Source organism: Aristolochia californica, unplaced genomic scaffold, assembly GCF_029961685.1.
Source record: "Aristolochia californica isolate CCGP_79_NKW_82.1479 unplaced genomic scaffold, dmAriCali1.0.hap1 SCAF_11, whole genome shotgun sequence".
Lineage (NCBI taxonomy): Eukaryota > Viridiplantae > Streptophyta > Magnoliopsida > Piperales > Aristolochiaceae > Aristolochia > Aristolochia californica.
The window spans coordinates 27,590,077-27,662,165 of record NW_027181782.1 but is presented as its reverse complement, the minus strand read 5'-3'; the positions used below and the strand labels follow the sequence as shown (position 1 = coordinate 27,662,165).

Here is a 72,089-nt window from a genome sequence, read left to right as displayed (position 1 = left end):
GGGGGGGGTGTTTAATTTGATTTTTAACAATTTAAATTTAAGTGTATGAAAATAAAAGAAAATAATGTAAAAAACATCAAATGTACAAGACAATATCACCAATTTTTTTGTTATTGATGTTCTCCTATTGTTATTATTCATCACCCAAGAACCCATGCTTTGGGAATTACATTAATATAAGCTCTATTAACTTGGAATTGCACAAAAGATATTTTGGCTCTTTTCTAAGCCATGTGCATTCTCAAATACACAATTACAACAAATCTTGCTTGAGATTGAGCTAGATTCTAGCTCTAGCAAGCTCTTCAATCTAGATTGAAGGTGTTGTTGGATTTAGGATCCCATGATGTTAAACAAAGAAAAACTATATTAAGAGAAGATGAAGCCAAAGAGGAAGAGAGAAGAGAAGAGAGAAGGAGAGAAAGAGGAGAAGAGAGAGTGGATGGCTTGATGAGAGAGATTGAGAGCGAGGGAAGGAGGATTTAGGTTGTTAAGTGATGCTCCTAAACCTCCCCCTAATCATCTAGTTATAATAGTAAAAAGTTAACTAATTAGATCAATACCCTTTACCCTAATAAGGGTGGAAAAGGGGGCAAGAAAATAAAAGATTTTACATCAATTCCACTATAAGTAGATTAATTCTTCCAACACTGTCCTTCAAGCTGGGGGTGAACAAATATCATATATACCCAGCTTGATGCATTTAGTAGTTTGAATCTTGGATGTGACTGACTTTGTAAGGATGTTTGCAACCTACCCTAGAGATAAAATATATTTGAGAGATATCAAGCCAACTTGTAATTTTTCACGTACAAAATTGAAATTTACCTAAAATAAAATATTCTCTCATGGAAGACTAGATTTGAAGCAATGTGGCTGGCTGTGTGACTGTCACAATGTAGTTCCATGTATGCTCCTTTGTGGGAACCTTATTTCATGAGGAGGGATTTGATCCATAGAAGCTCACTAACTACATGGGTTGTGGCTCTTTATTCTACCTCGACACTGGACCTTGCAAAAATATTTTATATTTTACTCTTCAATGTGATCAAGTTTTCTCGAACTAAAGTGCAATAACCAAAAGTATATTTCTTGTCATTAGGTGATCCGACCGCATTGTTAAGTTGTGGAGCCTAATTAAATCCCTACGTAGAGTTAATCGGGGATCCTATCTCATATTTAAGTAGGGGGAAGACAAACTTAAAAGAAAGAAAGATGTGTTGAAGTAATGAAAATGATGGATGCCCTAATCTGTTGTGCCATTGTCGTGCAACTGGCTGAGAAATAAAAGCTATAGTAACTTGAGGCAAATTTAAGTAGTAGAACCCCCCTATTTCATGGCCTCCACCAATCACCTATTCCATCACCAGATCTGAAAAAAATACTAGAAGGAGAAAAAGTGATAGAACAATTAAACATCTTGGTTAGCTGGTTTGTAGACAATAAATTTTACAAAAACTAAGGAACAAATAAAACATCATGATGCTGAAGTGTAGAACTAGTAGAGGAGGTTCCTATCCCAAAGACCTAGGTTTGAGATTCGTCTGCTATGGTAACAAATTTATCTAGTAAAGATGGAGACAAAGAATGTAAAAGACTTTTATTACCTAAAGAGGAGGAAGAGGTTGAGACAGTTGTAGCAGCAACAATAGTGGAGGAGGAAGTGAGTGTGGGTACCATCAAAGTTTTTAGCCTTAGAAATAGCTCAAATTCATCATCGAGATTGTCTTCTTTCCTTTCATTGACTAAGTTTTTTGTTCCTTTTTTTAGTATTATTAACCGAGGCCTAATTAGCAAAAGCCCAATCTGGCTTAGCATGAAGTTTCCAACAAGTATCAATCGGATGATTCAATTCTCCACAATAGGTGCATAATCTTTATGTCAGTCCTTGAGGAGCTAAATCCAGATCTACCACCTCTCTCTCTATCTCCTTTAGAGTTCTTACAACGGCCTCTATTAGTTGAAGTTGTACCTCTGTTACCAGAGTACATAGCTGAGGATATTTCAAGCTGAGGAGTGTTAGAGGGTTTTGGGATCCAAAGTAATGTGGCACTTATATCATCAAAGAAAGGAAGTGTAGTGTGTTAATTTGTGGAGCCTGTTGAATTTATGGAAAAGAGAAATACTTCATTGACTTCAATAACTTGTTGTAATCAGACTATATGAACCTCTATTTATAATAGAGGAAGGTAGTAGAGTCCAATTACAATAAAACTACCCTTGTCCCAATTACACCCAAACTCTAACACTTAAATATAAGTCCTAACATAATTAAATAACTCAGTATAGATAAAAGACAAACATAACTCAAACTAAAACTCTTCTTTGACGTGACCATAAGATATGATACTTTTGTGAGTCCTTCTTGATCTTCCAACTTATGTGATAAGGATGTCAGCTCATGATAATCATTGTGGATCCTACTTATTATGGTATTGGGCCCATCTTGTGGGTCTTCTTTGGTCGTGTGGCCCATCTTATAATACTCTTATATTTGTGGGCCTTTCTTGGTCGTGTTGGCTTGGGCCCTATCTTCCAACACTCCCCCTCAAGCTGGGGGTGAGAGAAAAACATGAAATCCCAGCTTGCTGAAAATGATGTACATAATATTTTTGTATAAAATGGCACATCTTCCAATATACCTTCATCTTCCAACACTCCCCCTCATGTTGTTGCATCCTTCCATGAGGCCTTGCGACATAATAAAAGTGAGAGTAAAAATCACTCCTAGCCGGTAAGCCATTGTTTCATACTCCAATCCTAATGCTGGATGTATGGCACACTCCATCTTCTATCAGTAGTGTGTCTATCCGCATTGCTCTGAAGTGTCCACCACCGTGTCCCTCCACAGGACAATGACTCTCAAGTGGTAGGAGACATAAAAGCCATTACATGGGGGGGGGGGGGGGGGGGGGGGGGGGGGGGGGGGGGGGGATACCGTAGATGTAATAATAAGTTCCTCCGTCATAATTTCCCAACCATGATATTTTTTTATGGGTCAAATAAATGATGGTATGAGGCCACCTCTTATTTAATAATAATGTCTATATAACCCGACCATCTTCCAACACATATAACACGAACCAAATAATAAACTTTGTAAAAGAACCCACGAAATAATCCGATATAAAAATTTATTCTTTGATGCACAAGCTTCATCTTTTGTGCACCTCCTTTCTTCAATATTTTGGTCACACAAACTTATCCACAACATAAGGAATAAAATACCTCTTTCTTGTACTTCTTGTACTTCTCCCCCTCAAGTTGGGAGGTAATGGCAGTGATCCCAGCTTGAACCAAATATCTTAGATGTACCAATAAGCCCAAATATAAGAGATGTATAAATAAACCATTAAACCAGGGAGAAGTGAGATATTTTATGATATATCAACTCAAAAAGTGACACAAAAAAATTGGCATAAATTCGGATTTTTCAATACAGTAGAATACCTCCATGACTTGTGATTCTTCCAATGCTAATATATCTTAAAATATAGATCATATTGACATAAAAAATTTCCTTCTGAAACTAGACTTAAATAACTTTCATCCAAGTATAACTTTACTTCATAAAATATAGTTATCAGAAGTTAAATAATCTGATAGATTTCAGTCTCTGTCATTTGGCCGAATGAAGCATTGTTTCTCATTTTTTTCTAGAATGATCATTGATTCTTCAAAGATGAATATCTTCTTAAAAAATATCATACTGAGGATTGGTTGAATATGTAAGAAAATAAACTTACGGATCTTTCTTTTGATATATAATTCTCTATATAAAGTATATTTCTTGGTAGCATAAAATACCTCAGAATTTGAAGCTTTCTGCTGCAGCTCGAACCTCTTTTTCAATCTGACTTTTGTTGCTTCAAATATCAATTTCTCTTTGTAGATAACTCAGATAAAAAATTGGTTGAATAGGTAAAAGAATATACTTATAGATATTTCTTTTAATATATATTTATCCATATAAAGTCTAGTTCTTGATAGCAAGACATACCTCGGAATCTGAAGATTGCTACTGCTGCTCAAACCTTTTTGTAATCTGACCTTCGCTCCTTCAAATATCGATATCTCCATGTCGATAACTCCGATTGGAACAAATCATTTTTCTTTGAAAATAGACTCAAATATATTTCCGTAAATATATAATTTGCAATATTAAAAACTAAATATAGAGGTGAAAACGCAAAGAAAACTACAGGTGTCAAAGCCAGTATGATTCTTCTCTATTGTTTCACAAGTCGGCATCAGGCATCGTCCTTCTCTTGGTCTATGTGGATTATATTATCCTTACTAGCACTGACTCTGGTCTAATTATTAAGCTCCAGCAGCTTATGCATTCGACCTTCCATATGAATGATCTGGGACAGCTAACGTACTTCATAGGACTAGAAGTACATCATCAGACCAAAGGTATTTTCCTAAATCAGCACAAGTATACCCAAGATATTATTACCTTAGCTGGTTTGGTGAACATTTCTTCTCTTACTACTCCTATGGAGCTGTCAGAAAGATGAAGGGGACCTTCTTGATGATCCTACTCTCTATTGGTGTTTAGTTGGGAGTCTCATCTACTTGACCATGACTCACCCGAATATCTCCTATGCCATTCATCAGGTTAGTCAATTTATGTCTTCTCGTCAGCATTTTCATCTTGCTGTAGTCTGATGTATTATTCGTTATCTTCGAGGTTCTCCTACTCGTGGGTTATTCTTTCCTACCAGCTCATCTCTTCAACTTGATGCCTACAGTGATGCCGATTGGGCTGGGTGCCCTGATACCCATCACTTTACTATAGGTTGGTGTATGCTTTTAGGAGATACCTTGATTTCTTGAAAATGTAAGAAAGAAGATCGTGTTTCCAAATCATCTACTAAGGCAGAGTATCTAGCCATGTCTACTATGTATTCTGAAATTATATGACTCCGTGGTCTCCTTGCAGAATTTGAGTTTGCTCAGACCACCTCGATGCCTCTTCATGCGGATAATACTAGTGCTATCCAGATTGCTACCAATCCTATTTTCCATGAATGCACCAAGCACATTGAGGTTGATTGTCATTCTATCTGTGACACCTTGGAGCATCAAGAGATATCTTTTTCGTACATCTCTTTGAATATCCAAGTGCCTGATATCTTCACCAAAGCCATGACTCAACACCACCATAATTTTCTAGTTAGCAAATTGTTGCTAGTTGACTTACCTGCATCAATTTGAGGGGGGATGTTACCATATTTTGGAATTTATATTAATGTTAGTTGTTTAGATAATTACATGTATATATGTTAATAAGTTATATGGGTTATATTGTAATTAAGCCCATGGTCTATCTTGTTTAACCTAAACCTAATTCTATGTTTAAATAGAGAAAGGAAAAGGGGAAGAGGAGCTCTCCAATTTCGTAAACTTCTCTTGCATATTGGTGGTCGTCATTCTCAGAGCTTGGAGCTCTCGGGTGTGGATGTTCCATGACCCTATCAGGTATATTATCTTGATCATTGCCGCTTCCTCCAAAAATTAGAATTCTTTCCGTAGATTCAGAGCAAAAAGCTCTTTATTTTGGCACAGCAGAACCTCTTGGTGGAAATCATTGGTTGTTGATGTTGTCTTCAGCAACTCGATTTGGCTATTCCAACAACCTCTCTTGGGATAAAAATTATTTAAAACCCTCCCCCTTAAGCTTTATTTATAGATTCCATAAGTAAAAATATTATAAGTATATCCTTCACCCTAGTAGGAGTGAATAAGAGACAAGAGATCAAAGGATAATTACATCAGTTGTCCCTAGGCTAGTCCATATCTTAAACACTCCCCCTCAAGCAGGGAGGTAATGGTAATGATCCCAACTCGAAACAAATAAAATAGCTGTAGTAATTATCTCCTCCATCAAGGTGTCCCAAGCATAAGTTTTCAACCAGACATAGACTCTCAAAAAGTAAGAAAAATGGGAGAAAACATAAGTTGAAACCAACCTCAAAGGATTTCAAATGAAATGGTAATGATAATCACTAAAGAGGTAATACATGTAACTTTAAAAAACAACGATAAAAACCCAAAGGTACCAATAAAAATGTCTCAGTGGACATAAAAACACACATATATAAAAAAAAAGGACCAACCAAAGAAAATGCACCAAAGGGTTTGCCAAAGAGGGTAAATGAGAGTAAAAAAAGGATGGTAGGAGAAAGGCAACCGAGTAAAAGGTTAATAGGGGATTAAAGTAAGAGAAGGTGAAGAGTCAGGACTATCATGTGCTTTATCTTCTGAAGTAATTCAAATTCTTAATGAGGGAAGACGTCATCATATGCTTTATATTCTAGAGTAATTCAAACTCCACTACAGGAACAATGTTCTTGCCTTTGGGGTTCTTAAGAGCCTTAGAACTGAACTCTTTGAACAAACCCAATCCTTTAAGTTAAATCAAATCGACAACAGTCAGCAAATAATGAACCCAGGGTAATCATCCAAGTATTTGTTTCTTCAAAGCTCAAATAGCACATAGCATATATGCTGTTATAAATCAACAGATAACATGTAAATAATAAAAGTCCTCAAGTGTAATAAGGACAAATAATTTGCAACAAGTCCAACCTTGAGTAGGAAGTCGTGCACCAAGTAATAAGATGAAACTGTGTAATAAGCTACCAATAATAAGTTGAAAAAAAGTGCTAAAGGATCCCAAAACAGCTACAAGGACTTCTTAAAAAAAGAGAAGTGTAAAAACACAATAATGAATGTTGCTTCTACACTTACTACATCAGTAATTAATTCAAACACAACTAGCCATACCATAGAACCCGATAGTTAGCTAACCACAGTAAACCAAGTGATTAGCAGCCAATGACTTACATTTCCTATTTCTGAATATAGTACACCCTTAGATATGTAATTGCATAATGAAACTGATGCTATGGCAAGAGGAAAAAAGCAAGAGAAGCCTGGTAGATAGAGTAGCAAGAAAGGAAACTTTCCAGACGTCTTAGCAAAGGAAAGTGCATACTAACGAATTTTGTTTTAGTAAGTGCATACCTTAGAAGTAGGAAGTATCTTTAGTTTGATTAGGATATCAGTTTAGGAAAATATATCTCATTCAATTCAATGAAGGTTTTTGAAAATAGGAGTGATCTGTTCCCAAATATTGTTACTCAAAACTAGAAACTTTCCAATGATAGATCTTATGTGTAACATTCTAAGATAAGCTACCACACACACTAACCCTTGTACTCAACCAGACTGTTCCTTTTATTAGCACAAACTCATGGGCAATAATTGACTAAAATGTCCTTACATGCTTACTAATTTAAAGTCTTCTAATAAAATATCAAAATAGATAGACATAATTGTTGAGTGGTGGAGACTGGGCCACACCACTCAAGTTTATTTGCGTTAGCGTGTGCCTCACTCAAAGTGAAAATTAAGTTTCCCTCTATGTTGATATTTATTTCTTTCAAACTGACCGACACACATTGGAAAAATAGGGCTCCATCGGGATTTATAGAGATTGCAGCGGAAGAGAAACAGACAAGCTTCTTGGAGACATCTCGGCACCAGGAGAAAAATAGAGGTAAGCTCGGGACTCTTGGCGCTGGGAGAGAAATAGAAGGAGGCTCAGGTCTCGGCGTCGTGAGCACTGCCGCTCGGCGTAGTTGCCTGAACAGAGTAGGTTCGGGTCACAATGAGAAGGGAAGAGAGAGAGCTCGGGTGGCTCGCCTTGTTGCCGTAACCGAGTAAAACCGTCGCTGTTGCCAGAGAAGAGAAAGCCGTGGAGGCTTAGAACTTTGGATCTCTGCGTCGGTGTGTGCGACAAGTGGGAGAAAGCTCGAGACTCATATACAGAGGAGCTTTCTCACCATCGCAAGGTTTCGGCACTGTCATTGGAAAAGATTGGTTCGGGTTTCAGTGCTGTCGCTGGAAGAGATTGGCTCGGGTTTCGGTGCTATTGTCGGAAGAGATTGGCTCGGGTTTTGGCGTTGTCATCGAAAGAAATTAGCTCGGGTTTCGGTGCTATGTCGGAAGAGACTGGCTCGGGTTTTAGCGCTGCCGCCTGAAGAGACTGGCTTGGGTCTCGGCGCTATCGCCAGAACTGGGAGGCGTTCTGGGTGCTGCTGGTAGAGGCAGCAGGGAGGCCGTCTCTGGTGCTGCTGGTAGAGGCAACAGGGAGCTGTCTCAGGTGCTGCTAGTAGAGGAGGCAAGGAGGCGTTCTAGGTGCTGCTGGTAGAGGCAGCAGGGAGTCGTCTCAGGTGCTGCTGGTAAAGGCAGTAGGGAGGCCTTCTAGGTGCTATTGGTAGATGCAGCAGGCAGTCATTGTTGTGAGAGACAATGTCATTGATGTGAGAGACAGTGTGACAACGTTGCTGCTGTAACAGATAAACCTCTCTATTGTATTGTGATTCCTCTTATTTGAAATGAATCCTCTACTGCTCCCGTGGACGTAGGCAATTTGCCGAACCATGTAAAATTTGTGTTGTACTTGTTACTTGTATTTTTATCATTGATTTTTCCCTAACAACTGGTATCAAAGTTGGGGTTCGAGTTTTAGGGAAAACGATGGCTGGAGAGAAATGAGAAGATTGGATGACCTACCAAAGGCCACTGTGCAGTGTTGAGATGGGAGTGATGGAGAGAGTGGGTCTAGTGCACCCTCTCCTATTATTCCACATTCATATTCAGAGCCATCCACTTCTGTAGCTGCAATTCGTAGAGTTACGAAGAAACTTTGCATGATGAAAAGTCTAGCAAATGGGAGCTGGCCACAAAGGGTGTTACCCTTGAGAAACTGAAGTTGTGTGCTACTTCAGTTGGTCTTCTAGCATGAAGACAGCGGTAGTGAGTTGCAGAGGTGGAGGAAATCATGTTTGAGGAAGTGGGCGATGCCGTGGGTGTACCAGTCTCCAAGTGGGAGAATTGTTGAGTGGTGAAGCCTGGCCCACACCACTCGAGTTTATTTGCGTTAGTGTGTGCCTCACTCAATGGGAAAATTAAGTTTCCCTCTATCTTGATATTTATCTCTTCTGAACTGACCGACATGCACCGGAAAAATAGGGCTCCATTGGGACTTACAGAGACTACAGCGGAAGAGAAACAGACAAGCTTCTCGGAGACATCTCGATGCCGGGAGAAAAAACAGAGGTAAGCACGGGACTCTCGGTGCCAGGAGAGAAACAGAGGGAGGCTTGGGTCTCAGCACCGTGATCATTGCCACTCGACGCAGCTACTGGAACAGAGCAGGTTTGGGTCACGGAAATAAGGGAAGAGAGAGAGCTCAGGTGGCTCTCGTTGTTGCCGGAGAAGAGAGAGTCTATGGGACTCTTGTTGTTGTCGTAACCAAGCGACGTCGTTGCTATTGCCGGAGAAGGGAGAGTCGTGGAGGCTCAGGACTTCTGATCTCTTCATCGGTGTGTGCGGCAAGTGGGAGAAAGCTCGGGACTCAAATATAGAGGAGCTTTCACACCATCGCAAGGTTTTGGGGCTGTTGTTGGAAGAGATTGGCTCAGGTTTCAGCGCTATCGCCAGAAGAGATTGGCTCGGGTTTTGGCGCTGTTGCTGGATGAGATTCACTCGGGTTTCGGCGCTATCGCCAGAAGAGATTGGCTTGGGTTTCAGCGCTGTTGCCAGAAGAGACTGGCACGGGTTTCAGCGCTGTCACCTGAAGAGACTGGCCTGGGTCTTGGCGTTGTCGCCGGAACAGGGAGGCATCCCAGGTGCTGTTGGTAGAGGCAACAGGGAGGCTGTCTTAGGTGCTGCTGGTAGAGGCAGCAGGGAGTCATCTCAGGTGCTGCTGGTAGAGGCAGCAGGGAGGCGTTCCAGGTGCTGCTAGTAGAGAGAGCAAGGAGGCCGTCTCAGGTGCTACCGGCAGAGGCAGCAGGGCGCCGTCTCAGGTGCTGTTAGCAGAGGCAGCAGGGAGGCCGTGTCAGGTGCTACTGGCAGAGGCAGCAAGGAGTCGTCTCAGGTGTTGCTGGCAGAGGCTGTAGGGAGCCGTTTCAGGTGCTGTTGGTAGAGGCAGTAGGGAGTCGTTGATGTGAGAGACAATGTCGTTGCTGTGAGAGACAGTGTGACGACGCTGCTGTTGTAATAGATAAGCCTCTCTATTGTATTGTGATTCCTCTAATTTGAAATGAAATCCTCTGCAGCTCCCGTGGACGTAGGCAATTTGCCAAACCACGTAAAATTTGTGTCGTACCTTGTTACTTGTCTAGTTATCATCAGTTTTTCCCTAACAATAACCCCAACACTATAAATTAAATGCTAACAAATATAACTGATTGATAAATATATATATATATATATAACATTCTAAGATAAACTACCACACACACCAACCCTTGAGAGAACCTTGTCCTCAATGTTTTGACAATCTGGATATAGCTGATGTCATTCATTGGACCTCTGATGTTGAATGGAATGGTGGAAGCTTCAAATGGACTCTTCCATCAGTTTTGAACTCCCGTTCAATACAGTGCTTACTGGTTTGCTATGTCCTCTTACTTCGGTCCCTTGACTGAATGGAGATCAAGTCCCTCAATAAGTTACTAGAGAGCTTGTTTTGTTCCCCTTTCGATGGCCTCTCAATACAACACTGTCGAGTGGTAGGGTTGGTGCGAAGCGGAGTCCACTGCAAGTAGACGAAGGATGTGTTCTATCATGGGATAAGAAATCAACAACCCCATGTTTAATTCAGTACTCAAGACGGCGGACAAGAAAGAAAGCAGCGATAAGCAACTACGGCCCTACCTGCTCTCCTCCAGGCCCTATCGTGGTATGGCCAGCACATGGAGTTGCATCCCAGCTAACCCAGCAAGATTAAAGACCCAGCTATCCAGATTGGAGCCGATCGGTGCCTTTGGAATCCTTTTATATATACATCACCTTCTCGAGGTTTTCATTCATCAATACACCACCCATTGGAATCCCAGATCAGTCTCTCTTTCCTCCGCGAACTCTTTCTGCAACTCTTCACTCACTACAATGATGAGCCCCAAGAAGTTGGTGAAGAAACTAGCTGCGACCAGGACCAGTTCCGTCGCCGAGAAAGGTCGTTTTGTTGCATACACAACAGATTGTGAGCGCTTCGTCCTTCCTTTGACATTGCTCTGCAATCCCATTTTACAAGCTTTGTTGGCGGTCTCCGAAGAAGAATACGGACTGCCTGGAAATGGGCCAATTATGCTGCCATGTGATGGTGCCTCCATGGAATACTTACTCTCGTTGACGCAGAGATCGCTCAGTGAAGATTTTCAGAAGGCTTTGCTTGTCTCAATAACCACAGATCGGTGCTTAACATCTTCCTTGGTCCAACAACAACTAATCCAGCATACGTCCGTCTTTAGTTGTTAGTGAAAATTTTACCATGAGCTTTGTAGGACTTGGCTACAAATGTAAATATTTGTGCAATTTTGGTTCTATTCAGTTTTCCCTAATTCATTTTTCTTGCATTGAAATGTTGAAAATTCAGCGCCTTTGGGTCTTCGATAAAGTTAGCTTACGTTCCTGATCTTGTTTGAGGTTAACTGAAAGCCTGAGTCATTCATGACGAGCAATTTTCTACAGCTTTATTAGTAATTGCAAGAAAACCTCAGCACTCATTCATGGAGCTGAATAGCTTGGTTAGCAATAAAAATGGATTCTAGCAATAATTTGTTGTCTGAACAACAACATCCTGTTTTGGTGCATTCTTCAGACATCTTGTAAGACATAGTTGATGGGAAAATAAAAGGAAGCATATTGATGAAAATTTAGTATAGAAAAAATTTGATAAAATTTTTAAGTAATATAGAATACAGGTTGTATCTGGCAAGCACCCTCTATTATAAATGAGGGAAACAAAAAAGAGTTGAAGCAGGAGGAACAACCCAACATCAGCCATATACCAGTAGTGTCTCAATGTCTAGAGTCTACTACCAGTTTGTTACTAAAGTCAGATTCTCAACAATGTATGTCCTAGTCAACTCCAGAATTTATCGAGTGGACATTTTGTGCAGACCTGAAGCATGCCACCATAAAAATCTTTCCAAGGTTGACTTCTATCGACGGTTCACTATAGTTAGCACTAAGTGAAGTTCTAATTACTTTGACTGATCAGATTTGCTCATACATGTTCTACCGAAGAAGAAATCACATGTACGTACTCTTTATTGATTTAATGCTTGTGTTATTTATTCATATACCAAAGTACTGATTTTCAGTGTTTTTATTGATTACATTACGAAAAATTTTGTTGGACATTTGTGGCAAAGTAACAAATTAGGGATCCTTGGTTAATTGATATGACTCATAGAGAGTTACCCAAGGCTACCTTTATCAAATTGATTATAAAAATCAGCAAAATATTATCTATCTAATTGATGAAAGTATATGCTTGAAATTGAGGGCCAAATCCTATCCAAGAGTGACTTGATATGCTCTTTAGACACTCGAAAAGACAAGAAGCATAATTTTTTCTCATTTATGAATTCTTGTTTGAAGCTATGAAATGGTAGCGAAAGCATCAATATTTGAATATGGAAAATTACTCATTTGAAAGAGTTTCTCATCTATGTCTTAACGAGTAAGCTTTATCCCCTTAAGGACAGTTGTTCTAGTTGGGGTTTAGGGTTTAGGGTTTAGGGTTTAGGGGGTGGGTATCAGAGTGGTTCCGTCCATTCTTGTGGGCAGTAGCTTTCTGCACCTAACAGATCGATCTTTTGGGTGTATTGGCTAGCCACTATCATGGTATCATAGCTGGGCACTCCACATCCCGCATTCAAATCCCGTGACAGGCGGTCAAGAATGGGCAGGGTGGGTATCAAAGTGGTTTCGTCCACTCTTGTAGCTGGTAGCTTTCCGCCCCTAACAGATCAGTCTGTTGGGTTGTATTGGCTAGCCGCAATCAGAGTAAGAGTGGATTCATATGAATCCCTTTTAGTAATTAAGAAGGACATGAATTTAAAAATATGAGTTTAGAATGTCCATGTTAACATGAGTCAATTACTTGATCCATAACCACTCAATTTAATAGGAAGTGTGGATCAAGACTAATCCCGTTACTATGTATCATAAACAACCTTACTTAAGAACAACCATGTCATTTCCAACATATATTAACTAAATTCAAATTGGGTTTGAAACTAACTTAATCTTTCCTTAACGTATCATTGGCTAATGATAATCTAATTGTTGAAACAGTTTGAATGGTATTCTATGTAATTATGAGAATTAGTGGCATAAGTTATAATTAGTGGTTAGTTTAAGCATTCTTTTTCATTCTTATGTATTAGGGCATCCATGCCCCACTTATATAAATAAGAAAGAGAGGGGGAGGAGCTCAAATTCGTGCTCTCTCTTAACCCCTAAAGTTTCTTTCCTCAATTTGTGCTCTTGCCTTCTCTCTCTCATGTTCTATTCTCTTCTTCCTTCTTTCTTCTTCTTCTTCTCAAACCAAGTTATCCGTCGATGACACCCTATAATTCAACTTGGTATCATACATGGAATTCTAGTGTTTAAAGTAAATTTGATCAAGTTATGATAGTATAGTGGAAAGGAAACTCAATTTAGGTTTTAACCAACAAAGGGTTTGTCTAGTTTTGAAGTGGAGCAAAAGGTTAAGTCAATTCAGAAATTTCTCTCTTTAATCAGATAAGTTTCACCTTATGGTTTACATTATGAGGGATTCAATTCAAGTTTTTGATAGTCACAAAGTTGTTTTTACTCAAGCCTAGTTATCCCCCAAAAAATTTGTTTTTTCTTCATATTGAATGGCTGAAATCACTTTTTTTGTCATGTGCATGAGTTTCCTTCATTCCTTGTTAGTTTAATCTAATTTTTAGCTAAAAAATCCTCTTTCGGAATGGTAAAAGTCCTCTTGAAGCTCTCCTTATGTTATGGTTTGTTGAAGGAGTGGCTCCGTCATTAAGTTGATAAAACCCTAAGTTAGGGTTTGAAGAATAGTTTTGGAAAGTAATCACTAGTTTTAGTTTGTTTTTTTATTGCTTTCTTACCAGCACCAGTTGTTTTCTTGCCATTCTCACATCCAAAATAAAATTTTCATATCGAAAATTATATATTTCCAGAAAGATCTGAGTCTGATTTCCAACTCAAAAATAATTTTGGCAATCTAAGTTTTCTAAAGAGAAATCGACATTTGAAATAGCAAAGGTAAGACTCCAAGAGAGGTTAGCGCAGTAGTTGAAAGGTTTAAAATTTGAAACATTTTATGCCATCAATAATGAGATTTTATATGGAGAATTATATGTCAAAAGATAAATATATAAGTCTATTTTCTTAATTATTCAACTAATTCTCAATCTGATTTTTCTAGAGGAAGATATCAACATCAGAAGAGTCAATGGTCAAGCTGGCCAAATAAGAAAGAGAACTCAGTTTGACTAGATTATAAAGTTCAAAATCTACCAGATTATTTCTATGAAAATAATTATATTTTATGAAAAAAATTATACTTGAATAAAAGGTATCAAAGTCTAGTTTTATAAGGAGAAAATTTCATGTCAATCTTATCTATATGTAAGGAGATATTGGCATTGGAATTAGCAACCATCAAGCTACAAAATAAAGAAAACGTTTTGTGATTAGGTACGAAATTATCTCTGTTTGAGTGTAGTTTCTTAAATAACAAACGTTTTGTGATTTTGAGGTATATTTTTTTAGGTATCAATATCAGAAGTACCATAGATCATTTCTACCAAAAATCTCTCATTTTTTTCATATATTCTCTCCACGTGAATTGCGTTTCCTCTTCTCCTAAAATCCTAATTTTTAGCCAAATTTTCCTTCTAATCAGAGAGTTTTGGTAAGACTTAATCAATCCATGATGTGCTAATTCAAGGTATATAATATTTTCCTTCGAAGTTGTTTTAAAGTTTTGTGTTTTTGTCACTCGGCTGTGTATCTTCTACATAGTTAACTCCAAAACATTGTGGTCACCCCCAAAAAAAATTATATTTAGTCAAATTTATTTAGTTCTAAAATTGTAGTCTCCCCTAGTTTAAAAAAAAGTGATCACTTTGGAAGTGTTAGTAGATGGGCCCAAGCCCATAAGACCAAGTAAGACCCACACATCCTAGAGATGTGGAAGATGGGCTCAAGGCTCAAAGACCCAGAAGAAGGCCCCATGCCCATACAATGATGGCATGATGAGTCCTATACAATTAGAAGTCTTATAGAGCCAAAATTATTATGGAAGTAGGTCTCACAAAAGAGTTTTTGTTTAAAGGTTTTTTAGTTATGCTAGTTTTCTATTTATGTTGAGTTATTTAATTATTTTAGGACTTATCATTAAGTGTTAGAGTTTGGGTGTAATTGGGACAAGGGTAGTTTAATTGTAATTGGACTCTACTACTTTACTCTATTATAAATAGGGGTTCATGTAATTGTTACGATATGTTAAAATGTATATTAAATATAATTTATGTTCATAATTGTTGTATAATTGGGGATATGTACATAGGGGTATTTGATTAGGCTTAATGGGAAGGGTGGTATTGTCTTGGGCCCATGGGCCATTTTGTAATAGGAAAACCTAAAGCTTAAATACTTAATGAAAGGGGGAAAATCCCCAACGGAAACATTTGATTCGTTTTCGTCGTGAAACCAGAGAGCAATGAGCTCTCTCTTGTTGGTGTTTGGACTGTTCCGCCAGTCCCGTGAGTTTCATTGGATCACTAGTTCCCGTCAGATCGTTGATTTGTCATGGTATCAGAGCTAGATTCGTCCAAAGATTAATCGTCCGAAGTATTTTTTTCGACAAATTTTTTTCTTTTCGGCATTGATTTCGGGGGGTCTAAAGAAAATTTTGTTGGGCGGTTCCATTGCAGGAAAAGCTACGGGGGTTCCGTTGCCAGGAAGAGGGTTCTCGCCAGAATGGGAAACGAAAGGGGTGGTTTTCGGGTATTGTCGGAAAATATTGTCCGAGCTCAGGAAAGTTGTCGGCAACGCTCCACCGGCGGTTCCGTAGTAGAAAAAGCTCTACCAGCGGTTTCGTTGCTGGAGAAGCTACAACGGGAAGGGGGTTCACGCCGGGAAACTCACCGGAAGGGGGAACGAAGGTACGGATTTTTTTTTTTTACGCCGCACACATTTGATTAATTTTTTGGCATAAGCTCGTTTTGCAATTTGAGAAACTTTGGGGGCCGATTTGCAGTTTCTGAAGGTTGTGGGGACAAATTTTGGATTTCTAAAAGTGTAGGGGTCTATTTAAAGTTTCCAAAAAGCGGAGGTATATTTGGAATTTCTTATTTTGCGGGGGTGCATCAAGAATTTTGCTAGATTCGATCTTATCATGTCAGCAGACAAGTCAGATTTCGCTCCTATTCGGTTCATGGGCAAGAACTACGGTACTTGGGAATTTCAGTTCCAGTTATTTGTTCAGGGAAGAGGTTTATGGGGTGATATTGATGGGAGTGATCCGGTACCTGGCGATGCTGACACATTATCAAAATGGATCATCATGGATGCTAGAGTCATGACTTGGATACTTGGATCTCTTGAGCCTCACCTAGTCCCAAATCTGAGGCCCTACAAAACTGCCGCTGATATGTGGAATTACCTCCACAAGGTTTATCGTCAAACAAGCACGGCCCGTCAATTTCAAGTTGAGTATGAACTTGCAAATTTCACCCAAGGCAGTCGTTCGATTGAAGAATATTTCTTGGCATTTTCTACTTTTGGTATCTCAGGTAAACAGAACTTTCTATTCAACCATGGTATTTTGATTCTAGTGCCTCTAACCACATGACCAATAATGTGGTATCTCTTTCAAATGTCAGAAAGTATGATGGCAACCTGCACATCAACACTGCTGATGGCAGCACTCTACCTATCAGTGTTGATGGTGATCTCTCTCCATCTTTAGCTGATGTCTTTGTGTCTCCTGACCTGTCGACAAACCTTTTGTCTGTCGGTCAATTGGTTGATAAAAACTGTAATGTTCAGTTTTCTCGCTTTGGCTATGTTTTGCAGGTTCAAGCATCGGGGAAGGTGATCGTGAAGGGGCCTAAAGTGGGCAGGCTATTTCCCCTTAAAGTCTTTCTATCCACCGTTATTCCACACTCTCTTGTAATTTTTTTTGCTTGTAATGTTGTTGGATCTAGCACTAAGTTGTGGCATAGACGTCTAGGCCACCCAAACTCAGCTGTACTTCGTACATTATTTAAATCTGGTTTATTAGGCAATCAAGATTGTACTTCTCGTGACACATCTTTCGACTGTTCATCATGTAAATTTGGCAAAAGTAAAACTCTATCATTTTCGCATCATGCCTCGCATGCCTCCCATTGCTTTGACCTTATTCATGTTTGGGGAATTGCTCCTGTTATCTCGCATGCACAAATTAAGTACTTTGTCACCTTTATCAATGACTTTAGTCGATTTACCTGGGTCTACTTCTTACGGGCTAAGTCTGAAGTTTTTTTTCATTTTTATGAGGTATCTTGCCCTCATTGAAATACAGTTCTCTGTTCACCTTAAAGTACTCCGCTCTGACTCTAGAGGCAAGTACATGTGGGCAGAATTCCAGGAATTTCTTCAAAGCAAAGGCATTATCTCTCAACGTTCTTGTCCCTCGACACCCCAACAAAATGGTGCTGTTGAGCGCAAAAATCGTCACCTTCTTGATGTGGTCTGCACCCTTCTCATTGAATCATTCGTTCCTCCTAGGTTTTGGTGTGAAGGTCTCTCTACCTCCGTCCATTTAATCAACCACCTGCCCTCGCCTGTCTTGCATCATGTCTCTCCCTTTGTTAAATTATTTGGTTATTCTCTGTCCTACACAGATCTTTGGACGTTCGGGTGTGTTTGTTTCGTGCATTTACCTGATCATGAATGACATAAACTTACAGCTCAATCCGTTATGTGTGCATTTCTTGGGTATGCCGGTTCTCAAAAGGGCTATGTTTGCTATGATCCTCAGGTGCATTGAGTTCGTGTTTCTCAGAATGTGGTCTTCTTTGAAAACCAATATTTCTTTCCATCTCAAGTTACACTTCTGTCTACCTCTTTGTCTAGTTTTTCGAGCTTTGATGAGCCTCAACCCCCTGCCTCGCTGCCCTCTCTTCATCCTGACCTAGCGCTTGCTCCTGATCCTCCCTCTGCTCTTGCTCCCCTCAATCTTTGCAGATCCACATGTAGTTCCCACCCTCCTGACTGGTATGGATTTCCCTCCCCTGTATCTCTGGTAGCTACTTTGTCTTCTATTTCCATTCCTTCTGGCTATAAACAGGCTATGGCACATGAGTGTTGGCAAAAGGCAATGCAAACTGAACTACAAGCGCTAGAGGAGAATCACACATGGGACATCGTGGCTTGCCCTCCTACTATTTGGCCTCTAGGAAGTAAGTGGGTCTTCTCTGTCAAGCTGTGTTTAGATGGATCGTTGGATTGATACAAAGCCTGCCTTGTGGCCCTGGGGAACAGGCGGGAATATGGGATTTATTATGAGAAAACTTTTGCCCCAGTTGCCAAGATGACCACAGTCCGTACTATCTTAGCCATTGCAGTCTCTCAATCTTGGCCATTGCATCAAATGGATGTGAAGAATGCCTTTCTCCATGGTGATCTGCAAGAAGACGTCTATATGAAGCTTCCCTCGGGTATGTCTACATCCTCTCCTGATCATGTTTGCAAGCTACGACATCCTTTGTATGGGCTTAAACAAGCCCCCCGAGCTTGGTTTGAGAAATTTTGTAGCACACTTATCCTCCACCGGTTTACCCAGAGTCCGTATGATTCATCTTTCTTTTATCATACGTCTGTTGCGGGCATGATCATTCTCTTGGTTTATGTGGATGACATCATCATTACTGGCGCTGACTCTGGACTGATTACCAAGCTTCTGAAGGTGTTGCATGCCACTTTTCATATGAAGGATCTTGGACGCCTCACATACTTCTTAGGGTTGGAGGTACATCACACACCCAAAGGTATTTTCTTAAAATAACATAAGTATATTCAAGATCTTATCACACTCGTTGGGTTGGAGGACACATCTTCGGTGGCTACCCCTATGGAGATCAATGTCAAATATCAGAAATATGAAGGGGCTCTCCTTGATGATCTGACTATCTATCGACGACTGGTCAAGAGTCTCATATACTTGATTACTACTCGCTCAGACATTTCCTATGTTGTTCATAAGGTCAGTCAGTTTATAACATCTCCTCGACACCTTCATCTTGCGGCAGTTCAGCGCATCATCCACTATCTGCGTGGCTCCCCTTCTCGTGGTTTATTCTTTCCTACTGGCTCCGCGCTACATCTGGTTGCCTACAGTGATGTTGATTGGGTAGGGTTCCCCGATACCCGTTGCTCTACTACAAGTTGGTGTATGTTTTTATGCGATGCACTGATTTCTTGGAAATGTAAGAAACAAGACCGGGTATCCAAGTCATCTACCAAGGCCGAGTATCGTGCTATCTCTATTGCGTGTTTTGAAGTTATTTGGCTCCGCGGTCTTCTTGTTGAGCTCCAATTTCCTCAGCCCTCATCTACACCGCTTCATGCAGATAATACAAGTGCTATACAGATTGCAGCTAATCCGGTTTTTCATGAGCGTACCAAACATATTGAGGTTGACTGTCACTCCATCCACGACACTTTGGAGCGCCGGGTAATATCTCTTCCATACATTTCTTCAGATCTTCAAGTGGCCGATGTCTTCACCAAAGCATTGTCTCAATCCCGACATAATTTTTTGGTTGGTAAATTGTTGCTGGTTGACTCACCATCATCAATTTGAGGGGGGATATTACGATATGTTAAAATGTATATTAAATGTAATTTATGTTCATAATTGTTGTATAATTTGGGATATGTACATAGGGGTATTTGATTAGGCTTAATGGGATGGGTGGTATTGTCTGGGGCCAGGAAAGCCTAAAACTTAAATACTTAATGAAAGGGGGAAAATCCCCAACGGGAACATTTGATTCGTCGTCGTTCATCTGCTTCATTTTCACCGTGAAACCAGAGAGTGTTGAGCTCTCTGTTGTTAGTGTTTGAACTGTTCCGTTAGTCCCATGAGTTTCGTTGGATCGCTAGTTCCCGTCAGATCGTTGATTTGTCAGTACTTTGATTACATCAAGTCAATGAAGTATTTCTCTTCTCCATAAATTCAACATGCCATCAGATCAGGTTCTATAAGTTGACTCGGTCACCCCATAGAGATAATGTGATCCTTTTCTAATCTATGATCTGTAGCAGTTTAGGTTAGTATCTATCTTTTTTTCTCTTTTCAGTCCCTATACTCGTTGCTTGGTTTACCTTTCTTCTTACCCATCAAAACCATAGACTCTTCCCTTTGACCTCTGCGTATATTCTGAAGTTGGTCTCCAACCAACGTTAGCCCCATACTCCAAAGTCAAAACAAGTTTTAAGACTGCTTCTTGATCAATAGAGAGTAGTAGAAAAAGTCAGGAACACTATCTCTATAGTGAACCTGATTTCAAAAAAATCAGATAAATTCTCATCGTGAAAATCTCCATTCCAGCATAGACAATTTTGGCTCCAACAAATTTCTAGCACAGACAACTTTGTCTCTATGATCATTCAGGAAAGATTTTTCCTATCGTATAATCTATTTTCAAAAAGTTTCCTTTACTGCTCGACATTCACCGGCCTAGAAAGTTGCCATTTTTTGGAGGACGAAGACCCATCTATTTCTAGTTCTACCAAGTTGATCTGTCGGATGTTCTATTTTCGAAAGTTGTTGATCACAACCCGCTACTGGTTTTGGAAATTCCTCTGGTTGTCTCTTTCACTAGTTTTTTTTCACCACAAAAATAGGAGAGAAGCTGAGAATACTATTTCTGCTGGGAAGATAATTCTGCTATCTCTATTGTTCATCATTATCCTTGGTTGCTAATTAATCTCGAGTAATTGCTGCTTGCTCAGGAGAATAAGCGTCATCGACGAATCAGCCAGTTGTTCCCTTTTTGTTGTCAGAGAAGAAAACTCTGTTGAGATTCTGTTCTGCCAAGACTTTTCTACAATTTCTCTCTATTGGGCGCCGCGAGAGGAAGACAAAGACAACTGAATATCAAGTTTCCTAAGTTAGGAAACTTGTTATGATCCTGGGTGAAGTGTTTGGGTTTCTGCTACCTACCAGGCCGGTCTTATGGGTAGTATTAGCTAGGTGCTTAACATTTGGTATCAGAGCCACTACTTACATTGCAAGTTCGAATCTAGGAGGGGGTGACCTAGCGATGTCACAAGACTGGGCCATCGCTAGAGTGGGCCGCCGTGGACTTTGGCTCGTAACGGAGGAGCTTGTTGAGCGTTGGCTCGTAAGAGCTTGAGGGCAAACTCTTTTTCCAAGGGGTGTGTGATGTTATGATCTTGGGTCAAGTGCTTGGCTTTTCGCTACCTACCAGGCAGGTCTTTTGGGTAGTAATGGCTTGGTGCTTAACAAAACTTGATTTAATCAAGCGTTGGGTCGAGAACCTGACTCCAACTCAAATCGGGTCGAGCTAACTTAGCGACGCTGCCAACCCAAGTTCAGCCTATGTTCTACCAAGTTAACTCGGCTCAACCCCTATTCAGGTCAACTCAGGTCTGAATCAACCTAACTCGGATCACTTATTTTCTTCCTCGGTTATACATGTTTTTGTTTCGAGTTCTATACATATTTCTTCTATGACTCAGTTATATCAGTCTACTATTTGACTCAGTTTGACTTGGTTTGACTCGGTTCTTGATCTCCGGCTGAATTATTATCTTGGTTTATTACTCGATTCTAACATACTATTTTGTGCAACTTTCTTATTTACTGATGGACTCATTGCAAACTATTTCATGTGTCCTTATTACTCTTAAGGACTTTCATTATTTACTGGTTAACTACTACTATACTACCGCAAATTTATTACATGTTATTTGGGCATTGACCCATTTGAGCTGCAGCTATTGTGTCTCTTTGGATGAGACATTATTATTGAAGAAGGACTTCTCAGTTGCTGATTTTTATCAGCATTGGCTATTCTGATGAATGATGAAAGCCAAGGTGGCCCCAAACTATTATCTTTCGGGTAAGTACCCATTACCTCCCTTAATTGGCATTTATTACTCCTATCACTTGAGAGTTGGTGTCCCAGGTTGGGACATGGTGATGGATAAGTTTTATTACACTTTTGAGCACTACGTATAGACCCACTACCTGCAAAATATAGGAGTGTGCCCTACATCCAGCATGGGTTATGACTAGAGTGTGGAGTGATGTCATACGACTTGAAGTGATTTTACTCTCACTTATCTTATGCCAGTTGGGCCTCATGGAAGAGACCACCAACGTGAGGGGGGAGTGTTGGAAGATATGGAGGACTTCCATTTTATACGAGAAAATCTTATACACCATATGGAGGACTGCCATTGTATACGAGAAGATCCTATATACCATTTGCACCAAGCTAGGAGTTCATGATGTTCTCTCAATCCTAGTTTGAGGGGGAGTGTTGGAAGGGGCAGCAGTAAACGTCATGGTAAGTGATTTGAAATCCCACAAGATACACCCCAACATTTGGAGCCATTTAATTCCGAGTACCAAGTCAAACTCTGCCAGTGGAATGACAAAAAAATCGGCTACAAAGGAGTGCCCCTCGATACAAAACGGTGTGCTGGTAGAGATACCCACACTGGAGATTTTGGCCCCATTGGCCACTGAGATGGATATGCCAGTGTTTTTCTATATTACCAAACCAAGTTGTTTTGCGGTTGGCTGACTTATGAAGTTATGGGTGCTGCCGGAGTCAACTAAGGCCAGTAACTGGAGGTGTTGCAAACCCACCTGAACTTGCATTGTGTTGGAGCTGTGCATGCCAGTCATATCATGGAGTGAAATAACAGGTGCATCTTGTTCGGTCTCAACATTGTCTTCCACTGGTTGACATTCCTCTGGGTCATCGAAGACCTCCAAACAGAATAACCTCTTGCATAGGTGACCCTAAACATATTGTTCATCACAGTTATAACAAATGCCCTTGGCCCACCGCTGTTCCATCTCCTGCTTGGACAATTTTTTAATGTATGGAGTTGGTGGCGTGGAGGTTGAAATGTCTGCATAGGGTGCTGAATTTGTCCCTGGGCATGTAGTCCTTGAATAGGATGAGGGGCCATTGGTGGGCGCCCTGGTTGGCCAAGAGGGTCTTCTGACCAGGGACTCTTTGAGGACGTGCTATTTAGCATCAATGGTCCTGGCCAAGTTCATAGCGTGGTCCAAGTCTCGAGGGTCATGTAATTCTACCTCCAGAAGCAGGGCCTTTGTCAAGCCAGTAGTAAAGAGATGAACATACTATGAGGGCCTGACAAAGTTACTGGCTCAGGCCAAGCGTTCTTGAAAGTGCTTTTGGTAAATTCAATAGCTCCTGTCTATTTTAAATTCATCAAATCACCCAAAGGATTTCTACGAGCAGGAGGACCAAACCTCAACATGCAATATTGTTCAAATAAATCCCAATCCTGAACCAGATGTTTATTCTTAAACTGGTGGAACCATATAAGCGCTTCTTCGAGCATGTGGTATGCGGCTAATTGGACCTAGTCATCCGTAGGTGTTCTTTGATTTTAAAAGAACTGGTCACATCAGTGTAACCAGATCAAGGGATCTGTAGACCCATCAAATGTTGAAAAATCCAATTTAACATACCTCAGCACCAAAGTAGGAGCATGTGTGTGGGATGTGGGGGGTGCAGCTGTGGTGGTGGTGGTGGCGGGTGGTGATGGTGGTGCACGGCCGGAGGAGTGTAGCTGTCGGGCGGTGGCGGCCCTCTAACCACACCTTCATCCATTTGCCGAAGAATTTGCTAGACAGAATCATTCAGGGTGGCCAGTGTCGATTGAAGGTCAGTAGTGTGGTGGTGATTATCGTTAATGGCTTGATGTTGTGCCTCTGACCTTTGACGTTGTTCCTCTATAAGTTGACGCAAATCCTCTAGGGAAGAGGAATCCCCAAGGGTGGACCTGTCTGATATCAAGATTTTGAGATCTTCCCGGGCCATGGATCTTGTCACCCTTCTTTCTTCTCTTCTCTCCAAATTTGCCCTTGACGTGGGAAGGAGATTTCAGTGTTTGGAACGTGGAATGGTGAAAACGAATTGAGCCTTGAAGGAGGCTCGACCTAGACCTCAAGAGGGAGAATTCGACCTCTAACTTTCTACTTGATTCAATGCTTGATCTCTCATTAAGCCCTTCTCCCCTATAAATAGGATTAGGGACGTGAATGACAAACCTGACCCATGGGTCACTAAGTTCATGGAAATTACAATCAAACCAACCCGAACCAAAACCAACATACATAAAAAGGAACATTCCATAATTTAATTTCTACGCTTATTTATTACCCGGGATGTTATGGAGTCCATAACGGGGCCCAAGCCCACATGACCAAAGAAGGCCTACATAAGGAAGGCCCTCAACATCCAAGAGATGTGGAAAATGGGCTCAAGGTTCATAGAACAAGAAGAAGGCCCCATGCCCATACAATGATGGCATGATGAGTCTTACACAATAAGAAGTCTTACAGAGCCAAAATTATTATGGAAGCAGGTCTCATAGAAGGCAGAAGGGTTTCAGTTTAAAGGTGTTTTAGTTATGCTAGTCTTCTATTTATTTTGAGTTATTTAATTATTCTAGGACTTATCTTTAAGTGTTAGAGTTTGGGTGTAATTGGGACAAGGGTAGTTTAATTGTGTTTGGACTCTACTACTTTCCTCTATTATAAACAGGGGTTCATGTACTCTGATTACATCAAGTCAATGAAGTATTTCTCTTTTCCATAAATTCATCAAGTAGTATGAGTATTGCATAACCGCCTCCTTCTGGTTAACGTTGTTTTCATCACTTCATAGAAATGTCTAGACCTACTACCTAAAAGGTATAAGAGTGTGTTCAACATCACCTTGAGTCAAGTCTTTATTCTTCAGCCATGAGGTGATTTGTGTTTGTGCTACCTTTAAAAAGTGAATATTCTCTTTGTTAAGCCCTAAAATTGGGCCTTTTTTTGCCTTTAAAAAATGGAATATGTTTCAGAATATGACCATTTTAATTGGTGTATGGAGCTTTTTTGTACAACTAGTTGTGATTTTTTTCTCTCACATTGTGTTTTGTCTAACTTGGGTCTCTATGAGGAGGAAAAAAAAAGTACAAGAAAGAGGTAATTTTTCAACATGTTGTGGTAATTTTTATGTGACCAAAATATTCAAGAAAGTGGGAGAGCAAATGATGAAGATTTAATATCTATGAAAAAGTTTTAGACAATGAAGATTGAAGACCAAAAATTCTTTTCATTGCAAGCTAAAGTTATAAACTCCAACTTGAAGGGAGAGGAGTGGAACGGGGGGGGGGGGGGGGGGGGGGGGGGGGGGTGCGCGTGTTGGGGGTGTAGGCGGGGAGAGTGGTGTTGATGAGCAGATATGGAAGAGTCTTAATGAATCTCACAGTAAGAAGTCTCATAGAGCTAGAAGTAATATGGCTGAGTCTTACAGGAGTCTCATAGGAGAATGTCTCACAAAAGAGTCTCAATTAAAGGTGTTTTAGTCTTCTATTTATGTTCAGTTGTTTAATTATGCTAGAACTATTAGGAATAAGATGCTCTAATTCCAAACTAATGAGAGCAATAATAAACACAGAAGAGAGGAAAAGTAAGTACGAAAAAACACAAAAAGATTTATATACCTTCACCTGAAGGTGAGACTACGTCCGGTCTTCCACCATTGTAGTAATCCACTATGAAGATAAAACAGTTTACAAGAGAGATCACACACACTTACACGTATTATTTTTCTCTAACCTCTCTTGTCCAAAACTGATTCTCCTAGAATGATAATTAAAACCCTAATAGCAGTGCTCCCAAACATAAAGAGAAAAACTAGGGTAACCACTTTACAAGAGAAAAACTAGCATACCGAGTCAATGTAGGGCATTGGTTAGGCTCCCCAACTTAACAAGAAATTATCTTTAAGTGTTAGAATTTGGGTGTAATTGGGACAAGGATAGTTTAATTTTAATTTGATTCTACATGTTTCCTCTATTATAAATAGAGGTTCATTGTACTTAATGAACAACAAGTCATTGAAGTTTTTGTTTTTCCATAAATTCAACAATAGACATCAACAAATAGATAAAATACATCGACTGAGAAATATTTGAAACGTTTAGCGGTCGTCATACATAAGTATGAACTAAAGAAAAAGGGGTAATACACATAATCTCTGATTACGAAGAAAAAATACTTTTATGAAGCTTACTCAAATGACACAATTCACAATGTAAATAAAAATAGATTTAAGTGAGGGAAATATTCTCAAGAAAGACTTAAGTGAAGGGTGTTTCAATCTATTGTGTCATTGTAGAGTCTTTTTTGGCGAGCTTGTTGTGTCAACTGCTGGTGTATCTAAATAATATAGGCCCCCTTCTCATGGTGGTCTCCAATCATCTGTTAACTTTGAGATCCACAAATACACAATGAGTGGGATAAAAAGTGATGGAAGAATTAAAATTATTCTTTAACTAACTAAACTATATTAAAATCAAGGAAAATTGTGGAACAAAAAGAAAACCCTCTAGGTGAAGAGAGGGTACAACATCGGTAGATTTTTGAATTTTTGGAAAAATGAAAAACCTCATTGGCTTGATGCAATTAGAATACAATGAAGTCCATTTATAATAGAGGAAACAAGTAGAATCCAATTACAATTAAAATAACCATATCCCAGTTACACCTAAAATTAAATACTAAAAGATATATCCTAGAATATTTGAACAACTGAACATAAAAAAAAGACAAACATAACTAAAACACCTTTGACTGATACTCTCATGTGAGACCTCCTTCCATGAGACTCTTCTTAAACTCCACCATATTAATTCTCACTCTGTGAGAATTCTTACTATAAGAGTCATGTAAGACTCTTCCATATCTGCTCTTCTACACTCCCACACAAGCTGGAGTTAATAACTTTAGCTTGCAATGAGAAGGATTCTTGGTCTTCAATTTTCTTTTGCAAAAACAAATCCTCATAAATACAAAAACTTAATATTTATGAAAAAAATTATCTTTTATGTTCCTTCTTTCTTGAATATTTTAGTTACATAAAAATTACCATAACATGTGGAACAAAATACGTCTTTCTTGTACTTCTTCATCTACTTCTCCTTCTCAAACTTGGGATAAAGGAAACATAGAGATCTAACTTGGATAAAACACAATATGAAAGAAAAAAAATCACTCCTAGTTGTATGGCAAAGCTATATACACCAATAAAAAATGGTCATAGTCTGAAACACACTCCACTCAATTTTAAAGGTAGAAAAATAGCCCAACTTTAGGGCACAACAAAGAGACTACTCACTTCTAAAGGTAGCTCAAACACAAATCACCACTTGGGTGAAGAAAATAATACCTGATTCAAGTTGGTCGACGGGCATACTCTTATACTTTTTAGATAATGGGTCTAGGCATTGCACTAAAGTGATAAAAATACAAGATGATAAATTGAAGAAATAGTAAAGGAAAACAAATTTAACAAGAAGAAGGCGACTATGCAACACTCATACTTTCAAAGTGACCTTTAAAAAAAACTAGGGGAGACTATATTGGTAGAGCATAATAGTTTTACCAAAGTTTTTCAGAGTTAACTATGTTGAAGAGACACAACCAAGTAAAAAAAATGTGAAACTTGAAAACAACATTGAAGTAAGATGTTGCATACCTTGACCATTAACTCTTCTGAGAAAAATATGTCCCTCAAGAAAATTCAGATTGAGAATTGGTTGGATAGGTAAGAAAATATACTTATAGATAATTCTTTTGATATTTATCTTTCTTCATATAAAGTCTCATTCTTGATTGTATAAAATGTCTCAAAAGTTTTCTGTTGCCATTTGAACCTCACTTGCAATCAAACCTTGGCTGCTGCTTCAAATAACAATTATCTTTGTGGAAAACTTTGATTGACAAAATTATATTTTTTAGGGGAAGTAGACTCGAAGATTTTGCTGTCAATATGTATGGAGGCGAACCAGCCGATAAACCAACGGGTACTGAGACTAGATAGAAAGATAAAAGATAGAATACGAAAGTAAACTACTAGAGATGATAGATAAAAAAATGATCACATTATCTTTGTGTGTTGACTAAGTCAACTTACAAAACCTGCTCTAATACCATGTTGCATTTCTAGAAAAGAGAAATAATTCACTAACTTGTTGTAATTTGAGTACAATGAGCCTCTATTTATAATAAAGGAAACAAGTAGAATCTAATTACATTTAAACTACTAGTGTCTTAGTACACCCAAAGTTAAGAACTAAAAGATAAGCCCTAAAAATTTGAACAAATGAACATAAATAGAAGACTAACATAACTAAAATACTTTTAATTGGGACTCTTTCTATGAGCTCTCCTTCCATGAGACTCTTCTTAGACTCCACCATATGATTTTGGCTCTGTGAGGATGTTTAATGTAAGAATCTTCCATATTTGTTCTTCAACATAGACCTCATCCTGTTTACCTTGGTTTGGGATCCATCGGCTATAGATATAAATTTCTCTTATTGACAAGGGAATAATGAGTTTAAAACACTATATGACCAGTCAAATGGTTGGAGGCCCCTGATTAAATGATCTAAGGAGATGAGGCAAGAGTGCTAGTAGAAAACGTACCTTTAAAATTAGTTGCAAAGGTGGTAGAGGTGGAGTCTTTTGGAGGTAGTTTGGAACATAATGTTAAGTTTCTAAAGTAAATCAATATCTTCATCTCTTAAAGTTTGTTTGTCGTTAGAGGACTCAACATGTCCTATAGTTTTCATTGTAGAAATAGAGGAAGCTTGATTTGTGGTGATCCATTCTAGTTTTTCATGTATTTTCCAACTCGTGACAACCATATGATTAAGTCCTTCAAAAGTTTTACACATCTGATTCTGAAATTTTGTTTTCCAGGGGGCTTAGCCTATTCCAACACCTCTTCCTTTGCAATTCCTATTATTTTTTCCTCGTTTCCTATTATTTTTATTTCCTCCTTTATTTTGGATGTACATGGTTGATGATGTATCTGAAGATGTAGCTAAGAATGTGCCTTGATGTGGAGCCTTGTGGCATACATATCATCAAAGAGCACAATGTCACAAAGCTCAAAATTTGTGTCTTACCCATTTCAAGATATGGTTTGAAATTTTCAAGATATATAGCAGCCACTAAAGCTTCCTTTTATTTTTCTTGAACTACAATATCGGTGGAAAAAAGTTGGGCAAGCTTCTATTTTTGCATAAGGCCTCTGAATCTAGCAAAATAGTCATGTAAATTATCCAATTGTCTAGTGTTGGCCAAGGTGGCTACTCAAGGGATGGGGGTAGTTGGGATGGGTGAATTTAGTTTTTATAATTCAATTCAAGTATGTAAAAAATTAAAGAAAATAATGCAAACAATGAAACAAATCAATCACACTCCACAATAACACCATATTTTTTTCTATTGATGTTCCTCTATTGGTTTTCTCAACCCAAAGAACCCGTGCTTGGGAAATTCTACTAATATAAGCTTTATTGGCTTGAGAGTGCACAACAGATATTTTGGCTCTCTTTTAAGCCAAAGTATGCTCAAATACACGATTAAAGAAAATCTCCCATAAGATTGAGCTAGGTTTTAGCCCTAGCAAGTTCTTCAATCTAAATTCAAGGTTCTAGATGAACCATTCAAATAAAATAAAAAATTACAAGGAAAAAAGAAAAACTTACTCCCTGTGAACTTTGTAGAAACAATCTTCATCTTTTATTTATCCAAGCCTCCAGCCTTGATGCACACTTTCAAATGATTTTTAAGCTTGACTAAATGAATTCTAGGAGTTGGAAATGAGAGTGGTAGAATGAGTTGCAAGTTGTCTTTCACTAAAAAATGAATTTAAGAGGGAATTCCAAGATTGAATGCTAAGATTGCAGTAGGTATACCAATAAATGCTTATTGACTTCTCAAAAGAACATTTGGTAGGGTATTTATAAGTTCTCCAAGCAAAACTATCCGTTATTTACCCTTTTCAAAAACTTGGGTTTACATTGATCGATCAGTGCATTGTATCGATCAATCAATTCACTGTAAAAAGAAGATTTCTTGTCAAGAAATGGCTTATTAATTAATGGTATGATAGATCAATATCCTACCATTGAGTTTGACAAGTTATGTTGATCGATCAATGTCCATGGATTGATCGATCAATTAGAATTCCTTCTAGGTGTGCATTGCAAGTATGATCGATCAGTGGTGTTCCTAAGATCGACTATGCTTTATGCCCTTGCTTGGAAAATTTCCATATGATAGATCAATATCAAGTGGTTGATTGATCATTCTTTATAATTTTTCATTTCATGGACATCATTGCTCAATCAATCTAAAGAGAATGATCGATCATGCTATATAACTCAGTTTGGCCATATTTTGGTTGATTGATCAATCACCTTTAATAGATAGATAATGATTTATATTTTTGGCCTATGCACATTTTGGCTGATCGATCATTGGCAGATACAGATCGATCAATCCAGTGTCAGATCTCTAAGTATGTTTTCAAAGCATGGTTAAAATTGATCCTTAGTGATTTTAACATGTTTAAAACATATGCATGCATCAATAAAACATATATAGACTATGCAATTTTGTCCTAAGACACCAAAAACTTCCATTGTATCTCAAGTTTGAAGCTTTGGGGCTGCTATCTTACATAGACTAAATTTTTATGATTTTTCTAAACTCTAGTCTTCAATTCTTTGCTTCTTATTTTTGAAGGTGCTTCTTTAAGATGAGTTTTACATGGTAATGTAACTCGAGGTCTTTGAGAAGCTTTGTCGATCCTTTGCATTGACTTTGACATTTGTATCTCTTGAAGGAATTGCAAATGAAATGCTAGAATTACCAATTTCAGATTAATTAAGTTTTGTATCATCAAAATCGAGATAAGATTCAATGCTCAATCAACATCTAGTATTATACATTATATGAAAAACATCATACAAGTTCAATAAACTGTTAGCATAGGAGTAATGTAGTAATGTTTTGCACAACTATTCGAAACTAGTTTGACAATTTCAAGATGAATAAAATTGCTTTCTATGCTGTTTTCCATAGGATTAATCAGCCAACTAATGATAAGAGTATCTTCTTTAAGCCATCTTTAATACATAATATCAGCCTCATAAAAAAGAGGAGGTTTGTTATGACAAGCATGTTAACAGACCAACTCAAATAATTTAACAAAAACTTCAATGGTATGGTAGTAATTTTGAGAACATAATTTTCCCAACTAAATTTGAGAAATTTTCTTCAGCCACGAGTCCTTCTAAATTGGCTGGGCTAATCACAAACTTATAAATCTTGAGTAAATATCACTCAAGGTATGCAGAACACCCCAAAGAGGTCCAACAAAAATAACTTAGGATTCAGTAGTTTGAATAATTAGTAGCTTAATGAGTGTTTTGTACCTTTAATAATCAATAGTTTGAAGGATTCATATCTATGATGAGCACAACAACAAGCAAAATAAGATGAAGCACAAATAAAGCCTTCGAAGTAGAACAACAACCAAGGTACATGTTTTCATGGTAGTAGAGTGACCAGAGAAATATGACAAAAACGAAGGGAGATATACCAAATAACATGAGTTTGATTTTCACTTATAAATAATTCCTCAAATTCTTTTCTAAAAAGGATTTGGTTCAAAAAGAGAACATGAAGCACCCCATTGAGAGTTTTCTAACTGTTGTTCTTAGCCTATTGTTCTTGTCGGGTTCATCAAGGTTATTATCCAACCTCAAGAAAAAAAATTATCAACAAGGATTTAGTTGAAAAATAGGAAGGAATGTGGTTAAAATCCTTCGCCAACCCATTGTTCTTGGTCTCTTAATCAAGGTAGACCTTCTTTGACCAGAACACGTCTTGAAGAAAGTCCTTTACCAACAAGACATTTTTTTTAAAGAAGTAAAAAATCTTGCTCATAATCCTTTACCAATAAGGATTCAAGGGATTCCTTTACCAATAAGTATTCTACCTCAAATAAATCAAATAAAAGCAAGAGATGCACCTATTGTTTTACTTGGAATCCTTCAACAATAAGGATTCAATTTCAAAAAATAAGAATTGCCATGCTCCACCAGGAACCAGCTTTTCATTCAGGCCTCAACCTAATAGAACATCAAGTAAGCAATTTTGAAAAAAACTTCTTGTATCTTTGCCAGGTCTCAGCCTAGCAAATTATCGATAATCCTTCTTATATTGTCTTCCTACGTGTTGTTTGCTAGCATCATCAAGATGCTTCAGGATTCAACTAAGGTTGACATTGAACTTCTTTCTTTACCAACAGGGAAGCAAGCAAGGAAGGAAAAAAACTAGTGATGTTGTTTCTAACTTAGGAGGTGGGAAGACCAATACCTTGAGGGCAATCGGCTTAAACTGATTTGCATGCATGGGTAGAAATCAACCACATCCCCATTCCATAGGCTTCCATAATCAAGCCAATAAACCGGAGTATACACAAAGTGTGTTTCAAACATCAAGTTAAGAAAAGGCAATAAGATATTAAAATAGGTAAATATTTGTTTTTCCCATGCAACCTCTATATAAAATAAGCAAAAACAAGCTCTAGAATCATAATACCTCTCCTCTAATACCATGTTGAATACTTGGAGTCCTTTATTACTGCTTTATGAAACCTTTGAGTATGAAGAAGAAAAGGAAGAAAGAGAGTGTTGAAGGAGAAAAGAAGAGAATTCAAAGTTGTGAAAGAGCGTATGATCCCCTAATCCTCCCCCATAACCTTTATATCATTAATTAAATCAAAAAATTACATAATTGCCCTTTAACCTAATGACTAAAAAATAAGGAGTTGAATATAAGATGATTTACAAGTGTGTCATTCTTTTCTTCTAACATAACTATCACTCTTTGAAATCTTATCTCTATCTGAGACGTTTTCCAACTAAGCATGGGTGCATAATATCTTTGATGCCTATAATGTCCCCGTGTATAGTGCACTTAGAGTGTGTAGAGTCACATTCAATGTTCCAAAAAAAAAAAAAAAAGATTCTAGTTTATCCCATAAACCCTTAGCTGATTTATAAGATACAAAAGAATTTACCATTTCATCACTCAGGGAACTAGGAAGTATGACTTCATAGACATGACATCAGGGAACTAGGAAGTATGACTTCATAGACATGACATTGCCATCAACTTTTGCAATATCTAATCTCAATAACATACATGTTTAGGAATAATCATTACTTTGAGGTTTTGAAATGGCATGAAGGGTTCGTTAATGATTGCATCCCATAAAGGAAATTCAATGGATAGTATGAAAAGCTCATTCTAACTTTCCACCATTGGTATTATGAACTATCAAGCAAAACTGCAAAATAGGGATCAAAAAGAGAACATGAAGCACCCCATTGAGAGTCTTCTAACTTTTGTTCTTAGCCTGTTGTTCATGTTGGGTTCATCAAGGTTATTATCCAACCTCAATAAAAAAATTTACCAACAAGGATTTAGTTGGAATATAGGAAGGAATGTGGTTAAAATCCTTCACCAACCCATTGTTCTTGGTCTCCTAATCAAGGTAGAAATTCTTTGACCAAAACTCGTCTTGAAGAAAGTACTTTACCAACAAGACATTTTCTCTAAAGAAGTAAAAAATCTTGCTCATAATCCTTTACCAATAAAGATTCAAGGGATTTCTTTACCAATAAGGATTCTACCTCAAAAGAAATCGAATAAAAGCAAGAGATGCACCTATTGTTTTACTTGGAATCCTTCAACAATAAGGATTCAATTTTAAAAAATAAGAATCGCCATGCTACACCAGGGACCAGCTTTTCATTCAGGCCTCAGCCTAATAGAACATCAAGCAAGAAATTTTGAAAAAAACTTTTTGTATCTTCGCCAGGTCTCAGCCTAGCAAATTATCAACAATCCTTCTTATATTGTCCTCCTATGTGTTGTTTGCTAGCATCATCAAGATGCTTCAGTCTTCAACTATGGTTGGCGTTGAACTTCTTTCTTTACCAATAGGGAAGCAACCAAGGAAAGAAAAAAAAGGGTGATGTTGTTTCTAACGTAGGAGGTGGGAAGACCAACAGCTAGAGGGCAATCGGCTTAAACTAATTTGCATGTGTGGGTAGAAATCAACCACATCCTCATTCCATAGGCTTCCATAATCAAGCCAATAAACCGAAGTATACACAAAGTGTGTTTGGAACATCTACTTAAGAAAAGGCAATAAGAGATTAAAATAGGTAAATATTTGTTTTTCCCATGCAACCTCTACATAAAATAAGCAAAAAAAAAAAGCTCTAGAATCCTAAGACCTCTCCTCTAATACCATGTTGAATATTAGGAGTCCATTATTAATGCTTTATGAAACCTTTGAGTATGATGGAAGTGAGAAGAAAAGGAAGAAACAGAGAGTTGAAGGAGAAAAGAAGAGAGTTCAAAAGTTGTGAAAGAGTGTATGATCCCCTAATCCTCCCCCCATAACCTTTATATCATTAATTAAATCAAAACATTACATAATTGCCCTTTAACCTAATGACTAAAAAAATAAGGAGTTGAACATAAGATGATTTACAGGTGTGTCATTCTTTTCGTCTAACATAACTATCACTCTTTGAAGTCTCATCTCTATCTGAGACGTTTTTCAACTATGCATGGGTGCATAATATCTTTGATGCCTATAATGTCCCCGTGTATCACTCAAAGTGTGTAGAGTCACATTCAATGTTCCAAAAAAAAAGATTGTAGTTTATCCCATAAACCCTTAACTGATTTATAAGATAAAAAAGAATTTATCATTTCATCAATCAAGGAACTAGGAAGTAAGTATGAATTCATAGACATGACATTGCCATCAAATTTTGCAATATTTGAGTCATCTCAATCACATACTTGTTTAGGATTATTCATTTCTTTAATCCTTTAAAATGGCATGAAGGGTTCGTTAATGATTGCTTCCCATATAGGAAATTCAATGGATTGTATGAAATTTTCCATTCTAACTATCAAGCCTAGGTGCAAAATAGGGATCAAGACCCTCTTGCAACATAATGTCTTTATGAGATGCCATAAAATCAATTGAATGAAATCCAATGTAATTTTAGATTTCAAATGATTAAGGCCTAATCTAATACCAATTGTTGGCCCAGGTAGCACCTCAAGGGGAGAGGAGGAATTGAGATACAAAATAAAAAATAAAAAAATATTTTGGTGCAATTAAAACTACAAATATAGACAAAAATAAAAACACATGCATACAACCACTAGAAGGCAAAAAATTTATAATGAATATTCTCTAAATAAGAATGGAGATAGAGCTTGTTCATCCACTTAGACCACAAGGAAGGTGGAGTAGTCAAATTCGGAAATGGACAATGCCACATCAAAGGGAATGGAACTAATGCTCTTATACCAAGTAAATTTCTAGGTTTCATGTCTTTTAAGGATCTAACTGATGCAACAAAGGTGAGAAGCGAAGAAGGAGCACAATTGAGAGGAAGGAGAAGCGAGACGAAGAAAAGTTAGGGTTTACTACAAGAAAATTGACATTTCTGGACGAAATTTTGAGCCAAGAAACCTCTTTTTTTTCATGGAGAATTGTCTCTCCGATTATAGATATTTTTTTACAAAAAGAAATTGTGTCAATAATAATAAACCATTTCTTAGTGATATTTATTTTTTGCGAATTAATTTTAATTAATTTTTAAAATGTAGTTCTTGGTGAAATAATGTTTTGAGAAATATTTTTAGTTAATTTTAATAATTATATATAAAATATTACTATAGATAATACTTGTATAATATATTTATATGTTTGTCTAGTAATTGGGTTTAAAATTTAAGAGCTCCAGTAATATAATTTTACATAGTTTTTTCTTATTCAAGGAAGAAATCACATGTGGGTGCTCTTTGTTGATTTGTAATATGCTGGTGTTACTTAGTCATTAAAATAGTACTGATTTTGATTTTTTAATTGATTACCATTACTAGAATTTTTTCTAAAATTTCAAACCCTGAGTGAGAGTATTTTCATGAATTAAAGAGGGGAATGAACGAAGTATGAGGGACAGATGGGAGTCTTAAATTTTTTTACTTACCCTCCTTTGCTCTAGGGTCTTATGATTTGAGTCTCTTGCTTTCAATATTTCTAGAAAAAAACCATGTTGTCCGCAACTGAGATCGGTAGGGTTGAAGATAAGGACAGAACAAAGGATAATTTCCATCAATGGCAACTGGCACCGACCCAACTCGTAGATAATATTGTGATGGAATATGATAATAGGACGGAGAATTTTTATCAACCATTCCTTTTTGCAAACTCCTGTCTTTAATACGACTAGTCTTGTTCTGCAGTAAAGACAGCGGCATGAACAAAGCAGGGGACCAACTATGGCCCAACCTCCTCTCCTCTCCATTCTTTTTTGCAAACTCCTGTCTTTAATTGAGCTGATAAGTTAAGACTAGTTGTGTTCTGCTTTAAAGACAGCGGCATGAACAAAACAGCGAACCAACAATGGCCCAACCTGCTCTCCTCTCCAGACTCTCTCGTAGCATGACCAGCACGTGGCTTTGCAAACCGGGTGAGCCGACATGATTAAAGACCCTGTTTTTAGTTTCTTTATATGTCTTCAATCAGCAATATCTCACCCTTTGGACTCTCAGATCATTCTAACTCTTTCCTCTCAGAGCTCTTTGTTGTTGCATTCATTTTTACCAGGCAAACGTACGTGCTTCAAGGAAAGAAAAGAAACAAAGAAGACGAAGAAGAGCTTCTGAAAAGAGAGAGATCGTCAGGAAGAAGATGGTCTCGCGAGCAAGAAGTTTGACACATGAAGGGAATAAAATGTTCCCTCTTTTTTGCTATTTTATTTAGAAAATATCACTTACAACCAAACAAGGCCAACTACCTTACAGCTATAAAATCCTTCTGCTACTTTAACTCTAATAACAGTCTCAAAATATAATACAATCACTTGTTGATTGACAGACGACCAAGAGAAGAAACCTGGTGATCCAAAAACTTGCCAGTAGTACGTGAAGTTCACCTTTACACCACTCCCATCCTTGGTCAATTTTAGTCTCTCCTCCATGGGTGTGCGTATGGGGTTGCATGTGAACATCTGAAAGTATGCAAGAGTTTCATTAACATATTTTTATTGTGAAATGAAGCTCCCCATCTAATTCCTTCACCTCAAATTCAAAAAATAAGAAGTGATGCCCATATATGTCATCCTCCCAAAATCTATCAATCAACACCTAATTGTTTCCAGTAAAGATGAGATCATGCATATATACGCAAACAAGTAATAAACTACTATCTTTCTTTGTCTTCACACATAAAGAATACTCATGAAGCATCTCACTAAACCATTCTGCAAAAAAACACATTTCAATTTGGGAGTTACCACGCTTTATGCCCTTCCTTGAGCCCATAAAGTGGCTTCTTTAATATGTAAACCTTGTGTTCTTGATCAACCTTGACATAGCTATCAGGGTGATTCACATATACCTCTGCCAGAAAGCCATTGTAAAATGTGGATTGGACATCTATTTCCAATCTTCTTGTTGTATACCTTCACCACTAAGTCTTCCTTGAGCTGGTTAACATTGTTGTTCGACTTGTACTTAGTCTTGTTCATCTACTTGTCACCAATACGGTTATTCCCAATTGGAAGAGTGGTCAACTTCCACATGCCATTCATCTCTATGGCAGCAATCTCTTTATTCATTGGATGAATCCACTCTTCATCATTGACTTCTTGGAAGGTCTATGGATCATAGTATCCAAGCAAAGCATAGTTGATGATTTCCTCATCAACGTGGTCAATATTTAAATAATAACTCATTCTTGGAACATGGTTTGAAGATATGTTTCTCAGGTTCGCTAAAAGACACCAACATGTGTAGAGGTGTCATGGCTAGTAAATATAGAATTGTAATTATGCAAGTTACTGTATGTCCTGTTCTGTCATTTCCTTTTGAGTCATGCAACTTTAAGGGTATTATAGTCATTGTAAACACCTTCCCACAACTATAAGTAAGGCCTCAAGGTATGAAGTAGAGCATTAAAGTCTCTTCCTTTTGGCTCAAATTTATCCTTACACCTCTCTCTTTTCCTCTTCTTTCTCTCCCTTGTTTTCTTCTCTCCTCTCTTCTAAGAGTTAGAGTTCTTCTCTTCTCTCTTCCCTTTGAGATATTTTGTGTTTATGTGTTAGCCCTAAAAATCAAAATGGTATCAGAGTAGGCAAAGATCTGACATGGAAAAGAAGAAGAAGGTGGAGAGGAAAAGAAGGAAGAGGAAGAAAAAAGAGGAGTTTCTCATTTTTCATTTAGTTCTCTTTCAAAAAACAATATTTTCATTGGAATTTTCACTCTTTTACTGTATATTTCATATATAATTTTTTTTCAATGGGAAATTTCTTTGATTCTAGTTTTCAACTCAAAATAATCATTGAAGTCAAAATTTTCTAACAAGAGAAATCAAAATTATAAGCATCAAATGTCAAGTAGCAAAAAAGTTATGAGTAGAAGCAGAAAGCCTTAATTTTCTTAAAGATTTGTACCAACATGACTAAGAATTTATATTGAAAATATGTCTCAAAAGAAATCTATGTGAGTCTACTTCTAATCCCAATAAATTGTTTCTCAATCTTATCTTTCTAGAGAGAGATAACCACATTGGAAGAATCAAAGGTCATGCTAGTAACCTCATGCATGTGAGAATCTGAAGCTCACTTTTCATCAACATACACAATTAAAGTTGTTACTTTTCCTTCTTTGTGTTTTATAAACAAAGTATGATTTGAGTTACTTTGCTTATAGCCGAACTCCATTGTAGTCGAGAATCTCCCAAACCATGCTCTAGGTGATTGTTTAAGCTCGTACAACGACTTCTTCAATTTACAGACTTCACCTTGACACAAAGAGCCACTTTTAATTCTGGGTGGTAGCTCCATGTAAACTTCTTCTTCTAAGTCTCCATTGAGAAAGGCTTTTTTAACATCAAATTGTTGCAGAGGCCAGTCTCGATTTGCTGCTATAGATATAAGAATGTGAATTGTGTTGATCTTAGCTACTGGTGCAAAAGTATCCTGATAGTCTATCCCATACCTTTGCGTATATCCCTGTGCAACTAGTCGAGCTTTATATTTTTCAATACTTCCATCCGGTTTGAGTTTCACCATGAACACCCATCAACATCCAATTGTCTTCACTCCTTTAGACTGTGAAACAAGTTCTCACGTGCCATTCTTTTTTAGAGCTTCCATCTCTTCATTCATCACCTTTTTCCATTTTGGATCAGCTAATGCATCCTGCATATTACTAGGAATAGAAACCCTAGATAATTGATCAACAGTAACTGCATACAATTTAGTCAACCTATGGGAGAACAAATAGTTGTTGATTGAGTATTTGGTCTTGGCTTCAAGATCAAGTTCATACTGTTTCTTTGGAGCTCCCCTATTGAATATTTGTAGATATCTAGGAGTTATATTTTCTGTAGGAACACATGTTTCAATAGATTCATCAAACATAGGATTATTTTTTACTTGAGGAGGAACATTCTGGGTTGATTCTTCAGTTGATGGTGCAGACGGAGGCAACTCTGAGGATTCTTCAAGAGCAATTAATGATTCACTCTCGGCTTCATGGTTGGGAGCATAGTCTTGTTGCACATCATGACGACCTGGTTGGTTAAAAAATTCATTCACCGCTTCTAACTCAGCACCTCCACTATTCTCTTGTTGATTAAACAATTTGTTCACCGCTTCTAGCTCAATAAATTTAGCCCCTCCCCTATTCTCTTCACTTGAGCTCTCCCCTTGAAGAGAATTCCAAAAGACTTCTCCTGAGTAATAAGGTTTTAATTCATGGAAAGAGACATCTAGAGTTACATAGAGCTTTCGGGTGTGTGGATCATAATACCATATCCTTTTTGAAAATCAGAATAGCCAACAAAAACACATCGTTTGGCACATTGATCAAGTTTATTTCGCAAAACTTTTGGGATATGAACATATACAGTACACCAAAAAACCCGAGGTTCAAGATTCAGAAGATGGGCAATGGAAATTAGGGAGAGTAATTTTTTTGTTGAAGAGTGTGAAAGTCTATAACTCAAGAAGGTGTTCGATTGATAAGGTAGACAGCAGATTTGACAGCTTCACCCCAATAAAATTTAGGCATGTTCATGCCAAAGAGAGAGGCACGCACTACTTCCAAAAGTTGTCTATTTTTCCTCTCTACAATCCATTTTTTTGGGGAGTATAGGTGCATGAGGTATGATGACAAATTCCATGATTGTTCAAAAAATTACCAAGAGAAGCATCGACAAACTTAGTACCATTGTCAGATTACAAAACACGAATCTGCTTCTAGTACTGAGTGTGTACCATTTGGTGAAATTTATGAAAAGATAGACATATATCACTCTTTTGTATAAGTAGGGATACCCAAGTCATTCTAGTGCATTCATCAATAAATGTCACAAAATACCGAGCTCGAGAAATAGAGGGAACCTTTACAGGACCCCAAACATCAGAATGAATAACCTTAAAAGGTTTAGAACTCTTATTCAAACTCGGTAAATAAGAGATACAGTGGCACTTAGCTAGTTCACAAGTGTCGCAATGAAAATCCAAATTATTCAAACCTGAAAAGAGTTGTGGTCACAATTTCTTAAGATAACCAAAGGAAAGATGACCGAGTCTTCTGTGCCATAACCATATAGTTGCTTGAGCACTTTATTGACTACTAGCTTGATGTGCCTGATTGATTTTCGATCCCCCATTCTTTGTTAACTCCAAATAATAGAGTTTTCCCCGGCTAACACCATAACCAAGAATCTTTTGGGTTAGAATATCCTGAAAGACACAAAAGGAGGGCGAAAAAGTTAAAATACAAGCAAGAGTTGATGTAATTTGGCTAACAAACAATAGATTGTATTCAAGAGATGGAACAACAAGGACAATATCTAATGTAAGATTATTTGACAAGATAACTGATCCTTCCTCAATAATAGGAGAGGTACTATCATTGGCGGTGGAAATAACAGATTGAGGAGAAGGTAGGACTTATTGTAACTGATTGGAATCCCTTGTCATGTGATCGGATGCACCTATATCAATAATCCAATTTCTATTCTTAGAATATGTAGAGAATACTGATGCTTTACCGATAATACCTGGATGGGCAACATTTTCCGTAGGCAACAGCTTTTCCCCAATATTTTTTCGAGGTTTTTTTGAGAAGTCCCACCATTTTGGATAACCAATAATCTCGTAACAACGTTGTTGCGAATCAACTTTTTCCCCGCAGTGAGTGCATACTCAGTTGCTGGCTTTTGTAGAGATTTGACAATAGCTCCCCATTGCCTGTCTCTGGGTTGATTCGATTTTTTCTCGTCCGGTCTAGAAATTCGGTTTGATCCAGTTTGGTTCAGTTTGGTCTGGTCCGATTCCGGTCCGGTTCAGTTCGATCTGGTCTTGTTTGGGCCCGTCTGGTTGTGCTCTGCTTCGGTTTGGTCTGGTCCGATTCTGGGTCCGATCCGGTTCGATTCTGGTCCGGTACGATTGTGATCCAGTTCTGGTTCGGCACTGGGTTGACACGCAGATAAATAAAGGAATAGTAGTTCCTAAGTTAAAAAAAAAAATTCACCTTTCTTCTTCAACGACGGCGGCGTCGACTTCCTTCAGCACAGTGGTCGACAGCGACAACGGGGCCAGTGGTGCTGTCATTGGTGGTCATCGGCAATCGTCAACGACGAGGTTTCGGTGGGACCGTCGGCAGTCGCAGAGGAAAAAATTAGAGGTTGTTGGGTTCCTCCGGTGACAGCAGTGATCCGTTCCGACGATGACACAGTTTGCTAGAAGGTCGAGCAGTGGCTTGGCATCGGCAACTTTCGGAGCTTTTGCCGGTCTTCTGTGACAACAATTCTATTCACGGTGACAGCAAAGGAAGCTCTTCCTCTTCATCGGGCTGGTAATGCGCCGAAAAGCCGAGCTGGGATTCGGCGGCAGTTCGACAACAATTTGGTGGGTTCCAGCGGAGTTTGGGTGGCAGAATTCGGTGGTGTTATGCGACGACTGGAGCAAAAGATATAAAACATACACTTTCTTCTTCATTCACGGTGATAGCAAAGCAGACTTGCTCTGCTTTTTTTTTCCTCTCCTCCGACGACAAAGTTGTTGCTCTGGTCTTCGGCTATACGACAACTTCTTTGTCCACGACGATGGCAGAAAACTTCTCCCACTCTGATACCATGTTAAATCGAGACACAGACATATGAAAATGAGACACAAAATTGTTTCAAAGAATGCTTTTCGACAATGTATTCTTTTCTATTTAGAAGGCAATTTATAATACATTACATGTTGATTTTAGGATCAATTTAGATCCAAAAATCATGGAATAAAAACACAGGATCAAGGAAACAATCTGTTTCCTATAATCATGCTAATCAATTTACATACAATTCATTACAGGCTTGCAAACAAATACAACCACTTGTTGATTCACAGACGACCAAGAGAAGAAACCTGGTGATTCACAAACTTGCCAGTAGTATGTGGAGTTCACCTTTGCACACTCCCATCCTTGGTCAATTTTAGTCTCTCCTCCAAGGGTGTGCGTATGGGGTTGCATGTGAACATCTGAAAGTATGCAAGAGTTTCATTAACATATTTTATGGTGAAATGAAGCTCCCCATTTGATTCCTTCACCTCAAATCCCAAAAATAAGAAGTGTCATCCTCCCAAAATCTATCAATCAACACCTAATTGTTTTCTGTAAAGATGAGATCATGCATATATACGCAAACATGTAATAAACTACTATCTTTCTTTGTCTTCACACATAAAGAATACTCATGAAGCATCTCACTAAACCATTCTGCAAAAAAACACATTTCAATTTGGGAGTTACCATGCTTTATGCCGTTCCTTGAGCCCTTAAAAGTGTCTTCTTTAATATGTAAACCTTGTGTTCTTGATCAACCTTGACATAGCTATCATGGTGATCCGCATACACCTCCGCCAGAAAGCCATTACAAAATGTGGATTGGACCTCTATTTCCAATCTTCTCGTTGTATCCCTTCACCACTAAGTCTTCCTTGAGCGGGTTAACATTGTCATTCGACTTGTACTTAGTCTTGTACACCTACTTGTCACCAATTGGGTTATTCCAAATTGGAAGACTGGTCAACTTCCACATGCCATTCTTCTCTATGGCAGCAATCTCTTTATTCATTGGATAAATCCACCCTTCATCATTAACTTCTTGTAAAAAGGTCTATGGATCATAGTATGCAAGCAAAGCATAGTTGATGATTTCCTCATCATCAAGGTCAATATTTAAATAATAACTCATTCTTGTAACATGGTTTGAAGAGATGTTTTTCAGGTTTGCTAAAAGACATCAACATGTGTAGAGGTGTCATGGCTAGTAAATAAGAAGAATCTCCATAGAAAAAATATAGAATTGTAATTATGCAAGTTACTGTATGTCTTGTTCTGTCTTTTCCTTTTGAGTCATGTAACTTTAAGGGCATTATAGTCATTGTAAACACCTTCCCACAACTATAAGTAACACCTCAAGGCATGGAGTAGAGCATTAAAGTCTCTTCCTGTAAGCTCAAATTTGTCCTTGCACTTATCTCTTTTCCTCTTATTTCTCTCCCTTGTTTTCTTCTCTCCTCTCTTCCAAGAGCTAGAGTTCTTCTCTTCTCTCTTCCCTTTGAGACATTTTGTGTCTATGTGTTATCCCTAAAAATCAAAAATGGTATTAGAGTAGGCAAAGATCTGACATTGAAGAGAAGAAGAAGACAGAGAAGAAAACAAGGAAGAAGAAGAAAAAAAAGAGGAATTTCTCGTTTGCCATTTAGTCTTCTTTCAAAAAAAAATTATTTCATTGGATTTTCACTCTCTTACTGTAAATTTCATATATAAAATTTTCGACCATTGGAAATATCTTCGATTCTAGTTTTCCACTCAAAATAATCATTGAAGTCAGATTTTCCTAACAAGAGAAATCAAAATTTGAAGCAACAAAGGTCAAGTTGCAAAACATTTATGAGTAGAACCAGAAAGCCTTAATTTTCTTAAAGATTTGTACCAACATGACTAAGAATTTATATAGAAAATATATATCAAAATAAATCAATGTGAGTCTACTTCATATCCCAATAAACCATTTCTCAATCTAATATTTTTAGAGAGAGATAACCACATTGGAAGAATCAAAGATCATGTTGGTAACCTTATGCATGTGAGAATCCGAACCTAAGCCCATTTTTTTATTCACTTTTTAGTTTCTAATATTGGTTAAGTTTCCTATTTGTTTTCAAACTCTAGTGAAGATTTTACCAACTTGAGTATTTTTGCTTTCTTTCTTCTTTTATGTGATCTTACATTACATTAGTGTGATCATATTAAAGAGTCTGGAGTATATCAGATTCTTTATTTCAAAATAAGTATATATAAAGACAAAAAAATATATTTTTATGGAAGGTATCAAAGTCTAGATTTATAAGGAGAAAACTTAATGTCAATCTGATCTATATTTAAGCAGATATTCACATTGGAGTCAGAAAGGTCAAGCTATAGAATAAAGACAATCAGGTCATAAAAAATTTAAGAACGAAGATTTATATGTCAAATTAAGAATCATTCTAAACCTCCTTGAGTGTAGTTTCTTGAGAAATAAAAAATTTGTGATTTTGAGTTATTTTTTTAGAGATATTAATATCAGAAGTACTAAATATCAGTTCAACTGAAAATCTCTCATTTTTCCCATTTTCTCTCCTACTATCTCTCCACACATTGGCATTAATTGGGTTTCCTTTTCTCCTAGAATCCTAGTTTTTTAGCCAAATTTCTCTTCTAATCACAGAGCTTTGATCGGAATTAATCTCTCCATGATGTGCTCGTTCGAGTTATGCAAAAAATTTCTACTTCGATGTTGTTTTCAAGTTTGCATTTTTGTTACTTGGTTGTGTATCTTACGCATCGTCAACTCCAAAAATTGTGGTCAGCTACAAAAAAATTATAATTGGTTGTGAATTAATGAGCAAAGAATGGGAGAACTTTAAGACACTCAAGACCAAAACCCAAGAGAGAGAGCCAAAGCAAGGGGACACAATTTTTTTATGTATTGAATGAATAAATGTAGAATTACAAGGGTTTATATAGGTTTAAAAAAACACTTAATTGAGAAATAAAATATCAAGGATGTCCTCTATCTACATGCCATCTAGGTGATTGGTCATGCCTGGATAGGCTATTCGATCATGTTTTATAACTTTTGCCTATAATAATCTGGTTGATCGATCATGCCCAACGGGGTATATTGATTACGCTTTAGAAACTTGCCTATCTTAAAATTGGTTGATTGATTATTATACAGATGGTTTCTACCAAGGTATGATTGATCATGCCATAAAGAGGTTGATTGATCATGCTGATTTGTAGTTTAAACCATAAAATTCAAAGCATGACTAAAGCCAAAAAGTATTGATTCAAAGGTTCCAAAACATTTATATGCATTGGTAAAACACGGTTTTAGAAATAATTTCTTGTTCTAATGCTATAATGAAAGTTTGTGCTTGAGAATCAAAATTTGGTTGGCTATCTAGTTACGTAGCTAGAGTTCATGATTTTTCTAATGATTGCATGGACTCTAATCTTCAAATCTTCAATTTTCTTCTTTATGTAATTTCTTTAGCAATAATCTTCAATAAATGTTTACTTCAGGTCTTCACTAACTTGATTGATCATTCTTTTGTCATGAGATTTTGCCATAGGCCTCATAATATTTGTGTGTGAAAGGCATGTGTTTAAAATAAACTAATAACACCATTAGTAGCACAATTTTAAGTTATCTATTTCTTTATTATCAAAATAATGGAGATCAATACGATTTTACATTGGTTAAAATGTCCTTATGCACCTACTAATTTAAAGTCTACTAATAAAAATATAAATTAAAAATACCCCCTAATACAAGAAATTAAATGTTAAGACATATAACTGATAGTGTAACACTTGTGGTTGATTTCTAAGATATATAAATGTATCAGAAAAAATCCCACATCTAAAAATAAATTGGGATTTTACTCGCTTACAAAATAAGGCAATATTAGATCTCATAGAGACATGTTTTGTCAGGTAAATCAAAAAACATACCACCATTGACGCATGGTGTTTGTCTCCCTCAACTTTGGTGATTGTACGGTTGGTGTGAAGAGGAGTCCTCTGGAAGTAGACGAAGGATGTGTTCTATCATTGGCACCGGGCCAATTTGCAGACAATATGTGATGGGATAAGAATTTAACCATTCCTTTTGTAGGTTCATGTATTTAATTTAGTGGAGGAGTTAGGCAGGTCATTTCCTGCAGTAGAAGCAGCTATATTAAAGACCTAGCTATCCAGATTGCAGCCGATGTCAACCGTCTGTTATTTTATATATTCAGTGGATTGAGTGGAGTTAGGCTGGTCAGCAGTCAAGCCGGCGGACAAGAAAAAAGCAGCGATAACCAACTATGGCCCAACCTGCTCTCACCTCTAGGCCCTATTGTGGTATGACAGGCACATGGGATTGCATCCCAGCTGACACGGCAAGAGTACAGAGACCCAGCAGATAACGAACTACGGTTGCTTTAGATATATATATATATATATCACCTTCTCCGGCTTTTCATTCATCAATACACAACGCATTGGAATCCCAGATCGGTCTCTCTTTCCTCCGGGAGATCTTTCTGCAACTCTTCACTCGCGGCAATGATGAGCCCCAAGAAGTTGGTGAAGAAACTGGCTACGACGAGGACCAGATCCGTCGCTGAGAAAGGTCATTTTGTTGCATACACAACAGATTGTGAACGCTTCGTCCTTCCCTTGACATTCCTCTGCAATCCCATTTTACAAGCTTTGTTGGCGGTCTCCGAAGAAGAATACGGACTGCCGGGAAATGGGCCAATTATGCTGCCATGTGATGGTGCCTCCATGGAATACTTAATCTCGTTGACGCAGAGATCGCTGAGTGAAGATTTACAGAAGGCTTTGCTCGTCTCAATAACCACAGATGGGTGCTTAACATCTTCCTTGGTCCAACAAGAACTAATCCAGCATATCTCCGTCTTTAGTTGTTAGTGAAATTTTTACCATGCGCTTTGTAAGACTTGGCAACAAATGTAAATATTAGAGCAATTTTGGTTCGATACGATTTTGCCTATATCACTTTCATGCCTTGAAATGTTGACAACTACTGAGTCATTCATGGTGATCGATTTTCTACAGCTTTTTTAATAATTGTAAGAAAGCCCCAACACTCATTCATGGAGGTGGATAGGTTGGCTATCAATAAAAATGTCTTTGGGACAAGAAAATTCTAACAAATGTTTTGGTTGACGAACGTCGGTTTGTGTAGGGTATAGACCATGTGATCATTAATTAGTGATCCATGTTGGAGCATAGGTCGCCTCCATCCAAGCAATGCTTGAGATAACAGAAAGTTGGAACTTCATATTTTCGCTTAGAAAATGCAAACAGAATGACACAAATATTTGCGTTTTTTATCACATGTGTTACACGTAGTAGTTGCCTAAAAATTGAGGCAAACCATTATTTCCCTGCAACTATTGTGAAGAAACAAGCACAAGACATGTTAGACATCCTTTTCCATGCAAAGAAGGGCGTCCAAATCCATGTAAAAATATGAGAAAAAAATGATTTTATTGAGAAGGCCCTCTAAGAGAGAGGCACCTACGTCGTGCTCTACAAACCTATGAGAAAAACTGATTTTATTGATCATCATTGAACGGTCACATTAAAATTTTTGAAGGCATTTGTGATGCCTTAGCAGGCATCCAATGTGCAGTTTCTAAAGAAGACAAGGCCTTTTTGTTAGCAGTTATTGTTTTTACAAGGATAACCCTTAAGGTAGGCATTGTGAAACCTCCATCTTTTGATGGAAAAATATGTATTTATGAACAACAGATCTGGTCTAACAGAGCGCTTATGACTCTTCCATCGAGGAGCATCTGAATAGATGAGACGATATTCTGCTTCGGGAATTTGATTGTCATGACTGGAGGTAAGCATTCTTTCATGCTTCCGTTTAATTCTATTTCATGAATTTCATAATGTTGTATAAATTCATATTTAGGCTTAGATTTGGTATCAGAGTGATACCTCTAGCCTGCCTTCAATTCCATTATTAAAGGTTGAGTGAGTTCTTACGCTTATTGGAATGGCACTGAAAGCCTGTCCGCAGTGCTACATGCGCCGTCATCGAATTATCGACTGAACCACAGTCCATCACTTCCCGATTATCTGCTACATTTTTTGCATCTGAATCAGTGGCCACCCATTTGACCTTGTTGGCTTCTCGACACTATTTGCAGCCAAGAGGCAACTACGTAGGAACATAGGGAGCTCGACAATTGGTGCACCGTGTCGAGACTGGCATTATGTGTGTTGTTGTTTAAGTGGAGTGATGGCCGGTGAGGGGTGAACTGTCGAGGATTATGACGCCCATTTGGTATCGGTGCGCGGAGTGATGGGTGGCACGGGATGTGCTGACATCCTACCTTGGAGGTAGATGACATGCGGGATACGCAACAACAAGAAATCTTCCTATGGGTAGTAAGAAACGTGGCCAGGAATGACCTGCCGAAGGCGCTCGAAGAGGAGAGCCTGAGCTCCGGCATCCCCATCATCACCATCCCACGGTGAGGAGACCAGACCACAGATGCCAAGTTCCTTGTCATCATCTCGGTATGTTCTCAGTGGAGTGATGGCTGGGGTGGAGTGCACTGGCAAGGATTACGATGTCGTCCGACATCAAAGTGGAGACGGGGGATGGCAAGGGCACTCCCTCTCTACACATGCCTGGAGGTTGAAGATGACCTCCAGAGCGTAGAAAAAAAAATCAAAATCATATTGTAACCCGATTTAATTTCTGAGTCGGATCGGACGGGTTGAGTAGGCCTAACTCACCCGTTCCTACACGTCCCTCTTGGACGTCTAGGCCTTCCTTCGTCATGTGGGCTTGAGCCTATCTTCCAACACCAATACCTTGAGGTGGCTAAATCACAGCTTTGTCCTTCCACTGCACTTCCATCATTTGATAATATAAGTGCCACATTGCTTTGAATCCTAGACCCCTCTACCATTGCTCAGGTTGAAATATTCTCAGCTTTGTACTCTAGTAACAAAGTTACAACTTCAACCAATAGAGGCCGCGGTGAGAACTCTAAAGGAGGTAATGAGAGAGGTGGTAAAGCTGGTTCCAGCTCCTCGAGGACTAACACATAGCTTATGCACTTATTGTGGAGGATTCAATCATCTAATTGATACTTGTAAAAAACTTGATGGTAAGCCGGATTGGACTATCGCTAATCAGATCTTGGTAAATAATACTGAAAATAATGAACAGAAATCCAAGTCACAGAAAGGAAAGAAGACAATCTCAGATGATGACTTTGAGCTATTTCAGAGGGTGAAAACTTTGATGACACCTACATCCTGTTCCTCCTCCACTATTGTTGCTGCTATTACTATCTTAGGTATGATTTTTGCTTCTTCCTCCTCTTCAGGTAATAAAAGTCTTTTACAATCTTTGTCTCCATGTTTACGAGATAAATATTTTACCATAGTAGATGGATCTCAAACCAAGGTCTTTGGGATGGGCTCCTCCTCTGCTAGTCCTACTCTTCAGCTTCATGATGTTTTATTTGTTCCTCAACTTTTGTTAAATTTATTGTCTGTAAGCCAGTTAACCAAGAAGTTTAATCACTCTATCACTTTTTCTCCATCTTCTTGTGTTTTTCAAGATTTGGGGACGAAATAGGTGATTGGTGGAGGCGTCAACTTGTTTCAAGTTACAGTGGCTTTTATTTCTTAGCCAGATGCATGACAATGACACAACAAATTAGGGCATCCATCATTGTCATCATTTCAACACTTGTTTCCTTCTTTAAAGTCTATTTTCCGCTTAAATTGAGAGGTGAGTGAATTAAACAAACACCAATGAACTGCTTATTCTCCTCAAGCTGAAGTTAAAGGTGTTGCTCTTTGTTCATTGGTCCATTTTGATATATGGGGACCATTGAGTATTTCAAATGTTTATCACGTTAAGTACTTTTTTACTTTTATTGATGATTTTATTAGAGTAACATAGTTGTTTCTATTTAATTATAGATCTGAAATTTTGTGCATATTTAAATCCTTGAATGCCATGGTCTCGACTCAATTTAGTCACAAATTATAAGTACTTCCCTCTGATAATGCCAAGGAATATATGTTGGGCGAATTTCATACAATTTTGTATGGATAATGGCATTTTTCATCAAACCTTGTATGCCTACATTCCTCAACATAAGGGAGGATAAGGATGCCGGCTCAAATTTTTATTATTATTTTTATTTCAAAGGAGGATATGGATTTACCTAGTAGCAACAATAATTATTCGTTATCCATTTCATTAAAATTATTACTCTCAAATGTCTTATCTCTATCGAAGAGGATTTCTCCAAAAAATCATGAGCATCTACACTTTTCAATGTCTGCATTATCTCAAAATTTAGTGCACAGAGAGTGAGACAATATTTTGAGTTTCTATAAATGTTTGATTGGAATTTTTCTATAAATCCTTTGCATATTTACAAGAAGAAAAAGAATCTACCATCTCATTACTTAAGGAACTAGGCAATAGTGCCATGACCTTTCCATTGTCATCTACCTTTGCAATGTCTGATTCATTCCAATGAAAGACTAGTTTAGGTGTAGTTTTTCCTTTTATATTTTGAAATGGGAAGAAGGGTCTATTTATGATTGCATCCCAAAATTTATACCCAATGGATTGTGAGAAAATTTTCATCCTAAATTTCCACCATTGGTATTATGAACTATAAAATATGGGTGTAGAATTGAGATTGTGACCCTCATGGAAGATAATGTCTACTTGAGATGTCATGAAATCAATTGTGTTATAATTTGGAAAATCTTAACACAACTATTTCAAGCCTTCTCTGACATTAATTGTTAGCCTAGTTGGTGTCTCGAGGGGGCGGTGAATTGAATCTAAAACTAAAATTTCAAGTGCTTTGAGTGCAATTAAAAGTAAATAAAGAAGAAAAAATGAAAGCACATGCACACAACTACAAAAAGGAAATTTTTTTTGTCCTTGATGTTATTCTGGTGGCAATCACTACACCAAGAACCCTTACTAGATAGAAATTCTATATTTTTCTCTAATAAAAAAAAGTTATAAAAGAGATTTTGGCTCTATTTAAGGCAAGTGTATAACCCAATTACTTTATCCCAATCTCTCCTAAGGAGTTCTTCTTTCAAATAGATTCCGGCTCCACTTTTTGTTTCCTTCTAGATTGAAGGTTCTAGAAAGCTTCTAGAAAGAAACTAGAAACACAAAAATAAAGTAGAAACTTGCACCTTCTTTTGGAGACATAGTAACTTCTAGTGCAAGGAAGTATATGGATCTTAAAGAAACAAGGACTGCCAAGAAAATGCATAAAAAATTGAAAGATTTGGCAAGATCGATGTTTTCCCTCATTTGGCTAAAAAATATATATCAAAAGCTTTGGTATTAATATAAATGCTCATTCAATGCAATATAAGGATAAGATTGGGTCCCTATTTATGAGTTTCTTGACTGAACTAGTCATTTTAGATTATTGTATGAAAAACTTACACAAGAAGGTTAATACATCATACATTTTTATTGATTAAACAGTCCCCCACAATGACTAAATTGTTTTAGTTCCTATGGTGTTATGATTGATTATATCATCGATCAACAAATTTTAAAATATTTTTCAAAGAGAAGATGATCGATCTTGCTTTATATAATTGATCTACCATGCTTTAGATACTTGCCTAGAAGGATTCTTGATGATTTACCAATCTTATAAAGGATGATTGATCCAGTTGTATAACATCAGCCTAGCAGCATTCTACATGATTGATCATGCCCATAAGGTTTCATCAATAAAGCATTATAAGCCCTTCCTCTCATGACACTATATGATTGATCATGCCAAAAAGGTTGATTGATCATGTTTTATGCTAAAGGTCTATTGCATTCTGGATGATTAATCATGCAGCTTAGTGAACGATGGATCATGCATCTCGCAAGTGTATACCACTAAGTTCTAAGCATGATATAAGCTATAACTAAAAGATTTAGTGGCCCTAAAACATTTATATAAGGTTGAAAAACATGGTTTTAGAAAACATTACATGCCCTCATGCTCCAAAACATATTTTTACCTAGGAATGGGAATTTAATTGGCTATCATTTCAAAGCTAAAGTTCTTGAGATTTTCAAACTAACATAGACTCCTGGTCTTCAATTCTTCATTCTTCCTCATAGGTGCTTCTTCAAGATAATTCAATCCTCATTTTGGCTCAAGGACCTTCTTACGAACGTGACAGTTAGACATTGTAATTGGTGTAATTGAAGGTAATACATCCTAAAAGTATTGAATTGCAAAATCCGTTCACTAGCTTAAGTTTCGATATCATCAAAATTTGGGACTAAGTAAACCTAGTTCAACATATCAACTGTAAAAGGTATCTTCACAAAATTCTTAGGACTTGTGCTAGTGTGGGTGAATGGGCACATCTTAAAATGATTTAGATTTTGTTCACCAAAAGGTTGCTAATAATATCTTTAATTGATGAATTTAGGCCATTGTTAACACTAGTTGTGAAATTTTTTTTCTTGTATTAAAGGCACATATATGGCCTTAATCTCCATAAAAAATTGAAGGTACTACATCCAATGCAAATGGGTAATTGCTTTTATATTAATTTAGCCAATGTCTTTTGCTTTTCTTTCAAAACTAGTTTTGTAATTTTCTTTTTGTACAAAGACTATTTTCTTTCAGAATTTGAAACACATAGTGAGTATTTTATTTTTTTTACTATTTAGAGGGTTGCATTTTTGGAAAAGAGAAACAATTCACTTATTTTTTGTGATTTGAGTAAAATGAGCCTCTATTTATTATAAATGAAACAAGTAGAATCCAATTACAATTAAACTACCCTTTTTATAGTTACACCCAAACTTAAACACTAAAAGATGAGTCCTAGAATAATTGAATAATTGAACATAAAAATAATACAAATATAACTAAAACACTTGTAACTGAGAGACTTCTAAGACACATCCTCCTGTGAGACTCTTGTAAGAGTCTACCATATTAATTTTGGCTTTGTGAGACTTCTTACTGTGAGAGTAATGTAAGACTCTTTCATATATGGTCTTCAACACTTCCCCCTCAAGCAAGAGTTTATAACTTCAGCTTGCAATGAAAAAGATTCTTGGTCTTCAATTTTTTTTTTCAGAAAAAAAATTCTTCATGGATGCCAAAACTTCATATTTTATGCTCCCTCTTTCTTGACTATTTTAGTCACATAAAATTTATCACAACACGTGGAACAAAATACATCTTTCTTTCATTTCTTATTCTACCTCTCCCCCTCAAGTTGCAGATAAAAAGGACATATACAGTCAACGTGGAAAAAACACAATATGGGAGAAGAAAATCACTTCTGGCCATACGACAAAACTCCATAACCAGTCAAAATGGTCATAGTCTAAAACAAACTGCTCAATTTTAAAGGCGGAAAAACAATCCAAGTTTAGGGCTTAACAATGAGACTACTCACTTTTTAAAGGAAGTTTGAACATAAATCACCTCTTGGGTGAAGAAGAAAAGACTTGACTCAAGATGGATGTTGGACAAACTTATACCTTTTAGGTAGTGGATTTAGGCATTAGTCTGAAGTGATAAAAATACTAGATGATAAACTGAAGAAACACTTAGGCAAAATAACTTTGACCGAAAGGAGGTGACTATGCAACACTCAAACTTCCAAAGTTACCCTTTTTTTTAAAAAAAAAAAAAAAGTAGGGGAGACTATAATGGTTGGACTTAATGAACTTGACCTCCTAGAACAATTGAACATAAATAGAAGACTAACAGAGAAAAAACATCCATTACTGAGACTCTTCTCTAAGACCTTCTCTTGTGAGACTCCTGCAAGACTCCACCATATTAACTTTGGCATTGTTAGACTTCTTACTGTGAAAGTCATGTAAGTGTTAAGTTGTGGAGCCTAATCAACGTCCTATGTTGATTTGATACGTGGGTCGACCTTCATAGTAAGGTTGCCATGGGGATTGGAAGGGGGTGGGGAGCCCCCACCAGATCTAGATATATTGAATGTTGTTTCATTAAGGGTAGTTTTTGGATTTCATACTTGTAATCCAGTTGCCCTAATGTTCTCTTTATGTTTGGGGCCACTGTTGTTAAGGTTTTATCACTCGGAGTATTATCATCGGAGTAGTATCATCTATTGCGGCCAAAGAGGTTAGAGAATTGATTTTTCTTGTAAACTATTTCATCTTTATAGTGGATTACTACAACGACGAAAGACAAGATATAGTCTCACCTTGATTATTATTTTTGTGGCCATTTTTCTTGTATTTTTGTGCTGGATTTTTCCTTCTTCCGTGATTATTATTATTTCTCTCATTATTTTTGAATTAGGGCATCTAATTCCTAGCAAGTGGTATTAGAGCTTTGGTTCGTGATTGAGAGAAATGACTGGCAGAGAAGGATCGACATTAGGAATCAATTAGTTCAATGGTATGGATTTTGCACTTTGGAGGATATAGATCGAAGATTATCTATACAATAAAAAGATTCACTCACCTGTTATGGACTCAATAGCACCCCGAGTCACCCAGAGGAGAAGACAATGACTCACCGAGTCAACTAGTTTAACTTTCATTATTTATATTGTTTCAGTTTAATTTTTCATTGATTATGTAATAAGCTTGGACGTAGGGTCATAAGTGGTATTCATAGCCCTAAACTCTTATATCGTCAAATACCCTATTTAAGGGTTAAGGAAAGAGGAAAAAGCAAGTCTGGAATTAGGTTAATTTAGAGTAAGGAGGTTGCCTTGACAATATCCTAGTTTTGGTCATTGACGTGCATAGTTCTCATGGAGAACTCGATGGATACCTAGATTGATTGTGAGAAGAAGAAGAAGAGAGTTAATCTCTCTTTTCCAAGGAAGAAGAAGAACCTTACCTCTTTCACAAAAATCAGGAAGACGAGAAGGGTTTGCATGAACTATCTCAGGAAAGAGGAGGAATTCTGTTATGGTCCTGGGTTAAGTACCTATGTCTTTCGTTCCTAACAGGCCGGTCTTTGGGGTAGTATTGGCTAGGTGCTTGACTCAGAACTCCGAAGTTAAGCGAGCCTGGGCGAAAGTAATTCTAGGATGGGTGACCTCCTGAGACGCACTTTTGCCTAGGTGCTTAACATTTGGTATTAGAGCGGGCTCCCACGTCACGAGTTCGAATCCCCGAGGGGAGTTCCCGGTGCGGGTGTCGTGAACCCCAGACGTGGCGGGCATAAGGGATTATGGGATCTTGACCCGTCCCACATCGTTGAGTGTTAAGCGGTCGTGACGTCGGCTCGCGAAGGTGGGTTGTGATAATATGGTCCTGGGGTTAAGTACCTATGCTTTCCACTCCTAACAGGCTGATCTTTTGGGATGTATTGGCTACGTATTTTGAGTAAGCCTCTTTCACTCTCTACCTCGCCGAGTTACTAGATCCATGGCTAGGGACCATAACAACTTGGTATCAGAGTAGGGTAACATGGTGGAGATCAGCAACAATGTATTATGATAATTGATCCTAAAAGGCCAGGTAGAGAGTGAAAGAAAAATTGCTCTATTCATGGAGATTTTCTCTAAAATTGATTTCGATATAGAGACATTGAATGGAAGGGTGGAAAGCATGGAGACTGGTTTAACAACTGGAAGGAACATGATTTCAAAGAAAAGAGGAGGGGACCATTCACATATCAGAGGGGGAGATGAGTTTGTTGGGCGCACTAGTTTCTCTGGCTAGCAGGGACACTTCAATTAGGGGAGAGACACTATACCCAGGTATACTAAACTTAGATTTTCCTACTTATAATGGGTTAGAAGATCCTGTAATTTGGCTGTATCGGTGCAAAAAGTTTTTTCACCATCAAAGAATAGCAGCTTATGATAGAGTATAGTTGGCTGCTTTCCACTTACTAAGGGAAGCACAACCCTGGTTTTAGCAGGTTGAGGTTGATAGAGAGGTGATCGAATGGGATGTGTTTAATAATTTATGCTCTCTCCGTTTTGGTCCTCCGACTTACAACAACCCTTTGGGGGATTTGGTTCTGTTACGCCAAACTGGCTCAATGGAGCAATATCAAACACAGTTCCAGGAAAAATTAGCAAGAGCACACAGTATGGTACGGGGGGATCATCAAGTAGCACTATTTACGGCAGGCCTTATGGAGTCGTTACGACTAGAGGTGGAGTTCTATGCTCCTGTTAACTTATCCAGTGCTATGAATATAGCCCGTGCTTTAGAACTTTGACAGAAAGTCTAGGATAGATGACCCCCCTGGCCAGGGGAACAGAGCACTTCCTCCACCTGACAAGGAAGGCGCAATTATCCATAGGGGGTTCAGGCAGCAGCACATCCTCCAAGACACACTTCGAGTAATACTTTGATAGGGGATACGAGCTCTAGCAATCATTCACCTCAGTACATAAAAAAATTGACAAGTGCTGAGATGGTAGAAAGGAGGTCTAAAAATCTGTGTTACAACTGTGATGAACAGTTTCGGGCAGGTCATCAGTGTAAAAGGTTGTTTTGGCTTGAAGTGGATGAAGTCGATGATCCAGAGGATACGAAAGAGATGATAGAGGAAGAACCACCAGAAATATCCTTGCATGCCATTACTGGACAGAAATTGCCCAAAACCATGCAAGTCAAAACTCAGGTCTTCGATCAGGAACTCGTGAGACTAGTGGATTCGGGGAGTACCCACAATTTTCTTAGCTTAATTTTGGCTCAACCCCTGCAGTTACAAATTCTTCCACATTCGACAGCCACAGTCTCAGTGGCCAATGGGGAGAAGGTTCCTAGCTACAGGATCAGCAAGGAGGTAAATTTTGCTATTGGCACTACCTTCTTTTTGTTAGGATCCTCACGAGCCATGGATCTTGTCACCCTCCTCTCTTCTCTTCCTTCCATTACCTTGCTTGATGTTGAGATGGAATGAGGGAATGGAGGAGATTGAATTCGGAAAGGAATTTGGGGAAAAACGGAAGAGAGCTTGAAGGAGCTCTTGACCTGTTTATCTAATTTACTCTAGCTAAAGTAGACTCAATTCATAATTCTCATTACCCTAGCCGTCCCCTTAAATAGGGTTGAGGACGTCCAAAACACTAAAGACCTCTTGGGTCAATGGTTCAAACCAATAAATGCTAAACCAACCCAACCCAAAGACAAAACCAAACCAAGAAACAATTACATGGAAATTGAAAAACACATTCATTAATTCCTACGCCTGTTGGTAACTCGTGATGCTATAGAGTCCATAACATCACCCCCCTCCTGGAGAAAGAGCTTGTCCTCAAGCTCGAAGGAAGGATATAAGAGTTGAAATGCTGATAACGGCTCCCATGTGGTGTCATTGGGGTCGGCATCTGCCCACTAGACAAGAATTTCTCAATCACCTTGAATGTGCGTGCTTGTACTACCTGAACTGGAATAGAAAGGACTCTGCCCTCATGTAGTGGCGGCAGTGGAGTGGGCAGTAGGGGCGAGTCACCCTGGAAGGGCTTCAATTGGGAGACGTGAAATACATTTGTGGATCTTTGATTCCGGTGATAGCTGCAAGCGGTATGCCACACGCCCAATTTTGTCCAATACCTGAAATGGACCATAATATTTTGGAGACAGCTTATGGCGCTTGGATGCAGTCAGGGATAGCTGGCGGTAGTGTTGAAGCTTTAACCACACATAGTCTCTAGGGAAATAAGATGCCTCCCGATGCTTCTTATCATAATAGCGTTTCATAGAGTGTTGGGCCTCCTGTAGATGAGTACGTACCTCAGTGAGCATAGCGTCTCTTTCAGCTAACGCTTGGTCCAAAGTGACAACTTTGGATGCCCCAGGTTCATATCGTAACAGACAAGGAAGATCTCTGCAATAAACGACCGTGAAAGGAGTAGTTCCTAGTGTTGTGTGGTAAGATGTGTTATAGAAAAATTCTGCCCATGAAAGCCATTTCACCAACCTTCTAGGTACGTCCCCCACAAAACAACGAAGATACATTTCAATCGTGCAATTGACAACCTCTGTTTGTCCGTCCATTTGTGGATGATATGCAGATGAAAATGCCAATTGTGTGCCCTGTAATTTGAATAATTCCTTCCAAAAGATACTGGTAAAAATGGCATCCCTGTCACTGATAATGGATGAGGGAATTCCATGTAATCGGACAATGTTGTCCATAAATAATTGAGCGACCTGAGCAGAAGTATATGGATGCGCCAAAGCAATGAAGTGACCATATTTTGAAAACCGATCAACGACGACGAATATCACAGATTTACCTAATGAAATGGGAAGTCCAACAATGAAGTCCATGGAAATGTCAGACCAGATTTGAGACGGTAGTTGCAGAGGTTGCAGTAGGCCGGTTGGACTTAAAGATTCGGCCTTGTTTCATTGACAAATCTGACAAGCAGCTACATAATCAACAATTGTGCTCTTCATGCCCTTCCAGTAAAAGTCCCGACTGATTCGGAAATATGTTTTCTGTCGACCCTCATGTGTGCTATCATGGATAGAGGACAGGATGGTGTGAAGAAGTGGGGATGTATTGTGCAAAAATATCCTATTTTTGTAGAGTATGAGACGATCCTGAATCGTCCACTGAGGAGTTGCTGTCCCCTGTTAAATATCCTGATATAATGACATGAGATCCAGATATTGCTGTACTTCCTCACGAATAGAATCTAATACCAGTGAACGTGGGTGACTGATAGCATAAATTTGTGTGGCTGAATTATCCCGACGTGATAAAGCATCAGCCCCCAAATTTATATGAGAAGATCTTATACACCATATGGAGAACTGCCATTTTACACGAGAAGATCCTATATACCATCTGCGACAAGTGGATAGTTCATGATCTTCTCTCACTCCCAGCTTGAGGGGGAGTGTTGGAAGATGGGCCCAAGCCCATATGACCAAGGAAGGCCTACATAAGGAAGGCCCACACATCCAAGAGATGTGGAAGATGGGCTCGAGGCTCATAGACCAAGAAGAAGGCTCCATGCCCATACAATGATGGCATGATGAGTCCTACATAATAAGAAGTCCTATATAGCCAAAATTATTATAGAAGAAAGTCTCACAAAAGAGTTTCAGTTTAAAGGTGTTTTAGTTATGCTAATATTCTATTTATTTTGAGTTATTTAATTATTCTAGGACTTATCTTAAAGTGTTAGAGTTTGGGTGTAATTGCGAAAAGGGTAGTTTATTTGTAATTGGACTCTACTACTTTCCTCTATTATAAATAGGGGTTCATGTACTCTAATTACATGAAGTCAAGGAAGTATTTCTCTTTTCCATAAATTTAACATGAAGAATGAGTATTGCATAGCCGCCTCCTTCTGGTTAACGTTGTTTTCCTCTAGTATTTCTCCAATTTGTTTTGTTGTGTTTTCATCACTTCAGAGAAATGTCTAGACTTACTACCTAAAAGGTATAAGAGTGTGCACAACATCTAGCTTGAGTCAAGTCTTTTATTCAGCCTTGAGGTGATTTGGGTTTGTGCTACCTTTAAAAAAGTGATATTCTCTTTGTTAAGTCCTAAATTGGGCCTTTTTTTGCCTTTCAAATATGGAGTATGTTTCAGACTATGACCATTTTAATTGGTGTATGGAGAATTTTCGTAGAACTAGTTGTGATTTTTTTCTCTCACATTGTGTTTTGTCCAAGCTGGGTCTCTATGTCATTTTTATTTATAGTTTGAGGAGAAAAAAAGAAGAAGAAGAAGTACAAGAAAGAGGTATTTTTTCAACATGTTGTGGTAATTTTTATGTGACCAAAATATTCAAGAAAGTGGGAGAGCAAATGATGAATATTTAACATCTATGAAAAAGTTTTAGACAATAAAGATTGAAGACCAAAAATCATTTTCATTGAAAACTAATGTTATAAACTTCAACTTGAAGGGAGGGGAGAGGGGGGAGGGGTGTTGATGAGCAGATAGGGAAGAGTCTTAATGAATCTCATAGTAAGAAGTCTCACAGAGCTAGAAGTAATATGGTTGAGTCTTACACGAATCTCATAGGAGAACATCTCGAAAGAGTCTCAGTTAAAGGTGTTTTAGTCTTCTATTTATGTTTAGTTGTTTAATTATGCTAGAACTATTAGGAATTAGATGCCCTAATTCCAAACTAAAGAGAGAAATAATAATAAATGCAAAAGAGAGGAAAAGTAAGCATGAAAAAACATGACAAGATTTATACAGGTTCACCTCAAGGTGAGACTAAGTCCTGTCTTCCGCCACTGCAGTAATCCACTATAAAGATGAAATAATTTACAAGAAAGATCTCACACACTTACAGGTGTTTTTTTTTCTCTAACCTCTCTCGGCCACAACTAATGCTCCTCGAATGATGATTAAAACCCTAATAGTTGTGCTCCCAAATATAAAGAGAAAAACTAGGGCAACCTTTTTACAAGAGAAAAACTAGCATACCGACTCAATGTAGGGCATTGATTAGGCTCCACAACTTAAAAATAAATTATCTTTAAGTGTTCCAATTTGGGTTTAATTTGGAAAAGGATAGTTTAATTGTAATTGGATTCTACATGTTTCCTCTATTATAAATAGAGACTCATTGTACTTAAATTACAACAAGTCATTGAAGTTTTTGTTTTTCTAGAAATTCAACAATAGTCATCAACAAATAGATAAAATACATCGACTGAGAAATATTCGAAACATTTAGTGGTCATCATACATAAGTATGAACTAAAGAAAAAGGGGTAATACACATAATCTCTGATTATGAAGAAAAAATACTTTTATGATGCTTACTCAAATGACACAATTCACATTGTATATAAAAATAGATTTAAGTGAGGGAAATACTCTCTGGAAAGACTTAAGTGAAGGGTGTTCCAATCTATTGTGTCATTGTAGAGTCTTTTTTGGAAAGCTTGTTGTGTCAACTGTTGGTGTATCCAAATAATATAGGCCCCCTTCTCATGGCGGCCTCCAATCATCTGTTAACTTTGAGATCCACAAATACACAATGAGTGGGATAAAAAGTGATGGAAGAATTAAACTTCTTCGTTAACTAACTAAAATATATTAAACTCAAGGGAAATTTTGGAACAAAAAGAAAACCCTCTAGGTGAAGAGAGGGCACAACATTGGTAGATTTTTGAATTTTGGAAAAGTGAAAAACCTCATTGACTTGATGTAATTTGAATACAAGGAAGTCCATTTATAATAGAGGAAACAAGATGCTGCCAAAGTAAATATTTTTACCAAAGTTTTTGGGAGTTAACTATGTTGAATAAACACAACCAAGTAAAAAAATGTGAAACTTGAAAGCAACATTGAAGCAAGATGTTGCTTACCTTGACCATTGACTCTTATGAGACATATATCTCCCTCAAGAAAATTCAGATTGAGAATTGGTTGGATAGGTAAGAAAATATACTTTTAGATATTTCTTTTGATATATATCTTTCTTCATATAAAGTCTCATTCTTGATTGTATAAAATGTCTCAAAAGTTTTTTGTTGCCATTTGAACCTCTCTTCCAGTTAGACCTTTGCTTCTTCAAATATCAATTTCTCTTTGTGGAAAACTCTGATTGCCAAAGTTATATGTTTTTTGGGAAGCAGACTCGAAGATCTTTCTGTCAATATGTATGGAGGTGAACCCGCCAATAAACCAATGGGTACTGAGACAGGAAAGAAAGAGAAAAGATAGAATACGAAAGTAAACTACTAGAGATGATAGATTAGAAAATGATCATATTATCTATGTGCATTGGCTGAGTCAACTCACAAAACTTGCTCTAATACCATGTTGAATTTCTGGAAAAGAGAAATAATTCATTGACTTGTTGTAATTTGTGTACAATGAGCCTCTATTTATAATTGTGGAAACAAGTAGAATCCAATTACAATTAAACTACAAGTGTGTCAGTTACACCCAAAGTTAAGAACTAAAAGATAAGCACTAGAAAATTGAACAAATGAACATAAATAGAAGACTAACATAACTAAAATACTTTTAACTGGAACTCTTTCTATGAGATCTCCTTCCATGAGACTCTTCTTAGACCCCACCATATGATTCTGGCTCTGTGAGACTGTTTATTGTAAGAGTCATATAAGACTCTTCCATATTTGTTCTTCAACATAGATCTCATCCCGTGTACCTTAGTTTGGGATCCATCGGGTATAGATATAAATTTATCTTATTGACAAGGTAATAATGAGTTTAAAACACAAATATTACCAGTCAAATGGTTGGAGGCCCCTGAGTAAATGATCTAAGGAGATGAGGCAAGAGTGCTAGTAGAAAACATACCTTTAAAATTAGTTGCAATGGTGGCAGAGGTGGAGTCTTTTTGAGATAGTTTGGAACTTAATGTTAAGTTTCTAAAGTAAATCAATATCTTCATCTCTTAAAGTTTATTGAGGACTCAACATGTCCTATAGTGTTCATTGTAGAAGTAGAGAAATCTTGATTTGCGGTGATCCATGCTAGTTTTTCATGTATTTTCCAACTCGTGACAACCATATGATTAAGTCCTTCACTATTTTTACACATCCGATTCTGAAATTTTGTTTTCCAAGGGGCTTAACCTGTTCTAGCACCTCTTCCTTTTCCATTCCTATTATTTTTTCTTCATTTCCTATTATTTGTATTTCCTCTATTTTGGAAGTACATGGTTGATGATGTATCTGAAGATGTAGCTGAGAATGTGCCTTGATGTGGAGCCTTGTGGCACACATATCATCAAATAGCACAATGTCACAAAGCTCAAAATTTGTGTCTTAGCCACTTCAAGATATGGTTTGAAATTTGCAAGATATATAGCAGCCTCTAAAGCTTCCTTTTATTTTTCTTGAACTACAATATCAGTGGAATAAAGTTGGGCAAGCTTCTATTTTTGCATAAGGCCTCTGAATCTAGCAAAATAATCATGTAAATTCTCCACTTGTCTAGTGTTGGCCCAGGTGGCTACTAAAGGGATGGGGGTAGTTAGTTTTTATAATTAAATTCAAGTGTGTTAAAAATTAAAGAAAATAATGCAAACAATGAAAGAAATCAATCACACTCCACAATAACAACATATTTTTTTCTATTGATGTTCCTCTATTGGTTTTCTCAACCCCAAGAACCCGTACATGGGAAATTCTACTAATATAAGCTCTTTTGGCTTGAGATTACACAAAAGATATTTTGGCTCTCTTTTAAGCCACATGTATGCTCAAATGCATGATTACAAAAAATCTCCCATGAGATTGAGATAGGTTTTAGCCCTAGCGAGCTCTTCAATCTAGATTCAAGATTCTAGATGAACCATTCAAATAAAATAAAATATTAAAAGGAAAAAAGAAAAGCTTACACCCTTTGAACTTTGGAGAAACAACCTTCATCTTTTATTTATCCAAGCCTCCAGCCTTGATGCACACTTTCAAATGATTTTGGAGCTTGACTAGATGAATGCTAGGAGTTGGAAATGCGAGTGGTAGAATGAGTTGCAAGTTGAAGCTCTCTTTCTCTAAAAAATAAACTTAAGAGGGAATTCCAAGATTGAATGCTAATATTGCAGTAGGTATGCCAATAAATTCTTATTGACATCTCAAAAGAATATTTGGTAGGGTGTTTATAAGTTCCCCAAGCAAAACTAGTCGTTATTAACTCGTTTTCAAAAAGTTGAGTTTACATTGATTGATCAGTGCAATGTATCAATCAATCAATTGACTGTAAAAACTAGATTTCTTTTCAAAAAATGGCTTGTTAATCAATGGTATGATAGATCAATATCCTACCATTTAGTTTAACAAGTTATGTTGATAAATCAATGTCCATGGACTGATCGATCAATTAGAATTACTTCTAGGTGTGCATTGCAAGTATGATCGATCAATGGTGTTCCTATGATTGACTATGTTTTCTACCATTGCTTGGCAAACATCCATATGATAGATCAATATCAAGTGGTTGATTGATCATTCTTCACAATTTTTCATTTCATGGACATCATTGATCAATCAATCTAAAGAGAATGAACAATCATGCTTTATAACTTAGTTTGACCATAATTTGGTTGATCGATCAATCACCTTTAATAGATGGATTATGATTTATATTTTTGGCTTATGCACATTTTGGTTGATCCATCATTGGCAAATACTGATCGTTCAATCCAGTGTTAGATCTCTAAGTATGTTTTCAAAGCATGATTTAAATTGATCTTTTGTGATTTTAACATGTTTAAAACATATGTATGCACCAATAAAACATATATAAAACATAAAACTTTCATTGTAACTCAAGTTCGAAGCTTTGGGGCTGCTATCTTACATAGACCAATTTTTTTGTGATTTTTCTAAACTCTAGTCTTCAACTCTTTGCTTCTTCTTTTTGAAGGTGCTTCTTTAAGATGAGTTTTGCATGGTAATGTAACTCGAGGTCTTTGAGAACCTTTGTCAATTCTTTGCATTGACCTTGACATTTGTGTCTCTTAAAGGAATTGCAAATGAAATTCTAGAATTACCAATTTTAGATTAAATAAGTTTTGTTATCATCAAAATTGAGATAGGATTCAATGCTCGATCAACATCTAGTATTATACATTATATGAAAAACATCGTACAACTTCAATAAACTGTTAGCATAAAAGTAAAGTTTTGCACAACGATTTGAAACCAGTTTGACCATTTCAAGATGAATAACAACGTGTTCTATGTTGGTTTCCAAACTATTAATCAGCTAACTAATGATAAGAGTATCTTCTTTAAGCCATATTTAATACAAAATATCTGCCTCATAAAAAAGTGGAGGTGGTTTAACTAGATGATCTCATAAATCCCTTGTTATGAGGAACATTTTTACATATTGAGACCAACTCAAATAATTTAACAATACCTTCAATGGTATGGTAGTAATTTTGAGCACATAATTTTTCCCAACTAAATTTGAGAAATTTTCATCAGCCATGAATCCATCTAAATTGGTTGGACTAATCACAAACTTATAAATCTTGAGTAAATATCACTCAAGGTATGTAGAACACCCCAAAGAGGTCCAACAAAAATAACTTAGGATTCAGTAGTTTGAATAATTAGTAGCTTAAAGAGTGTTTTGTACCTTTGATAATCAATAGCTTGAAGGATTCATATCTATGATGAGCACAACAACAAGCAAAATAAGATGAAGCACAAATAAAGCCTTCAAAGTAGAACAACAACCAAGGTACATGTTTGCATGGTAGTAGAGTGACCACAGAAATATGACAAAAACGAAGGGAGATATACCAGATACCATGAGTTTGATTTTCACTTATAAATAATTCCTCAAATTCTTTTCTAACAAGGATTTGGTTCAAAAAGATAACATGAAGCACCCCATTGAGAGTCTTCTAACTTTTGTTCTTAGCCTGTTGTTCATGTCGGGTTCATCAAGGTTATTATTCAACCTCAAGAAAAAAATTTACCAACAAGGATTTAGTTGGAAAATAGAAAGGAATGTGGTTAAAATCCTTCACCAACCCATTGTTATTGATCTCCTAATCAAGGTAGAAATTCTTTGACCAAAACTCGTCTTGAAGAAAGTCCTTTACCAACAAGAAATTTTCTCTAAAGAAGTAAAAAATCTTGCTCATAATCCTTTACCAATAAAGATTCAAGGGATTTCTTTACCAATAAGGATTCTACCTCAAAAGAAATCGAATAAAAGCAAGAGATGCACCTATTGTTTTACTTGGAATCCTTCAACAATAAGGATTCAATTTTAAAAAATAAGAATCGCAATGCTACACCAGGAACCCACTTTTCATTCAGGCCTCAGCCTAATAGAACATCAAGCAAGAAATTTTGAAAAAAACTTTTTGTATCTTCACCAGGTCTCAGCCTATCAACAATCCTTCTTATATTGTCTCCCTATGTGTTGTTTGCTAGCATCATCAAGATGCTTCAGTCTTCAACTATGGTTGGCATTGAACTTCTTTCTTTACCAATAGGGAAGCAAGCAAGGAAAGAAAAAAAAGGGTGATGTTGTTTCTAACGTAGGAGGTGGGAAGACCAACAACTAGAGGGCAATCGGCTTAAACTAATTTGCATGTGTGGGTAGAAATCAACCACATCCTCATTCCATAGGCTTCCATAATCAAGCCAATAAATCGGAGTATCCACAAAGTGTGTTTTGAACATCAACTTAAGAAAAGGCAATAAGAGATTAAAATAGGTAAATATTTGTTTTTCCCATGCAACCTCTACATAAAATAAGCAAAAACAAGCTCTGGAATCCTAAGACAAGGCCAACTATTAATGCTTTATGAAACCTTTGAGTATGATGGAAGTGAGAAGAAAAGGAAGAAAGAGAGAGTTGAAGGAGAAAAGAAGAGAGTTCAAAGTTGTGAAAGAGTGTATGATCCCCTAATCCTCCCCCCATAACCTTTATATCATTAATTAAATCAAAACATTACATAATTGCCCTTTAACCTAATGACCAAAAAAATAAGGAGTTGAACATAAGATGATTTACAAGTGTGTTATTTTTTTTCTTCTAACATAACTATCACTCTTTGAAGTCTCATCTCTATCTGAAACATTTTCCAACTAAGCATGGGTGCATAATATCTTTGATGCCTATAATGTCCCCGTGTATAGTGCACTCAGAGCGTGTAGAGTCACATTCAAAGTTCCAAAAAAAAAAAAAAAAAAATTCTAGTCTATCCCATAAACCCTTAACTGATTTATAAGATAAAAAAGAATTTATCATTTCATCACTCAAGGAACTAGGAAGTACGTATGACTTCATAGACATGACATTGCCATCAACTTTTGCAATATCTAAGTCATCTCAATCACATACTTGTTTAGGATTATTCATTTCTTTGATGCTTTGAAATGGCATGAAGGGTTCATTAATGATTGCTTCCCATATAGGAAATTCAATGGATTGTGTGAAAATTTTCATTCTAACTATCAAGCAGAGGTGCAAAATAGGGATCAAGATCCTCTTGCAACATAATGTCTTTATGAGATGCCATAAAATCAATTGAATGAAATCAAATGTAATTTTGGATTTCAAATGATTAAGGATTACTCTAATACCAATTGTTGGCCCAGGTAACATCTCATGTGGGGGGAGGAGGAATTGAGATACGAAATATAAAATAAAAAATTCTTTTGGTGCAATTAAAACTAAAAATATAGACAAAAATAAAAGCACATACATACATCCACAAGGAGGCAAAAAAAATTATTATTCTCTAAATAAGAATGGAGATAGAGCTTGTTCATCCACTTAGACCACAAGGAAGGTGGAGTAGTCAAATTTGGAAATGGACAATCCCACATCAAGGGGAACGGAACTAATGCTCTTATACCATGTAAATTTCTAGGTTTCATTTCTTTTAAGGATCTGACTGATGTAAGAAAGGTGAGAAGCGAAGAAGGAGCACAATTGAGAGGAAGGAGAAGAGAGAAGAAGAAAAGTTAGGGTTTAGTACACGAAAATTGACATTTCTTGGTGAAATTCTGAGCCAAGAAACCTCTATTTTTTCATGGAGAATTGTCTCTCCGATTATAGATATATTTTTACGAAAAAAATTGTGTCAACAATAATGAAGCATTTCTTAGCGAAATAAATTTTTTGAGAATTAATTTTAATTAATTTTTAAAATGTAATTCTTGGAGAAATAATTTTTTGAGAAATATTTTTAGTAAATTTAAATTATTAAATAAAAATATTACTATAGATAATACTTATATAATATATTTATATGTTTGTCTAGTAGCGAGCACTTGGTTTAAAATTTAAGAGCTCCAGTAATATAATTTTACATAGTTTTTTCTTATTCAAGGAAGAAATCACATGTGGGTGCTCTTTGTTGATTTGTAATATGCTGGTGTTACTTAGTCATTAAAATAGTACTGATTTTGATTTTTTAATTGATTACCATTACTAGAATTTTTTCTAAAATTTCAAACCCTGAGTGAGAGTATTTTCATGAATTAAAGAGGGGAATGAACGAAGTATGAGGGGCAGATGGGAGTCTTAAATTTTTTTACTTACCCTCCTTTGCTCTAGGGTCTTATGATTTGAGTCTCTTGCTTTCAATATTTCTAGAAAAAAACCATGTTGTCCGCAACTGAGATCGGTAGGGTTGAAGCTAAGGCCAGAACAAAGGATAATTTCCATCAATGGCAACTGGCACCGACCCAACTCGTAGATAATATGTGATGGAATATGATAATAGGACGGAGAATTTTTATCAACCATTCCTTTTTGCAAACTCCTGTCTTTAATACGACTAGTCTTGTTCTGCAGTAAAGAAAGCGGCATGAACAAAGCAGGGGACCAACTATGGCCCAACCTCCTCTCCTCTCCATTCTTTTTTGCAAACTCCTGTCTTTAATTGAGCTGATAAGTTAAGACTAGTTGTGTTCTGCTTTAAAGACAGCGGCATGAACAAAGCAGCGAACCAACAATGGCCCAACCTGCTCTCCTCTCCAGACTCTCTCGTAGTATGACCAGCACGTGGCTTTGCAAACCGGGTGAGCCGACATGATTAAAGACCCTGTTTTTAGTTTCTTTATATATCTTCAATCAGCAATATCTCACCCTTTGGACTCTCAGATCATTCTAACTCTTTCCTCTCAGAGCTCTTTGTTGTTGCATTCATTTTTACCAGGCAAACGTACGTGCTTCAAGGAAAGAAAAGAAACAAAGAAGACGAAGAAGAGCTTGTGAAAAGAGAGAGATCGTCAGGAAGAAGATGGTCTCGCGAGCAAGAAGTTTGACACATGAAGGGAATAAAATGTTCCCTCTTTTTTGCTATTTTATTTAGAAAATATCACTTACAACCAAACAAGGCCAACTACCTTACAGCTATAAAATCCGTCTGCTACTTTAACTCTAATAACAGTCTCAAAATATAATATAGAATTATAATTATGCAAGTTACTGTATGTCCTGTTCTGTCTTTTCCTTTTGAGTCATGCAACTTTAAGGGTATTATAGTCATTGTAAACACCTTCCCACAACTATAAGTAAGGCCTCAAGGCATGAAGTAGAGCATTAAAGTCTCTTCATTTTGGCTCAAATTTGTCCTTACACCTCTCTCTTTTCCTCTTCTTTCTCTCCCTTGTTTTCTTCTCTCCTCTCTTCTAAGAGTTAGAGTTCTTCTCTTCTCTCTTCCCTTTGAGATATTTTGTGTTTATGTGTTAGCCCTAAAAATCAAAATGGTATCAGAGTAGGCAAAGATTTGACATGGAAAAGAAGAAGAAGGTGGAGAGGAAAAGAAGGAAGAGGAAGAAAAAAGAGGAGTTTCTCATTTGTCATTTAGTTCTCTTTCAAAAAAAAAAATATTTTCATTGGAATTTTCACTATTTTACTGTATATTTCATATATAATTTTCTTTCAATGGGAAATATCTTTGATTCTAGTTTTCAACTCAAAATAATCATCGAAGCCAAAATTTTCTAACAAGAGAAATCAAAATTATAAGCATCAAATGTCAAGTAGCAAAAAAGTTACGAGTAGAAGCAGAAAGCCTTAATTTTCTTAAAGATTTGTACCAACATGACTAAGAATTTATATTGAAAATATGTCTCAAAAGAAATCTATGTGAGTCTACTTCTAATCCCAATAAATTGTTTCTCAATCTTATCTTTCTAGAGAGAGATAACCACATTGGAAGAATCAAAGGTCATGCTAGTAACCTCATGCATGTGAGAATCTGAAGCTAACTTATCATCAACATACACAATTAAAGCTGTTACTTTTCCTTCTTTGTGTTTTATAAACAAAGTATGATTTGAGTTACTTTGCTTATAGCCGAACTCCATAGTAGTCGAGAATCTCCCAAACCATGCTCTGGGTCATTGTTTAAGCTCGTACAACGACTTCTTCAATTTACAGACTTCACCTTGACACAAAGAGCCACTTTTAATTCTGGGTGGTAGCTCCATGTAAACTTCTTCTTCTAAGTCACCATTGAGAAAGGCTTTTTTAACATCAAATTGTTGCAAAGGCCAGTCTCGATTTGCTGCTATAGATATAAGAAAGTGAATTGTGTTGATCTTAGCTACTGGTGCAAAAGTATCCTGATAGTCTATCCTATACCTTTGCGTATATCCCTGTGCAACTAGTCGAGCTTTATATTTTTCAATACTTCCATCCAGTTTGAGTTTCACCTTGAACACCCATCGACATCCAATTGTCTTCACTCCTTTAGACTGTGAAACAAGTTCTCACGTGCCATTCTTTTTTAGAGCTTCCATCTCTTCATTCATCACCTTTTTCCATTTTGGATCAGCTAATGCATCCTGCATATTACTAGGAATAGAAACCCTAGATAATTGATCAACAGTAACTGCATACAATTTAGTCAACCTATGGGAGAACACATAGTTGTTGATTGAGTATTTGGTCTTGGCTTCAAGATCAAGTTCATACTGTTTCTTTGGAGCTCCCCTATTCAATATTTGTAGATATCTAGGAGTTATATTTTCTGTAGGAACACATGTTTCAATAGATTCATCAAGCACAGGATTATTTTTTACTTGAGGAAGAACATTCTGGGTTGATTCTTCAGTTGATGGTGCAGACGGAGGCAACTCTGGGGATTCTTCAGGAGCAATTAATGATTCACTCTCGGCTTCATGGTTGGGAGCACAGTCTTGTTGCACATTATGATGACCTGGTTGGTTAAAAAATTCATTCACCGCTTCTAACTCATCACCTCCACTATTCTGTTGTTGATTAAACAATTTGTTCACCGCTTCTAGCTCAATAAATTTAGCCCCTCCGCTATTCTCTTCACTTGAGCTCTCCCCTTGAAGAGAATTCCAAAAGACTTCTCCTGAGTAATAAGGTTTTAATTCATGGAAAGAGACATCTAGAGTTACATGGAGCTTTTGGGTGTGTGGATCATAATACCATATCCTTTTTGAAAATCAGAATAGCCAACAAAAACACATCGTTTGGCACATTGATCAAGTTTATTTCTTAAAACTTTTGGGATATGAACATATACAGTACACCCAAAAACCCGAGGTTCAAGATTCGGAAGATGGGCAATGGAAATTAGGGAGAGTAATTTTTTGTTGAAGAGTGTGAAAGTCTATAACTCAAGAAGGTGTTCGATTGATAAGGTAGGCAGCAGATTTGACAGCTTCACCTCAATAAAATTTAGGCATGTTCATGCCAAAGAGAGAGGCATGCACTACATCCAAAAGTTGTCTATTTTTCCTCTCTGCAATCTATTTTTTTGGGGAGTATAGGTGCATGAGGTATGATGACGAATTCCATGATTGTTCAAAAAATTACCAAGAGAAACATCGACAAACTTAGTACCATTGTCAGATTACAAAACACGAATTTGCTTCTGGTACTGAGTGTGTACCATTTGGTGAAATTTGTGAAAATATAGACATATATCACTCTTTTGTATAAGTAGGGATACCCAAGTCATTCTAGTGCATTCATCAATAAATGTCACAAAATACCAAGCTCGAGAAATAGAGGGAACCTTTACAGGACCCCAAACATCAGAATGAATAACCTCAAAAGGTTTAGAACTCTTATTCAAACTCGGTATATAAGAGATACAGTGGCTCTTAGCTAGTTCACAAGTGTCGCAATGAAAATCCAAATTATTCAAACCTGAAAAGAGTTGTGGTCGCAATTTCTTAAGATAACCAAAGAAAAGATGACCGAGTCTTCTGTGCCATAACCATATAGTTGCTTGAGCACTTTATTGACTACTAGCTTGATGTGCCTGATTGATTTTCGATCCCCCATTCTCTGTTAACTCCAAATAATAGAGTTTTCCCCGTCTAACACCATAACCAAGAATCTTTTGGGTTAGAATATCCTGAAAGACACAAAAGGAGGGCGAAAAAGTTAAAATACAAGCAAGAGTT

The 72,089-nt window shown here is 37.3% G+C and overlaps 1 protein-coding gene across 1 annotated transcript; it reads left to right on the top strand.

The window, feature by feature from the left end:
* The first annotated feature begins 46,786 nt into the window (after window positions 1–46,786).
* On the top strand, window positions 46,787–47,155 carry LOC137943711 (auxin-responsive protein SAUR67-like). The gene has a single exon (XM_068789150.1). The coding sequence runs from the start codon at window positions 46,787–46,789 to the stop codon at window positions 47,153–47,155; it is 369 nt and encodes a 122-aa protein (XP_068645251.1).
* Window positions 47,156–72,089: the final 24,934 nt, after the last annotated feature.

Coding starts and splice junctions, on each gene's coding strand:
- LOC137943711 (XM_068789150.1), top strand. CDS start 46,787: ATGATGAGCCCCAAGAAGTTGGTGAAGAAACTGGCTACGACGAGGACC.